The sequence below is a fragment of the Nuphar pumila genome, chromosome 13 (genome assembly GCF_984573655.1).
Source record: "Nuphar pumila chromosome 13, dmNupPumi1.hap1.1, whole genome shotgun sequence".
In the NCBI taxonomy this organism is placed as follows: domain Eukaryota; kingdom Viridiplantae; phylum Streptophyta; class Magnoliopsida; order Nymphaeales; family Nymphaeaceae; genus Nuphar; species Nuphar pumila.
The window spans coordinates 81,475,314-81,547,402 of NC_143261.1; the positions used below are offsets into that span (position 1 = coordinate 81,475,314).

At 37.3% G+C, this 72,089-nt stretch overlaps 1 protein-coding gene across 2 annotated transcripts; it reads left to right on the plus strand.

Annotated features, from left to right (window-relative positions):
* Positions 1–3,919: 3,919 nt before the first annotated feature.
* On the plus strand, positions 3,920–59,970 carry LOC149818879 (Thioredoxin superfamily protein). Of its 2 annotated transcripts, none has more exons than XM_089984090.1 (8): positions 3,920–4,058; positions 7,171–7,332; positions 7,415–7,537; positions 7,625–7,668; positions 7,761–7,886; positions 59,317–59,464; positions 59,572–59,628; positions 59,719–59,970. In XM_089984090.1, the coding sequence occupies exons 2-8, from the start codon at positions 7,189–7,191 to the stop codon at positions 59,809–59,811; spliced, it is 735 nt and encodes a 244-aa protein (XP_089840216.1). In that variant the 5' UTR covers positions 3,920–4,058; positions 7,171–7,188; the 3' UTR covers positions 59,812–59,970. The 2 variants fall into 2 exon arrangements, with proteins under 2 accessions (XP_089840216.1, XP_089840217.1); XM_089984091.1 differs by having other exon boundaries at positions 59,380–59,464.
* The last annotated feature ends 12,119 nt before the right edge of the window (positions 59,971–72,089 follow it).

Consider the following 72,089-nt stretch of genomic DNA (forward strand, 5'->3'; position numbering starts at 1 on the left):
CAACCCACAGTGTGACCCGGTTTGACACAGCCATTAGTGGGTCACGTAACTGGCCAAGTAATGGAGATAGTGGGTGGGAGTTACGTGAATGTGGAGAGACCACATTCACGTAACTGCCTAATCTCCCATTACAAATAAGGGGTTAGGGGCTACTGGGATGATGAGTGACTTGTAGTTGTTTCCCTGCCCAAATTCTGGGCCGCATTCGGACGCTGCGGAAAGGGTCCTGCTCACCATCGACATAAGGCCTGGGCTCATTGTGGGCGTCGACCGGCTGAGGAGAACACCGAACTGCCTACACTGACAATGGCGAATCCAGGTACGCTCCCTGTCTATTTGTTTTTTACACAGGGTGATCGCCAACAGGTCCCACTTTGCAGAGCTCACATTTTCATGTGTAATAAACATACACTCCCATTGTTCCGCATTAGAAAACGGTTTAAAGTTTTATTTTTTTTGAAAAAATGATGGGACTGTACGACAAATATGATGTGTTTCTCAAAATGTCTCAAAATTTTCACACTTCTCTTCATATCCAAAATCGTAAATACCCAACTTCGTTATAACCTTTTTAACCCCCCATGTGCGAAACTGGTAAAGTTCTCCGCTCCTCAGGTAACTCTCACTTAAAAGGAGTTTCACTTTTTGTGGACATCACAAAGATCACAAAAAATTATGTGTGAACTTTGTGTTAATCTCGAAGTTCGAAACATCGCACCTACCTGACGAAGTTGGCAAATATGTCACAAAGTTCATACATAATTTTATGTGAACCTTGTGTTACTTTCAAACTTTGAAACATTACACATACCTGGCAAAGTTCTCACATATGTCACAAAGTTCACATAAAATTATGTACGAACTTCATGAATATAAAAACAGAAACACCACACCCTAGAATTTTTCCACATAAATTTTTAGGGTTCTTTGTGGTCCCCAACTTGCTTCTCGACAGCTACTTTTTCGGCAGTATTTTTGGCGACTATTTCGTCAACTATTATGGTAGGATTTCATCCTCGAGTATTCTAGAATCATCGACGATGATTTTTTTTTCCAGTAAGCACATATTTAACGGTTGAATTATTTTTTTTTTTTTAAAAAACAAAATTGTTTCATTTGTTTCGATAATTAATATGCTTCTATTCCATCCTCCTCTTTAGTTGTTTATATGTTGTAGATCTTGTATAATAAACACGGTAGGGCACAATATTTGATTTTTTTCTTGTTGTTTTAATGATTTGATACTTTATATATTGTGTTTATTGATATCCTTTTATCACATGCTTGTTTCTAAAGATAATTTATATATATTGGGTGGTTGGTCTTAGAAAGGATTAAAATATACTATTGTATCATTGATCACCTTCGGAAATTTGTAACTTTACCAATTTTGCACGTATGAAGGTTAAAAATATCATAACTAAGTTAGGTATTTATGATTTTGGACATACTGAGAATAGTTAAAATTTTAAAGCTTCTTTTAAAAACATATCATATTTATATTACAGAATAGTTATTTTTTGCTTTTTTACATGAAAGCTTGGGTTAGGCAAACCCTACCAATTTTAGAACCCTATCATTGGAATTCTAACTTACAACGTCCCAACATAAGGTGACGTGCACTAACTGCTCCTGCCAGACAAGCAGAGCCCCCGTTGTTTCAACTTTCAAGTATGAAAACGAGTTGGATGTGCTAATCACATCCATGATGTTTTTAGATTTGGTTGGAAAACCTCCTACCATGATTTCCAAGTTCCAACTAAGGTTCCCACGTGACTGAGTCCGACAATTCAGATATGAGGGCACAATTTTTTTATTTTTAACTATGAAAACAAATTTTATATTTTATTAAGATATTACTAACAATATTAAAACAACATTTAGAATAAAAAAATAAAGTCCATACATGCCAGTGTCTTGTCAGCATCTCATAGCATGCATCACTCATGTCACCCATGAATGGCACGTCATTGTGATGCCTTCTAAATGGTGCTGACCCCTTCATCCCAGGTTCGACTCCCACTGGGTGTGCAGGTGCCTGGTGGCCTCCATAAGGGCTTGGGTGTTGGTGGCTCCACCGAAGCATAATCTGTTTCGGTTGGAAACTTTGTCATAAAAATGAAAGAAAGAAAATGAGTTGGATATGGATGGTTCTAGCTGAGTATCCAATTGGGCATGGGATGATCTGGATATTGCAAATATAATTAGGTAATCCATTGGGTTTGCCATATATATATTCATTGTAAAGTGGAGAAAGAGTTTTCCAATTTGTGACATATTCTTAGTCACTGATTTAATTCATATTTTTAATGCTTATTTGAGAGGTAGCAAATTTTTGTTACATATTCTGAGGTCCATTTGGGTTTGCTGTATATATTATTATAAAGAGGAGAAAGAGAGCCTGAAAATTGAATATGAGATTTTTTAGTGATTTTTTTTTTTTTATTTTGTGTGTTTCATAGTTTCCTAATTTTGTACCTGTGCTAACGCCCTCAAAATTCCGCCAACAACCTCCCAAACACAGACTTAGATAATAGCACCGTCAGCATTCACATGTTAAGGGGGATGGCATTTGCTACTCTCGTCTTGGGCAAGGAACCCCTCAGTTATAACCCACATTAGGAAGTTCTTGTTGACCAAATTTGACATCATGGATGTGTTCAGCATGATGATGAAAACGTAGGAATCAAGCGTTTAGATCATAATTTTTTGATAAAAAAAAAAAATTATGACGAGGAAAAGAAGCGGGGAAAACCCCAGGTGGGGCCCACGACCACCCTGCATTACGTGGCCCACCTCTAAAAGCTAATATATATATAATGTTTGAAAATTTGGAACACTGTAACTTGTAAGCCGTTGATTTTTCAACCCTGGTAAAATCTGATATTTGCCCGACCGAAGTCAGTTTCTACTAAATTTAATTAGTTAATCACATTGGATGGTCAGATGTTAAAAAAGAAGCTGAAAAAATAAAATATTATTATTTTTTAACTAAGGGGTTCCTTACCCACGCCGGTTGCAAACGTTAATCCCACCTTAAGCACATCATTTACAAGAATGATACTTGTATGAAAAGAGTATCCATGTCGATCCTAAACGGCAGTGTTGTGAGAGGCTTACCCCTCAGTACTTGAAGGGTACGCAGGCGAGGCGCACACTCAAGGTATTGAGGCGCACACTCAGTACCTAAAGTGCTGCCTCCTCAACGAATGTATAAGTTTTAATTAAAACTTATATGCGTCTGGCTTACATGTATAAGTTTTAATTAAAAAAAAAAAACTTTTGAAGGGCAGGGCGGGTCTGTCGGCGGCCTCATGGGTCTGTTGGCAGCCTTTTTTTATATATACATGGAAAAATTGCTCTCAAGATCAGATGTAGCCAGTGAGGGTTTGTCGGTGGCCTCATGGTACAGACTACAGATCGTCGTCTTCCAATGCATAATTTGGTACACTCTCCTCTTCCTCTTTGAGTACCGCGGCACGTGGTTTCTCATCGGCGAGCAGTTTTTGAAAAACGCTGCAAACATTGTCTCATTCAAGGTCGATTCTGACGTCACCTCCCTGTTCGGCCCCGATCAGTTAATGGCGGATGGTGATGAATCTTTATTTTCTTATGATTTTGTACTAAAATAACTAAAAGCAAATTAGTAGTTTTTATTTAAAATTTTCATTATTTTTATTAATATTATATATTTTATTATTTTAATCAACCCCTCGCTTCGTAACATGCTCCACGCCTCGCTTGGCCTCATCGCATTTAACAACCTTGCTAAACCGTATAACTGATGCATTTGGATGACAAGGATCAGTCCACATCTAGGTGAGAATGTGGACTTTGGGTAGCCATTGGTTGAACGGCTAAAGATTGCATATAGGGTAGATGGGATCCATTCTCCGTAGAAATTTATATTGGTGTACTCGCCAGGGTCAGGAAAGGCCCAACCCACGACAGAAACACCTTCACCTAACTTTTTGGAAATTTTCATTACATTTCATTTTTGGCTCTACAGCAAAAATTCTTCAAGCTGTAGCTCCCAACCTAAATATTCCAAGTTGAAGGTGAATACCCAACTTTTCCCTTCTTTTTTGTTGGTTATTTTTCTTTTTCTGAATGATGTATTTACTTCTCAAATTGTTGGGCGATGAGTGTTTGATTTGTGCACAGGTTTTTTTGGTGCCTGGGTTTGCTTAATAAATTGCAGAATCTTGGATACCCATGATTTATAGATCTAGTTTTTCCCTTTAATCTTTATTTTTTTTTGTATTTTTTATTTGCTTTATCTCACTCGATAAATTTATGGGCATTCATTATTTTGAACGGTGCTACTTGGAATTGCTTACGAAGATTCTGTGAACCATTCTATCTCAAAAACTGTCTTTTTTTCCTGCCTTACTCGAGTATTTTCCTCTGATTGACTCTTATTCTCCGTACGCTTGTTGCTTTAATGGTTGGATGCCAGGGCTATTGGATGCTAACTTCATTTGAAAATCACTGTTTTGAGTTTCATCTATTTATAATCAATGGAACGAGTTATATAATGGTTATCAGGGAGACAATTAGTTTGCTGAACCATAGATTCGATGAGATGAAAATTCTCCACGGAATTGTACTTTTGAATAGCAGTAGATGCAACCAACAAGTAGAGTTGCTGCCAACGTATCTTTAAACCAACAATTGCACAGGTTAATAAACTTGTATGTTAGTGTACAAAGTTCATAGCTGCAGAAGCCCTAACAGACGTACAACTCAAATGATGGTATCACGCTGTTCGTTATTGGGGTTGAACAATTAAAAAAGAATGGATTATTTCTCTGTGTAATTTCCTCGATAGTGTAAGGCTGTTATTATTAATATAGTGAATTTTTTTCTGGATTTATCTTTTCTTTTTTTTATAGGCATACACGGGGATCCTAACCTCGTGAGATTCAAACCCAGGACCCTTCAGTTATGATTTTGGGAACTTACCAGCCAGTTATCTTAACCCCTCTAGATTGATCTTTACTAATTAAAAAACTTGTGGAAGAATAATGATGGGGGTGTGGATAAAACTGTAGCATGTATAGACAATGGGGTTGAGGATGGAATAGTGGCTATCATGTACTGCAAGTTATCCTGAACTGGTCTGTTGGTTAAGACATGGATGCTAGATTTCAAACAGGGACTAGCACAACATGGACAGTAGATGTGATTTTTTTTTTTACGAGAAACCACAAAATGGTCTTCAGACATCCCGTTACAGTCCAAGGGGTGCCACATTCACTGTGGTCCTGTTTCAGTGTCCGCAATGTAAAATTCCATGAGTACTTTGGACCACCGGCGATAGCTTCCCATTGGCTTCGACCTCACAGCAAGGGATGCACACCATGGGTATCAAACTCGCAATGTCCTTTGACTTGAATGCGTTAAGAAGACCCACCTAGCCAGGTGTGCCACGCCCTTGTGGGCACAGTAGGTGTGATATTAATGGGACTCCTGTTTAAGGAACAGTGAGTGGGAGCAAGGGAGATGGGTATTTGTGAAGGTAGAGAATAAGGATATTATTGTGTTGGCCTGATATGTGTGTATTATAATTAATATGTTTTAAATGTTGGGAAGATTTGGACTTGTTGAGATTAATGTACATTAGATTCTATAAGAGGATGTTCTCGTTTTAGGATGTGTCAGTTGGTCTCAAGAGCATGGGGAATATGCATCGAGCATGTTTAGTTAGCTATTCCTTTTGTGACAAGTTAATTGAAGCTTTCATGCATGCTTCAGTCCTGGTGCATACAGCTATATTTTTATCTTAAGCTTTATGAAAATCAAGTTTATAGTTTCATCAAATGCTCCCATTTTCAGTATGTCTGAAAGCTGAAAAATTAGCTGAGGCATGTTTCTAACCTCCGACGTCCATAAGCTAGAGCTATTATTCCATAGAACTTTTTTCATATACAGCCCTTGCTCTGTTGTAATGCAGACAATGTTTTTCTGTCGACAATCCTTAATTGTTATTAACCTAGTCTTATAAATGCACTTCAAGCCATCATCATCTTGTTCTTGTTTGTGTAATTCATCATTTTGTTTTTACTTCGACTGGAAGCAAGTTGGTCATTTTATTTTTATTTCTTTGGAAGCAAGCTGGTCATTTACACGGTTGCACTTGTCGTGACTTCTTTAGAATAAAGAGTCCAATATGTTTCTTAGTTTTTCATCATAAACTGCAAGGATAATGACAAATTTCTTAGCGGCACCTGGAAAATGTGCATAAGCAGATGATAAGGCAAGATTTCTCAGAGATACAAGGCATGCCTAGCATCTCATTTCCTGAAGTATTTTGCAGCAAGTCAAATCTGATCAAATTGATTAATTGGAGTTTAATTAATTTTTGGCATCAACTTGGTTCATGATTCAGACAGTCAATCGACTCACTATATGTCAATCATTAACTACTATTCTACATCTTGTCAACAAACATGAGCTCTTTATGGTCTACTCATTGAATCTGTATGTTACTCCGTGGTAAGGATAATCTTCACAAGGTTACGCATTTTTTTCAACTATTTTGATATATTCTTTGTCATCCAATTTATTTTGTAGTTTTGTTGTATGTTGACAAATTTAAACTCATACATTATTTGGTGGTGTCTGGCCAATTTGCCCATTTTATATGATATCAACTAATCAAAAAAGTTCACCGACTTTTTCTGTTCTATTGTTTTTTATTATTCTCCTTCTGAAGTGTAAGGAAAGATACCAACGGACAAGGGTTCTTAACACCATCGTAGAACTTGCTCATCTCAATTGACTTGGTTGAGTGGCAGGTCTAGAGCCTCAGTGGATAGTGATTATCATCGCCTTATATGATTTTGTATGGTGACATGATCAATTTAGCCCCTTTTGCTTTCCCCACATTGGCAACTTATCATAGTCATCCATACCAATACTGGTTCAACCGAACAAGGCAACTAAAACTGTCACTTGATCAGAAGACCGTGTTTCTTAAGTTTCTTCATAGATTCTTTTGTTACATATTTTCTGATGCATGTGTTTTTTGCTAACCTTTTTGGATGGGCTTAATAATAACAGTAGTTATACTGGTAGTACTAATAGTGGAAAGAAAACTTCATTTGACTTTAAAGCATGGGCTAGTTTTAAACATGGTCAAATGCCTCAAATCTTTCTTGGCTGCAGATATATCGGCTCTATCGCATGGCTCAATTGGGTATCTCAAACTCATCAAAGAAGCTCATTAAGATAGACATAATTTCTGATACAGTTTGTCCATGGTGTTTTGTGGGCAAGAAAAATCTAGAGAAAGCCATGAACGCATCAAAGGATCTGTACGCTTTTGAGGTCTTTGCCTTTTGATTTTGTAAGCCATATGGTATCTCTGTGGTGGCTACTTCCTGACTAGAAAAAAATCTGTTATTTTCAGGTCCAGTGGCATCCATATCTTTTGAACCCTTCTGCACCTAAAGAAGGTGTAAAAAAAACTGAGTATTACAAACTGAAGTTTGGGGAAGATCAATTAAAACAAAGGCTGTCTCATGTGATCAAGGTTTGTTGCAATGTATTTTTTTACTACAATATATCTGTAATTTCCCTTGTATGGATACAAGATGGAGCTGATGAACATGCCATGCAGATATTTCGGGATCTTGGACTTGAATATGATACTTCTGGACTTACGTGAGTGCATTTTCTTCAAATTTTCTTATTTCTTGTGCAAAGTTTTGTATTCAGACTTTCTGTAAACATAACATGTTTAACTGACATTCCAGTGGGAGTACGCTTGACAGTCACAGGCTAATAGAGTTTTCTGGACATCAAGGCCTTGATAAGCAGAACGCTCTTGTGGAAGAGTTGTTTCTTAGCTATTTTTGTGAGGGAAAATATATAGGCGACAGGTAGCTGCAATTTCTGTTCTTTTTGTGCTTGTCAATGATAGCCATTACAAAGACTCATGCAGGTTAATTTTTATATTATATAATTGTTGCAAAGATGCTTTTGTTGGTTGGATTACATTAATTCTGTCAAATATTTGATGTGGATGCTTGCTATGATATGAAGCAGTAAAATCCACAAACAATTATTGCAATAAAAAATCAATTCTATCTATGCCTTCATCTCTCCTTAGCAACTGCCATGTTAGGAAGACTAGTTCTTAGAAATGATGGCATTTTCTTGGCATACGATGATTAATAGGCCATAGTAAAAAGTTACATGAGTCTTCATTAAATGACTCAGATTTTAGGATATTGATATATTTTTGTTGGTTTCACATTATGCAACCAGAATTTTGGCATGCATAGGCCTATTCCTTAGAACTGTTAAGAGTTATGTAATATAGTGATATTGATATATTTTTGTTGGTTTCACATTATACAACCAGAATTTTGGCATGCATAGGCCTATTCCTTAGAACTGTTAAGAGTTATGTAATATAGTGTATTACCTTTTCAATACTGCCCCTTTCTTAAGTAGCATTCATTGTACATATCATTTATATTAGGGGCATTTTTTATCTTTTTAAATTTTCTTTTGTTTGCCTTGGAATGTATAGAGGGGTCAACCCCCATGATAAATGGATGAACTCCTTTTGTTAACCATAATGAAGTTCTTTCTTATTCTTGCCCTCTATCATTATCTCTCTAACTTCTTGAATATGGTATCAGAGCCATATCTCATCTAGGAAAGAAGATTGAGAGCAAGTTTTAGAGAAGAGAGAGACTCTAATCTGCTGATTATCGTGACCTGCATAGAGTTGCATATCCAATGGAACTGATGTCATCGAGTGCAATAAGGATGATGCAGCCTGGGTCGATTGAGGTATGCACTCAGAAAGCTATTCAGGCAAAATTTAGGGTGATCAAAGCAGTATTGGATTTAGTGGGGTTTTCTTAGTTTTTTCTAAAGAGGTGGTAAATAGAGGCTAGTTTTGATTCATCTACCTATTCTGATTTTATCGGTGAATGTTAGCAACTGGAAATCTATGCTTATGGATCATTTTTTATTCTAAGAAGCAAGGGGTTTGGAGAAGGATTCTGGTGTATTTTGGGAGTTCTATTGTTGTTTTGGAAAACTATGCTTGTGGATCACATGTTTTGAACATACTTCTATCGTTGCACGAATGGATCGTCAATCCAGAATCCACATACCACCCTTTATCCGAATTAATCATAAATATCTCACTAACTACATCAACCAGGTTGTCATCGGGTTTACTAGCTTTATTGCCTTGAAATTTTCTCTTGTGTTGTCGTTCTCGAATTTGGATTTCTTGTTCTTGTTCTTAAGTCTGGGTTTGAACTTTGGTTTACGTTCAACCATGTTTACCTTAGCACAAGCTTCTTTTATTTCATCTTTCTTATCTCGAGATTGAGCTTCCTCTTCGATTCTTAGATGTTAAAGAAGTTGTTCTAAGGTAAACTCTTCATTCTTATGTTTCAATTCATTTCGATAATCTTTCCAAGATGGAGGCAATCTACCAATGATCACAACTACCTGGAATGATTCATCAAAGTTCATACCTTCAAACTTGATCTGATCAACCAAGATCTGCATCTCATGGACTTGAGGTAGCAGTGACTTATCATCAAAGAATTTGAAATTCATATATTTGTTATCTAAAAACTTACGATTTCCTGCATCCTTTGTTTTATACTTACTTTTGTTAGATTTAGGTTTTTGAGGTTCCTGCATAGAGAAAGAAGACAAGAGAAAGGTATGTGTTGAACTCTCTCGATTCTCAATATGGGAAAATCATGCCTCATTGTGACTATTTATATTCACTTTATACTAAAATACATCTTTACTAAAACACCCTTATTAATACAAAATACAAGAAGACTAATAAATGGTATTTTAGGAACACAGTATATAATAAAATAGGGCATTTTTGTTTTTTTACATATATTAATAGTTGTTTATTAGAAACAACTATTTTTGTTTCTTTTCTTGTTTTTCTTTTATTTTTACCTTTTTCTTTACATTGCGGCCCCCACTCCATAGAGTCGTTGGGGCCCCAACGGTCATAAATATGACCATTGGGAGCTCCCCAACGACTCTATGAAGGGGAACTCCCAATGGTCTTCCCCTCTATTTGTTGTATATAAATAGGGGAGAGATCCCCATACATTGCGTATTCCTTTTCCCATTTCTTCTCAATAATATTTACTTTTTATTAGCTTTTAGCATTGTCCCTTAGTGAACTTTTTTTTAGCACTTGTGTGCTTGTATATCTTCTTTGTAATTGTCCATTCTTGGACTTGTATGTGTTTTTGCACTTTGTTACTTGATATCAGAGCCCATTGGGTTCTCTTGATCTTTGAAATATTTCTTGTGGTGATTGAAAATTTTGACAAAGGTGCTACCACTTTCTTCATCTTTATTTTTCTTTTTTCATCATGGAGCACGAATTAAGAATGGAGCTCTCCTTCAAACTTAGTGGATCCAACTACTTTATGTGGGTGTCGACCATGGAAAAACATCTTAGAGGGAAAAAACTTTGGGGCTTTGTGATGAAAACTTCTCTTGAACTATCGTTAAAGCTCATTAAGGTTGAAGAAGGTGTTGAGAAAGCTCTTATTGGAGATGATCATGTTAAAGCCATCAATGAACATTAAATAAAGGTAGATGATTGGGAAAGTAACCATGCCAAAAATTTGGCATGGTTTATGAACAATGTTGATGTAAAAATATGTACCAACATTTCTAAGAAAAGCCACTGAAGCTTGGTTCTTTCTTAAGGGTATGTATACCCAAAATGATCTTGCTAGATAATATTTTTGTTAAGATAAAATTAGATCTGCTAAGCAAAGTGACATGTGTATTCAGGATTATTTTAGCATTTTGTCTCCTCTTTAGGACAAATTAGCACTTCTTGAGTCTAAATGAACGGCTCTCAAAGATGTTAAGATTAGAAGAGAGCAAATAGAAAATGAATACTTTTTTCAATTCCTTCATAGTCTAAGACTGGAATTGTAACGCACCAAAATTTCAAACTTGCGAACCTTTCAGAAAACAATCAAGAGAATAGAAAAAATCTCTTTCCTTTCAGAGTTTATGTAATCAGCGGAAGACGATTCTTTTGTTGAATTCAGAAAGGCAAGCTAACAACTTTGGGCACGTTAGCTAAAAGAACCAAAACTCACTTCACATGTTACTTGCAAAACACTTGGAAAAGCCACTTTCATTGAAAGGAGTTCCCAATAGTACATAATTTGGATATCCCAAGAAAAATCCGTGACAAAACCCAAAAACATCCAGGACGCGAGCTAAGAGCAGGAAAAAGAAATCTTAAAGTCATCTCGCAATCTCGCCATCACCTGTGATGTACCTAATCATCACCTGTACCCATAAAATGGATTAGTTTCGCAAAAAACTATTAGGTGCACAAGAGAGACTACAAGAAACTGAATTAAGTACATTTAATTCAGCATGCTAAGCAGTTTAAAGCAGATAAACATTTAAACAGATAAGCAATGCAACTGTCAAAACGCAACATGACGATTCATTTGATCGTAAGCTGTGAACTACCCAACAACTAACAAGTCTTATGACCCATCAATCAGTGTGAACAAACTTATGTTTCGATATTACTAGCCTGCGGGTACGCGCAAACGCGAATCGTAGAAACAACTGAGACTAGTTCAGGCGTCTGTTATTCTATGTATTTTCAATAACCCGAATAGCTAGTTGAGTCCGCTCCTAAGGGGATGACTTTCAGCCGAGAGAGGATTCCCCAAAGGCAGTTACTTGGCAACGAATGTATCCAACTTCTGCAGAAGTCTATGGGATCTACCACCTAGGATAATGTCTGATAGTCTTCTTTCCCCTGACTCCAATGACTGGGGAGGCCAGATCTTTGCCCGTGGAGTGGTTGTTAACAAACTGTCCATTGGAGTTTTTATACCGATCCATCCTCTCCCTTGATAGAAACAAAAGGCGAATGGGTGCGTTAGGCGTTGCTTAACTAACGACCCATTCTACATACTCTGGTCTTTCAACCGCTCGAGCATCTTGCCGATGAAGGCGATCAATCATTATTTTATATGATTACAACATTGTGCATTTAGCACTGTTCAAGGTCGCTCGACCTTCTCATCCGATCATCGCAGTACTAGCTTGCAGTGCATGTCTACACGTACTTTATGATGAAAGGGGTATAACTCCTTAATAGGAGCCTCAACAGAAGTGTTTCACAAAGATGTAATGTTTCTCAAACTTTACTTTTGACATTCTTTATCTTTCGAAACAGTCAACAACTTGTGCCAACATATATCATGTAATTTTCTATAATCTCATCCGCTATCTGTTAAATTATGTAATCAAACTTGTAATTTCGTATATATATTATATATATATAAGGTAATATATATACATATATATAATATATGTATATGTATTTACCAATTATATATATAAAATATATATATTCCTATTAGGGGTAGTTTAGGAATTTTACACATTCTTTTTCGAGAATATGTTTTTGTATTTTCCCTTTTTCTTTTTCTTTTTCTTTATTTCTTTTTCTTTTAATTTAATGCATTGTACTCCCTTGGGAGGGGCCCAACACACTAGTCGTTGGACCCCTCCAACGGTCACATTTGTGACCGTTGGAGGGGCTCCAACGACTATGTGGAGCCCCCCTCCAAGGTCTCCTAAAGCTCTATAAAGATGGGCACTCCCTCTTGTATTTCTCTCAAGGGTGTTGGGGTTTATTGCCCAACCTTTTTATTGTTTATGCAACTTATGAGTGCATTTGCACATTTGTGATTTCGTATTTTGTGCTTTTTGTGCACAAGTGTTTCAAGTGTTCTTGGTGTGTGTATGTTTACACATTTATATCGTTCCATCGACTATAGTATCTTGTTGAAGATACTTTTACATGGTATCAGAGCCTCGTTGAAGAAGAAGTAATTGCGTTTTTTCTCCGTTTGAGTATCTTGAAAAGTGTGCCTTCAAGCTTTTTGAGATTGAAGTGGATCATCTTCTTCGGACAATATTTTAGAAGCCTCTTTTATCAAGAAAGACGCGGAAAATACTTAAGGTACGTATTATTTCTTGTCTTCTTTCCTCTCTAATGGGCTAAAAAGACTCCCATTTATCTCTTGGGTTTAAGCTTAATGGCTCAAACTATCATATTTGGGCCGGTAATATGGAAGCCCATATTAAAGGAAAGGGGCCTTGGGGTTACATTCATGGTTCAATACCGGAACCGGAACCCAAAATCACCATCATTGAAGAAGGGGATATTAAGATCCTTGAAGGGGATGAGAGACTAAAGGCTCTTGAAGAATATTCAAAAAGGCATGATGATTGGGAAATTAAGAACTTCAAGATCTTATCTTGGATTTTTTCATCCGTTGAGACCAAGATTAACGCCAATATCATCAAATTTAAAAAAGCTTCCGAAGCTTGGTTGTATCTTGAGAAAATGTACACTTCAAGAGACTTATCTCACAAGTACTTTCTCCAAAAGAGGGCTTTAACCCTCCAACAAAATGATATGACCATTCAGGAGTACTTTGCCGAATTATCCTCTATTTGGGACGAGCTTGCCATCCTTGAACCAAAATGGAGTGGAGAAGCTATCGAGTTAAGGCACAAACAACTTGAGGAAGACCGATTCTTCAATTTTCTAAACGGCATTAGACCCGAATTTGAACAAGTTCGGTCCTCTCTTCTCTCCGCTTTTACATCTCCCTCCCTTGAAGATGTTATCACCAAGCTAAGTGGTGAAGAAACCCGTATGGGGATTAGCAAGAATAATCCTAGCATTCTTGTTACCTCTTCCGCTCAAGAAGATGGTGAATTGGTTAATGCCGTGTCAAGACCGGGGAATAATGTGAAGACCTATAGACCTCCTCATTTCAAGAACCAAGGAGGAAATGATCGATATGGCAAGAGGGACTATAGCAAGTTGACTTGCCACTTTTGTAAAGAACCGGGACATATCAAACCTATATGCCCTAAATGGAAGAAATTTATTGCAACGGCTATGGCATCCCAAGCGGAAGAACGACCTTCATCAAGTGAGCCTCTTTCTCTTCAACAAATCGTAGATGCTTTGCAACCTCTTCTCAAGGGAAGCATTTTCGGAGCCACTATGTCATCTTCTTCTCCCGGTAAGACATCTTGGCTTTTAGATTCCGGGGCATCCTTTCACATGACCTCAAGTACTTGCTCCCTTTCAAATTTTTCTAAAAATACTCTTTCATCCTTTGTCTCAACCTCGGATGGAACACCTCTTAAGATTAAAGGAATAGGCAATTTTGAAAGACAAGATTTTTTTGTTCCAAAAATTCGTCTTATCCCAAAACTTAATTTAAATCTTCTTTCCGTCTCCCAACTCTCGGACCATGGTTGCGATATAAAATTCTCTTCTAATAAATGTTGGATACAGGATCGCCAGTCCGGGAGATTGATTGGGGAAGGCTCTAGAAGAGGAGACCTCTACTACGTTGATTTTCTTCAAGTTCCCAAGAGTCAATTTTGTAATGTTGTTCAAAACAAAGATATTCATGTATGGCATAAGAGATTGGGTCATCCCAATATTGTTAAAATCTCCTATTTGCCTTTTATTAAACATCTTTGTAAAAGTGATTTTATATGTAATGAATGTATTCTTGGGAAAATGAAGTGTTTGCCTTTTTCTCATAGATCCATGTTTACGACAAAACCTTTTGAAATTGTTCATTCTGATGTATGGGGTCCGGCTCCTGTAATATCAAAAGGAGGATTTTCATACTATGTGATTTTTGTGGATGACTATACTAGGTTTTGTTGGATTTATTTCCTTAAACATAAACATGAAGTTTTCTCAACTTTTAAAAGCTTTCATATGATGATTCTAAATCAATCCCTAAAAATCCTTAGGTCCGACTCTGGAGGAGAATACCTCTCAAATGAATTAAAAGTTATCTTGAAAATTTTAGTATTCTTCATCAAAAATCTTGTCCGAAAACCCCCCAGCAAAATGGGTTAGCCGAACGAAAGCATAGGCACATCATTGAAACAACTAGGACTTACTCATTTCATAAAACATTCCAAAGAATCTCTGGGCTGAGGCAGACCTTACCTCTGTCTATCTGATAAACAGACTTCCATCGAAAAATTTAGACAAAATTTCTCCCTTTGTAAAATTGTTCGAGAAGGAACCTGATTATAGCAGGTTGAGGGTCTTTGGATGTAAATGTTTTGTTCTTATTGATAAAAATGACAAACTTTCTCCTAAGGCCATTCCTTGTGCCTTTCTTGGCTATTCTGAAACCTAAAAGGGTTTTCGTTGTTATGATGTCAAAAGTGATAAACTATATGTTTCCAGAAATGTGAGTTTTTTGGAAAATCTTAGTGGATTCGAACGTGGCGAATCTCATAATGAGAATATAGACTACTCTTTTCTATTTGATTTACTGAATAAAGATGATGACTCTAGTGATGATGAGTCAGATCAAGGTAACTTAAATTAATTTGAAACTGAGGAAAACGTCCCTTTGCTCCCTTCATCACATCAACATGCTGATGAAGGGTTACCTAGAGACCTTATCACCTATACTCATAGAGATCGAAACAACTTCAAAAGTGCTCTTGAAAGATATGATGATACTGGTCCAAGTGCTTCTCAGAACGAAATAATTCCTCGTAGAACCGAAAGAAGTAGAAAGACTCCTTCTAGGTTTATTTCCTATGACTCTTTTTCACCTAAATATAGAGCATGTCTTAGTGCCATTCATTCTTATATAGAACCTAGAAATTTTGAAGAAGCACTTAAGTATCCTGAATGGATTAGTGCAATGAACAATGAACTTGAAGCTCTGAGAAAAGCTAAAACTTGGGAGTTTCAAAATCTTCCTAAAGGTAAGAAAACAATAGGGTGCAGATGGGTCTTCAAGGTAAAGACTAAAAGTGACGGATCCCTTGAAAGATATAAAGCTCGTTTGGTTGCAAAAGGATATAGTCAAGAGTATGGTATTGACTATGAAGAAACTTTTGCTCCTGTAGCTCGTATGATCACTGTCCGATGTCTTATAACCATTGCTTCTATCAACAAATGGAACATCTATCAAATGGATGTTAAAAATGTTTTTTTAAATAGTGATTTAAACGAAGAAGTTTATATGGATGCTCCACCTGGGATGTAGACTCCCAAGGGAAAAATGCTTCGTCTTCAAAAAACACTTTATGGCCTAAAACAAGCCCCCAAGGCCTGGTTTGATAGGTTTAACTCTGTAATGATCGAAAATGGATTTGTTTCTTGCTTTACAAACACTGCTCTATTTGTTAGAAAATCCAATGTAGGGATTGTGATTTTATTATTATATGTTGATGACATGCTCATCACTGGGAGTGATTCTAACTGTGTTAAAAGCATAAAGTTTATCTTGAAAGATAAATTTGAAATGTCTGATTTGGGTTTTCTAACTTACTTTTTGGGGATTGAAGTAGCATACTCTCTTAGAGGTTACTTCTTATCTCAAACTAAGCTTGCTTCTGAGATCATTGACAGGTCAGGTATTATAGATGAGAAGCTTAGCGAAACTCCTGCAGTAGTAGGGGCAAAAATGAAAATTGATGATGGGGTTCCTCTTTCGGATCCTACACCCTACAGACAGCTTGTAGGATCTTTGATGTATCTGAGTATTACCAGACCAGATATATCCCATACAGTCCATACTGCAAGTCAGTTTCAGCATGCGCCTACATCAGTTCACATGAGTGTCATCTTGCGAGTCGTAAGATACATAAAGGGTACTCTAAATAAGGGAGTTTTTCTGTCCTCTTCATCCGATTTAAAATTGATTGCTTATACTGATTCTGATTGGGAAGGTGACCCAAATAGCCGTCACTACACTGGTTTTGTGTATTTTTAGGAGACTCACTAATTTCGTGGAGATGCAAGAAGCAACAAAATGTGTCGCTCTCCTCAACTGAAGTTGAATATCGTGCCATGACAACTACTACCATGGAGATTGTTTGGATTCACCAATTGCTAGAAGACATGGGGATCACAATTGAAGGACCCACCAAGCTGTGCTGCGACAACAAGAGTGCAATCTATATTGCAAAGAATCACACCTTTCATGAGCGGACTAAACACATCGAAATGGACTGTCACTATGTTCGTGAAGCATATCTCCGAGGAGTTATTGATCTCTCTTATGTCACGTCCGAATATCAGTTGGCAGATTTCTTTACTAAAACCTTGTGCGCTCCGCGGTTCAACTTCCTTCTTGGCAAACTATCGGTCATCTTGCCCTAAGTTTGAGGGGGGGTGTTAAATTATGTAATCAAACTTGTAATTTCGTATATATATTTTATATATATAAGGTAATACATATACATATATTTAATATATGTATATGTATTTACCAATTATATATATAAAATATATATATTCCTATTAGGGGTAGTTTAGGAATTTTACACATATTCTTTTTCGAGAATATGTTTTTGTATTTTCCCTTTTTCTTTTTCTTTTTCTTTTTCTTTATTTCTTTTTCTTTTAATTTAATGCATTGTACTCCCTTGGGAGGGGCCCAACACACTAGTCGTTGGACCCCTCCAACGGTCACAAATGTGACCGTTGGAGGGGCTCCAACGACTATGTGGAGCCCCCCTCCAAGGTCTCCTAAATCCCTATAAAGATGGGCACTCCCTCTTGTATTTCTCTCAAGGGTGTTGGGGTTTATTGCCCAACCTTTTTATTTTTTATGCAACTTATGAGTGCATTTGCACATTTGTGATTTCGTATTTTGTGCTTTTTGTGCACAAGTTGTAAAACCCGAAAATTTTTGTTGCAAAATATTTTAAAAATATGCAAATTGGGCCTAGATCCAAATTGCAGATCCAGGACCCATAAAGGGGTATTTATGCTTGAATAATAGAGTTATATTAAAATAATATTAATATTGGTAATAAAAGAGAAATATACGTATATATTAAGCGAATTCGTGGATCCACTTGGATCCAACTTGCGGATCCATATTTTTTTTTGGGGTTAAAATTTTATGTAAAATGTGAGATTCAAAATAAATAAAATTTTTAAGTTTTTAAAATTTATCCGAGGATCCACAGTGGATCCATTTGGATCCACTTGTGAATCCATATTTGTTTTGGGGCCGGGTTACGGGTCCCGAGTTCGGACCCGAGCCCCACCCCATATAACAACCCTTTTTAAAAGAAAAGGGCAACCCGATAAGGGTTGCCCGATCTTGTTGTAACAGAAAAAGGAAAGTTGGGGAAGGGGGGGTTACGCAGGGCGTAACCGACCTCCCCCCCATCACGGCATGGAGGGGGGCTGATAAAAGGGAGGATGGGGAGTTAGGGGTTTCCCATCCCTCGCCTCTCTCTCCACTCAGTCCCCCATCTCTCTTCACTCAGCCTCATCTCTCTCCCTCGTCTCGCTCTCTCTGTCTATGTGCGTGCGCCGGAGGAGAGGAGGTCGCCGGCGAGATTCGGCCACCAACAACCACGACAACAGCCGTGAGTGGAGCTTTGGCCACCAGCCACCACCGAAGGCCACGACAGCAGTGAGGTGCGTCAGCCACGATTCCAGCCTCCGATCGCCGGAAAACTCTTCAAAAGGTACGGTGCTCCTTGGAATCGGGGTGAGGAATCGAACATAGGTTCGATTCCATGAGGGGATTGAGGGGAGGATTTGGGGATTAGGTTGTTTACCCCATTTCGAAAACCCAAACGATTTGGAGATTTACTGTACCTAACCCTAAACTGAAGCTAAGTCCAGCCCAAATCGATTTGGGGATATTCTTGCCTAACCCTATTTTGCAAAAAAAATCCCTAGCCCAAACGATTTGGGGTTCGACTGTGGCATCGGATTAGCCCCAGTCGTGGGGGTTTCCGATTCCTTGAAATGGATAACCCCAAGATTGGGGGATTTCTGTTTTAGAAACCGATAACCTAAATACTGAAGTGACTGAGGTAAGCGGAATCTGTTTATTTTGGGTGTTAAACCATATGAAAGAATCTGTATCTTGGTTCAATTAAATTTTTGTTTCAGTAGGATGCCCAGTTTCAACGTTATTTGCTACAGAAATCTTGAGTTTTATTTAGGAAATAAATTGGTAATAGTTTCATGAGTTGTTGGTTTATGCTAGGCATCGATTGATTTAAGATGATTCACAGGCATTGTTGATTTCATGAGAATCGATGTTTTGGATAGGTGTTGAAAAATTGGATATACAAAACTGATCCTGTGCTCATTCATGTACCCATTTCATTGATTTGAATCTGATGAGTCTTAAAACCATGCTCTAGATCACCCACATGTTTGATGCCCGACGGTTGGCTCATGTAGAATAAATTGATAGGTATAATTGAATGAACTGATGTTCTTAAGGATGGATCCATAGTTAGATATATTTTGTGATGTCATCTCTTGCATATGAAGACCAATCACATGTGTTGTACTCTACATCATTGGTGTTTACAGTTTTTTTTATACAATGTAAGTTTAGGATTTAGTTTATGATCTCTGTTTTTCAACATATTGGATGAAAATCAAATCCTGTTACATATATTCCAGGTTACAGTGATGTCCTGTTAAGTATATTACAGAAATAAAATTCTGTTTTGAAATAGACTGGGTTTATTTATCAAAGGAAACTGTTTAGCTAAGTCTTGGTGAAGGTAGCTGCTTTTGATTCCTGTAATTTGAACTAAGTTCCTATATTACCTTTGTTTCAGATTTAATATGTGAGACTTGTTCCCGTATATGAATTAGCAAAATAATTGATTTCAGTGTTAAGTTCTGTGTTAGTTTTGATTAGTTGTAATGACAAAAACTTATTGGTGTCAAGTTCAAGCACAACATTTGTTGAGTTTAAGTTACTTATGATTTTAGTAAAATAAGTTCTTATTCGAGCTTGCGGTTCAGGTGAACCATGGTGGTGCCATGTAAATACGAGTTATATTCTTATTAGAGAAAATGTGTCGTAATGGAGCAATATATATATATCTATATATATAAGTACATTTCCTTTCCACTTGTACAAGATATGTACATATGCTGTTTTAAATTTTTTTTGTCACAGGTTATCTCAACATATATACGTAACACTTCCTTCTGGGTAGGCATGTATTGGCACTCATAATGGTTGATTCTTTGTTAATCATACTCATCATGATAGGTTGATGGAAATACTCATGCATGAAAATTATTGTATGATACTGAAATTTGGGTGGAACCCTGCCAAGCCCAGCCGAATGGTGCTGGACTATATTTTTATAAAAGAAAATATGGTAAATGCCATTTCCTTAACTGTCCATGCTTGTGGACAAATGACAGGTCGATTGAATCCTTGTTCATGTATAGTATGACTCATATGGAAGATTAGCTTAGCACTTTAATTTTTCAGAAATACTAGCTAATCGTGTTAGACCTGGCTCTTTGCATACAGGCGAATGAAAATGCTAATATGCTTAGACTTGATTTGTTGTGCTTGATTGGGATATCGTTGTCTAGTTGTTTGCATGGGCATGAGCAATCATGGAAGTAATGTTTTATTTCTTGAATCTACATACATGGGTGTTCACATGATATAATAAAATCAATCAAGGAATGACAACATGCATTTTAGTATAAATAAGTGAATCCTTGCACATGAATCTTTGAAACCATGCTTGTGAATGTTGTTGTTTCATGACCATGGTTATATTGGCACATATGGATGTGCATTTGGAAACACTTGTCGTGGAGGTTTATGCTTTCACTTGACTGTTATGATTATGGTATTCATGAGTGTGAGCATGATTCAATTATTACTAATTCTTCTTTAACATGTACACTTGATTTATATGTGAAATTGCACATGTACACTCATACACTTAAAGAAACCATGGATTGGTTAATACCCATATGTGATGTAGGTAACACACATATTGAAAATGCATATGAATGAACTATGACATGCATAGGTTTATGATCACATGAGTGCATTATGCTTTTGGCATTTTGGCTTAGTGTTATAAATAAAACACTACTTTTGTGTTGAGATGTGATGCCTCGATGGCCAAATTGGACCATCATCGGCCTGGAGAGCCGTGGGTTTGGTTTGTTTTCACATATGTTTTTAACTGCATCACTTGAACCGCATAAGATGGTTTGGCACATTACTACACTGTTCTAGTGGTTTATACGGGCTGGAGTCCCGAATGGGTCCCTGCAAGGGAGGATGCGGGTTTTCACTTTACTTTTGTATATTGTGTTGCAAACTTAAAGAATGGAATTAAATAAAAATATAATGAATAAGAACAATGTAATATACATTCTGAGATATCTCATCTGGAGTATGAGAATCTTGGATATCCGGTCTTGGGGAGACTGTGAGGATACAAAAACTCCGTGTGCGTTGTTGCCCCTGAACCCGATATTGAGGTTCTTCTCTTGGCCACGGTTTTAGGGAGAGTCCGGCACTTTACCCGGGAGTGGTGTGTTAGTCACAGCTGTGAGTTTATGGTACCAAGGAAGTGACACTTGTGGGCGTGGGGTGTCCCTTGTGTCCCCGACATTAGATGTTGAGGTCTAATGTTCCGATGGATGGTGCTATTTCCTGATATCGGTCGAGGGCTAAGTTGGAACCCAGTAATAAAATACAAATTGTGTGTTAAGCTACCCTGGGAACCTACTTGACCTCGGGGTTTGTACCCGTTTGGTGTATCCGCGGGCCACGATAATTAAAAAGAGGAACTTAAAGATGTATGCATTTAATAGGGCATGCATAAGGAAAGATGAAACATAAATGAAAGATAACAGAAGAAATCATGCATTGCACATAATCATGCATTTTTCGGTTATGCATTAAATCGTGCATGTTTGAATCATTCTTGATATCATGACATGATTTGGTAGTAGCATATGATTTACTTCTTGAAATCATGCTGCAAGGTTTAATTATTTAGTTCCTGATATATGTATTGTTTTACTATTCTTGACTGATGAGCACATGCAATTGTTGGTAGTTATAGATATTTAAATGTTGCCAATTTTATATCTGTACTCACTCAAATCACTACATGAAATCTTATCCATGTTCTTTCTCTCACTTGTTTTCTTTAGAAGTAGCTGTGCTCAGAATTTCGGTTCTGACACCCTACTTTGTTGGTTTTTCACAGGTAATGGTGAACAGTGAAGTTGGACATGCATCTGGGGATTGATGAGTTATACTTGGCTTGTCAACTTCAGTAGAGGATATAGTGGCTCTTTCTTTTGTCTTTTAGTTCTTTTAATTTCTGCAATTGTTACTTTACTTTCAGTTGAAGAAAACCTTGTCTTTGAAATTTTCTTACTCATTAATAAAAGAGTTTTAGTTGGTTTATAAGGATGATAATTGCAACTTCGTTTGTGGTGGATGGGCTATCCAATGGAAAGTGGAACTGTGAGGACCCCAGATCTCTGGGAAGGTTTCTGCGACTCTTAGAAAAAAAAAATATATTCCGCATTTTTAAAGGGTATGGATTGGGGTCGTTATACAAGTGTTCCAAGTGTTCTTGGTGTGTGTATGTTTACACATTTATATCGTTCCATCGACTATAGTATCTTGTTAAAGATACTTTTACACTATCGTAGTATTTGCATGCTTTGCATGACTCGATACTAGCCTCGATAAACGGGATACGGGTTTCTCAACAGACCCCCCGCCAAAAAGTTCATTCGAGCCCCAATTCGGGGTTACCCGAGATGTGTCAGATGCACGAACTGAAATAGACAAGCACATTCTTCCAAACACTTCGATTTGGGCAGTCTTTGATGCTTTTGCGCAGCTCCCTAAATTCTCAAGTCTACTTTACAGGACTGTTCACTCGAAAAGCCAGGATTCTTGTTAGGGATCCCTCTCCTTAGTCGAGGATGTATTGTTGAGCCCCCGACTCAACTCTTGTCGCAAGAGAAAAAGTGGTAAATGCCTTTGCATCCTCTACGAGGATGCCCTTTTATAGAATATGCAATGAACGAAAACTTGAGCGTCATCTGCAATGGCAAGACAATAACGAAACATTTGCAAAAGCAGGAGTTGGGCGCAAAGCACGACGACAAAGTAAAGACTGAAAGCAGGAGTGCAAACGCAAAGCCTGAGCGCAAAGCTCGACGACAAAGGAAAGACATGAGAGAAAGTAAAGGACAAGGATCGCGAAACCGTGTCCTTGAGTTAACTGCGTACTCATATAAATATATATGTATTTATTTAATTGAACTCAATTCAATTGTCCAAGTCCTCTGTGCAATATTTCCCTACCTTGAGGAGTTGCGAGCTTGCCGGCGTCTGCGGGTCTAAGCGATTGACGGCTCGGGTCGTGGGGCGTGAGCGGAATCCGTCGTACGAGCTGCAAAAGCGAGAAGTCAACATGCTATCTTAATCGAAAATAGAAAGGACAGGGGCACTGCTGCTATTTTGTCGTGAAAGAGGCAGGGGCAGGGGCTACGAGCCCCTGCTGTCAGCGAGAAACAGGGAGGCAAGGGGCTGCACCCCTGTTTGTCGATGGTTCAGAGAGAGGCAGGGGTTGCACCCCTGCTTGATGAAGGCAACGAGGGAGGCAGGGGCTTTGCTCTGCTTGCCGAAGGAGCAAAGAGGCAGGAACGAGGCCCTTGCCCGCTAGCCACAAAGGGGAGGAAGGAGGCTTCGCCCCTACCTGCTAAATACGCAAAGAGGCAGGGGCTTGGCCCCTGCTTGACAAACACGCAAACAGGCAGGGGGCGAAGCCCCTGCCTAACGCCAGACGCCAGAGAAGAGGGATCAGGGAGGGGGCTCGACCCCTCCCCTTAACAACGAGGGTGCAGGGAGGGTCACAACCCTCCCCTGAACAACGAGGGTGCAGGGAGGGGGGCTCGACCCCTCTCCTGACCAATAGAGGGAGGAACTCAGCCCCTTCCCAGCGAAACACAGAAGTAGGGAGGGGTCGACCCCTTCCCTGTGCAATAGACAAGCAGGGAGGGGCTCGACCCCTCCCCCTGTGTAAAAGACAAGCAGGGAGGGGCTCGACCCCTCCCCTAACATCAAAGGGCCAGAGGAGGGGGCTCAACCCCTCCTCCTACGTACTACGAAGGCAGGGAGGATCCCCTCCCCTACGTATCTCGAAGGCAGGGAGGGCTCGAGCCCTTCCCTGCGACAAACAGAGGTAGGGAGGGTCGAACCCTCCCCTATGCATCAAAATAGGAAAACAGGGAGGGGCTCGACCCTCCATGTGAAAAAAGGAGTCAGGGAGGGGGTTCGACCCTCCCTGGTGAAAGAAAAGGCAGGGGCCCCAAACCCTCTGCCAGGACCTTTCTCACAGGCGGTAGGGGTTTTACCCCTGCCGACCTGTCGGCAAAGTGGCAGGGGCTAAAGCCCCTGCCGGACGACCATTTTCTGTCGTAAAAGACCGGCAGGCAGGGTCTTTTGCCCCTGTCGGTCGACGGAAGGAAGAAGAAAAGAAAAGGGGAAGAGGAGGCGGCAGAGGGGTGTGCACCTGGGCTGCCGACCTTGGATTTCCGGAAGGGAGCTCGGGTCGGGGTCGCCTGTGCCGATCCCGTCAACAGAAGACAGGAGAGGTGAGGGGAGGTCACCTGAGGGCTGCCGGACGGGAGGTCGTCGGTGGTGGTGAGATTGCCAACGCGATGTGAGAGGGGAGAGGGAGTCAGGGTACCGAGAGAAACGAGAGAGCAACGGAGGGGGAGAGGGTTTCGTATCGAAAACCCCTCGTTTCATTTTATAAGCACGAGGGGGGGGGGTGGCCTCGGGTCGGGTCTGGATCAATTTTTTTTGACGGGTTTTACAAGAATTTGAACAAGTGAGGTCTTCTCTTCTTCATAGAACCAAAGCTATGCCTCTTGAAGCTGCTCTTGCCAAGGTGTGTCAAGAAAAAACTCGTCTTGGCATTACCAATAAGAATGATGATGTTTTGGTTGTTACTAGGTCGGGTTCCAATATAAAAACCTATAAACTACCCCATTTTGTAAAACAAGATGACTATAGTAATGAGTCAAACTATGATAGTCGATATAGGAAGGGTGTTATTTGTCGCCATTATAATGAACCAGGATACATTAGACTAGTATGTCCAAAGCTTCAAGGTAAAATTACTTCTGTTGGAGAAATCACACATAAGAAAGAAGAAGCAAGCAAAAATGGAGAAGATATTAAGGACACACTTAACCAAATATCGAAGAAACTTCAACTTCTCAAATCATCCTCTACTTCGGGTGCCACTATTGCATCTTCTTCATCTTCTTCAGGTATGTGGATTCTTGATTCAGGTGCTTCATTTCATATGACATCTCATAAAAATGTGATTTCCAAAGTTTATATTAATTTTACTTCATCTTATGTCTAAACGACCGATGAAACTTCTTTAAAAATAGAAAGTATTGGAACACTTGATTCAATGAATTCTCAAAAATTTCTTGTTCCAAAAATAAGGGTGGTTTCAAAATTAAATTTAACTTTTTTTTCGTCTCTCAAATTTTTTATCATGGTTACAATTTTTTTTTCTCATCTAAAGATTGCACTGTGCAGGATCTCCAGTCAAGAAAGCTGATTGGGCAAAGCCATAGGAAGAACGATCTTTACTTTATGGATTTTTTGTCCCTTCCACCAAAGTCATTTTGTAATTTTGTATATGATAAAAGTGTTGATATTTGGGATAAGAGACTTGGGCATTCTAGCTTTTCGAAAATGTATTTCTTTCTTTTTTTGGAAAATACATGTAATAAAAAAAGTTATCTTGTAAAGATTGTATTTTTGGAAAAATAAAAGCTATTTCCTTTCCTCAAAGAACTTTTATTTCTACACGACCTTTTGAATTAGTACATTCGGGTGTATGGGGTCCTTCACCTATCATATCAAAAGGTGGTTACTCTTATTATGTTATTTTTGTTGATGATTTTACTAGATACACATGGATTTATTTTTTAAATCATAAATTTGATGTGTTCTCTTTTTTTAAAGAATTTCATATAATAGTTAAAAACCAATTCTTAAGCAACCTATCTATTCTTAGATCGGATTCTGGAGGAGAGTACATGTCAAACAATTTTCAAAGCTACTTGAAACAAAATGAAATTTGTCATCAAAGGTCTTGTCCTAGAACTCCGCAACAAAATGGTTTAGCGGAAAGAAAACATAAACATATAATAGAAACCACTAAAACTCTTTTAATTTCAAGGGATATTCCAAAAACATTTTGGGCCGAAGCTGTTATAACCTCAACATACTTAATTAATAGAACCCCTTCGTCTTTATTAAAAAATGTTTCTAGAAAAACTTTTTAAAATGACTCCTGATTTTAAAAAATTAAGAATCTTTGGTTGTAAGTGTTATATTCTTACTCATAAAAATGATAAACTATCCCCAAAAGCCATTGAATGTGTTTTCTTAGGCTATGGAGAAAATAAAAAACGATACCGATATTTTGATTCAATAAATAATGAACTCTATGTTTTAAAAGATGTGACTTTTCTTGAAAATAGCAAAGAACCTAAAGAGGAAATTGATTACTCATTTTTATTTGATCTATTACCAAGACATGATAAGTCTAATTTTATTGAGGTGTCTGACTCTCTTGACAATGACTAGTATTGAGCATCCGATTGTTGATCAACATGAAAATTTGAATGAAAATATATTAAATGATACACGTGTGTATACTAGACGGGGTGAAGGTAATCACCCATGTACGCTTGACAAGTTCTCTCAAAATATACCTTAAGAATAATCCCATCTTAGGAAATCAAATCGTATTTCTAGTGCTCCAAGTAGATTTGTATCATATGATTCATTTTTCTCAAACTTTAGATCATGTCTAATAACTCTTCACTCTTATTATGAATCATTTCATTATAATGATGTCAAACAATACCCTCATTGGAATGAAGCAATGCAATTTGAACTTAATGCTTTTAAAAGAGCCAATACATGGTTGATCATCCATTAGGCAAGAAACCTATAGGATTTAGATGGGTATTTAAAGTCAAAACCAAAAGTGATGAATCATTAGAAAGATATAAAGCAAGGTTAGTTGGCAAAGGGTATGCTAAAGAATATGAAATAGAATACGAGAAAACCTTTGCTCCAGTAGCAAGAATGACTAGTGTTCGTGCTTTTATTGCCATTGTCTCTATTTAGAAATAGCCTATTTTTCAATTAGATGTTAAAAATACATTTTTAAATAGAGAACTTGACGAGGAAGTCTACATGGAACCTCCTCCAGGGGTTAATTTAAATGAAAAAATTTAAAAATTTAAAAAGGCTTTGTATGGTCTTAAACAAGCTCCTAAGGTTTGGTATGATAAATTTGGTAATGTTTTGATTGATTTAAGATTTATCTCTTGTTCTAGTGACACTGCTCTCTTTGTCAATAAAGCATGTATTAAAATTGTGATTTTTTTTCTATATGTTGGTGATATGATTATCACAGGAAATGACAAAGAAGCTGTTATTGAAATTAAATCAATTTTAAAGAAAACTTTTGATATGTTTGACTTGGGTTTCTTGAGATATTTCTTAGGAATTGAAGTTGTCTACTCTCAAGAGGATATATTCTCTCTCAAATAAAATTAGTTGCTGACATATGTGCTAGGTCAGGAGTTTCAGATGAAAAGAAGGTGGAGACCCTAGAAGTCATAAATGCTAAACTAAGACTCAAAGATGGCGTATTGCTTGAAGATCTTACTCCATATCATTAATTAATTTGATCTCTCACTTACCTCTCCATCACCCGACTTGATATCACTCATGTTGTTCATATAGCAAGTCAACTCCAACATGCCTCTACTATAGTGCATATGGCGGCAGTTATGAGGATTTTGCGATACATTAAAAGCATCATTTCAAAAAGATTTTTTTTATTCTCTTCATCATCTTTTGATTTAACTGCTTATACTAATGCTGACTGAGGTGGTAACCCAAATAATAGAATCTCAACTATTGGTTTTTGTATTTTTTTAGGAGACTCATTGATTTCTTAGAGGTGTAAAAAATAACAAAAAATATCATTATCTTCAACTGAAGCCGAATATCTTGCAATGGCTACAACGACAATGGACATTGTGTGGCTTAAAAGTCTTCTCAGTGATATAGGAATCATCATCTCAATGCCATCGAAGATGTGCTGTAACAATAAAAGTGCAATTTATATTGCAAGTAATCACACCTTCCATGAGCGCACCAAACATATTGAGATGAATTGCCACTATGTTCGTAATGAATATCTGAGAGGAACTATTACGTTGTCGTATATCACATCGGAGTACTAGTTGTCTGATTTCTTCACCAAAGCTCTTCCTGTTCAGATATACATATACGTGTATATATATGTATATATACATGTATATACATGTATATGTATATATGTGTTTATTGTTAACTGAAATACCCATTAGGGGTATTTCGGTCTTTTCTCTGTAATAGGTGTCAGCCCATTAGGGGTTGACATTTCTGCATTTTATTTCATGTATTTATTTTTGTCTTTCTCTTTTTTTACCTTTTTGTCTTTTTCAGATTTGATGGGATAACTCCATATAGCTGTTGGAGCTGCCCCCAATAGCTATATTTATGACTGTTGAGTGCAGCCCCAACAGCTATATTGAGCTGCACCCCATTGACTCCATTGTATTATAAATTGGCCTCTTGTGGCCTTGTATTCCTAACTCATTCTTGAGTGCTTCTATGCAATAACAAGTTTGTAGACCCTTGTGTGGGTGGTTTCGTGATTCAATCAAGTATTTTTACTTGATTGAAAGTGTGTTCTTGCATGTGTATCGGATTCAATCCACTTCATTACACTTCCTACTCCTCGTTTTTTCTTTATCCTTTAGCAAACTTTCGGTTCTTTCCTCGTAAAGTTTGAAGCGGAGTGTTAAATATATATATATATATATTGCTTGATAGGGGCATTTTTGTCTTTTACATGTATTAATAGTTGTTTATTAGAAACAACTATTTTTGTTTCTTTTTTCTTTTTTTTACCTTTTTCTTTACATTGGGGCCCCAACGGTCATATTTTGGGAGCTCCCACGAAGGGGAGCTCCCAATGGTGTCCCCCTCTATTTGTTGTATATAAATAGGGGAGAGAACCCCATACATTGCGTATTCCTTTTCCCATTTCTTCTCAATAACATTTACTTTTTATTAGCTTTTGGCCTTGTCCTTTAGTGGACTTTTTTGTATGTGCTTTTGCACTTTGTTACTTGTAATTCCGCATACTTCATTACAGGAACTAGGAGACATCATAAGTAACGTCGTGAACAGTGGCGTGAGTGATATGGATATGGATCAAGATCTAGATCCGACCACCTCAAACCTCACACTCTAATAGCCTCCCTCAAGTTGTACATGGTTAATAACCATGGACAACTTGCTTCTTAAATACCAAAACTTGTTCTTTGTGAGACCTTTAGTGAACACGTCAGCCACTTGGTCTTCAGTCCGGACATAGCTGGTCTCAATATCTTGATCCTCCACTTTCTGACGAATAAAATGTTGATCAATTTCGATATGTTTTGTCTTTCCATATTGAATGAGATTTGCTGAAATCTTGATAGCTTCTTGATTATCACACAATAAGAGTGACTTGGGGATGACTTCTCCCAAATCATACATGTGTAATCCATATCATCTCAACTGAAATTCCAACCATGGAATGATATTTAGCCTCTGTACTGGACCTCGCAACAACCTTTTGCTTTTTACTATTCCGTGAGACCAAATTTCTTTCAAGAAAAACACAGTATCCAGAAAGAGACCTCTCATCAGGATCTCCTACCCAGTCGGCATCTAAATAAGCCGTAATCATTAACATATTTTCATGTGGTGCCCTATTTTTGTAGAGCAAGCTATCTCCAACAATGCCCTTTAAATATTTCAAAATTCTTTTTACACCCTCCATATGTGATGTTCTAGGCTGATGCTTGAATTATGACACCCGATTAACAGCAAAAATAATATCTGGATGAGTGAAAGTGAGATATTGCAGCATTCGAACTATGCTTCTGATTTGTGTTGGGTCATGAAACAATTCTTCATCATTTGCACTCAATCTTTGATGAATGGGAACTGGGGTTGTAGTAGGTTCCGTTTTATTTAGGAGATCCATCGTGTATTTGCGTTGAGTTAAAATATGAGAATCAACTTACTAATCTACCTCTATCTCAAGAAAATACCGTAACAGACCAAGATCATCTTTCATCTTACAATTTTTGTACAAGAACATCCTCACTTCTTTAATATGTTCACTACAACTGCCAGTAACAATTATATCTTCAACATAAATTAGTAACACAGTGATAAAATTGTTACCTTTGTAAATGAAAAGTGAATGATCTAATGGGGACCGAGTAAAACCATAGCCTTGAATTACAACCGAAAATTCTTAAACCAAGACCTTGAAGCTTGCTTCAGTCCATAAATAGCTCTTTTTAACCTGCAAACATGAGTTTTTGGATTATTTTCACTATACCCTGGTAGTTGCTCCATATAAACTTCCTCCCTAAGATGCCCATGGAAGAACACATTCTTTACATCCAACTGACTTAGTTGCTACCTATGTTCAACTACTAGAAAAATGATGATCCGTATAGTTCCTGTTTTGAAAACAGGACTGAAGGTCTCATCATAATCATGTTCATACTCTTGAGTGAATCCTTTTGCTACTAAGCGAGCTTTATATCTCTCGATAGTTTCATAAGGTTTATATTTTATTTTATACACCCATTTCGAACCAACTACATTTTTATCAGGCAGTCTTTTCACTATCTCCCATATCTAGCATTCATGGCTTTGATTATGCCTTGTATAAATGCATCCCTCTTTGAATCTTCCTGATGTGCTTTCTACATTGCATGAATCGGTTTTTGTGTCAAAATTCAATTCAACTGGTGGATCTTCTAAGACATCTTGGCTTTGATCGCGAAAAAGATTCGGCTGTTGTACCCTATCATTCATGGCTGAAAATAGGCTATTATCCAGCCAAAGGCTGATATACTTTAATATTATTCTTGTCTTGCAAAACATAATGGCTGCATTGATCATTATAAAAGTTGCACTCATCAAACACAACATTTCTAGATATTTTAATTCCATCTTGCTTGGAATCATAGCATTGTAATCATCAACATATCCAACAAAATAACAAACATGGGCTTTATCTTGGAGAATTGTTCTGCAAAAGTTTCATGGGCAATCTGTTTATGACATATACAACTGTATGAAATGCCTCAATCCATAACTTTATGAGAACTTTACTCATGAATCATAAACATCATACTCTCTACAATATGGCGATGCTTTCTTTCAACAATGCCATTTTTTTAAGGTGTTCGTGGGCATGAAACTCTTCAACCAATTCTATTATTCTATAAAAATTCAATAAATTTCTTTGACGAGTATTCACCACCACTATCACACTAAAGATTTAGAATATTTGATGAAAATTGAGTACGAACATATGCCCAAAAGGTTTTAAATACACTAAAAACATCATACTTACGCTTTAAGAAAAATATCCAAGAGTAACGAGAATAGTCATCAATAAATAATACATAATATTTGCTACCCGAAGAGGAAGGAAGTGGAGATAGTCCCCAGACATCAGAATGAATAATATCAAAAGGTCTCGAAGTTCTTTTATTATATGGATTAAATGACAAAACATGACTCTTACAAACTTGACAACTAGGACATAAACTATCACAAGACTCTTCACCTAAGATAGATTTGGGTAACAATTTATTTAAAACTAGTCTTTCAAGAAAAACTCCACCACAATGACCTAACCTACTATGCCAAAACATTTAACTGATTGAACTTTAAAATACTGAAACACACGCAGATGACTCAGACTTCGAGTGACAGTTAAGGGATCTTCTTTGATGACGTACATGTTGCCACATCTTTTTCCCTCAGCGAATGTCTTCCTCGTTTGAATGTCCTTGACATATAGAAGATGGAGTAAATTCAACATACGAATTGGTATCATCAATAAGCTTAGAAACATAGACTATTCTTTTTTATATTAAGGGAACAAAATACATTAGACAACTGGACAAAATACGATTTAGACAAAGGAAGGACAATATCTCTGGAGTGTGTATTGGGGTGACATCTACCATCTCCAGTAACAATGTTATTTTTACCAGAATAAGGAATCGGTTTGGAAAATTTACCTGCATCACCTATGACATGGCTGGCAACTAGTGAATCAATGTACCAAACACCTTGATCGTTTTGCTTGAAACTGAGTCTGGAAAGGGCAGCCAACAAAAGCTCCTTGTTAGGGCCAGTTTGCCTCTTGTTTTGCCCTTGATCCTTAGGTAAATATTTGCCTTTAGCTTTAGGATTGTACCTCGTATCATCTTTGAACCAATACTTTGCTTTTACATATCCTTTATTCTTGCAAATGTACCATGTGAGAATGTTCTTATTGAATGTACCACTTCCTCCTGGAGGGATATTAGGAGTAGGAAGAATTCCTCGACCTCCCTGATTTGTAACCTCTACCTCTACCACGTCCATGGCCTGAAAAGGATCTCGTAAACAACATATCATGAGAATATGCTTCAGTATTTTCTGTATCTGACATCCCCTTTAACGACATCTCATAACTAAGGAGTTTAGCTTTCTGGTCATCAAAAGTACAAACGGTCCCAGTAAAATGTTAAATAGTGGACAACACATGAAATTCGGGTCCCAAGCCAACTAGAGCTTGTAGAATTTTGTCCTTCTCGGACATTCGACATCCAATTAACGCTAGTTGATCTTTAATGGACTTGATCTTGTTGAAATATTCTATAATAGACATGGATGCCTCCTTTTAACATCTGAAATCCTCTTTTCAAATAAATGATCTTGGCCTCTGAAATCTGTGATTAGGTCTACTGTAATGTATTCCATAATGTCATTACTAAGGCTTTATCATTCTTCATCCAGTTGACAAAATCTGGATTTCTAACGGTCCTTATTGCAGTTACAACCCTTTTGTCATCTTCTTTCTGCATAAGAAACTCAGATAGAGCAGCAACTGATCCATCAAGGTGACCAACGAGATCTTGACTCCTTATAAAAGGAATAATTTGTCTTTTATAGGTAAGGTAGTTAGAGTTATTCAGTTTTGTGAGAAAATGACCTTGAATGCAATAGGTTCAAAAATAAACCGATAAAGACGCACATAAAGTGCGAATACACAAACCCACTACGGGGTAACCAAATGCACATAAAGTGCAAACTCATAAACCCACAAAGGGGTGAAGCCAAAAGGGCTAAAAAGAATGAATCTTCATTAAGGGAGAGGGTAAAAACCCTTATTAATTTACAATGAGGTAAGACCCCTATTTATAAGCCACTAGGAGACCTTGGAAGGGGCTCCACTAGTCGTTGGAGCCTCTCCAACGGTTAGAATTCTAACCGTTGGAGGGGGTCCAACGACTAGATGTTGGACCCCATTCCAAGGTTGACTAAAGTCAATCAAAAGAAAAATAAAAGAAGAAAAAAAAGAAAAAATAATTACAGTCATATTCATAATTATGAATATGCGCAAAAATGAAAAATAGCCAAAATGCCCTTGAGGGCTTACAATTAAAGAAATATATATGTAAGTAGATACATATACATATATTATATTATTATATATATATATATATATTAAGAGATACAATTTAACACCCCCCTCAAACTTGGTGTGGGGGAACGAAAAGTTTGAAGAATACAAGAGGAAGAATCTCAAGTCTTTAGTAAAGATGCCATTGAAATTTGCAAATGTCTTCTTCCAATTGATCTTGACAGTGAGCTCCCTTAAGCATTTTTTCGGACAATCGTTATAAAATATCAGGATTATTATTTCATCTGATCTTGAAGAACCTAAAAAACAAAACAGAAAGCTCAAAGTATACAAGAAAATATATTTGCTTTAAAGCAAGTAAGATTTAAACATATGATTTAATGTGCAAAAGCAAAGTAATGATGCACATAAGCCTAAAAAATATGGAATGCAAGATTGAATCATACAATAATTTAGTGTTTAAAGAAGTCTTATACAGATCAACTTTCAAGAACATATACTTGAAAATAATCAAAAGTGAGAAAATTTCAATAAGTGCCTAAGAATAGTAGCCATTAAGCGGAAGGGTATAACAAGAATGCTTAATGCATTCACACGGTCCAATGAATGGACCAACACAAACCAACAATGGGGAATATAGAAATAGTCTACTAAGGGACAACACAAGAAGCCTTCAAAGAGGCAACACATAAAAAATATGAACTTTATTGAATGAGGGCTTGAAAAGCCATTATGGGCATATGCATACGATATCATGTAGCTAAAATAAGTCATTAATGGACATGCATCAATCACATTTCAATCAAGTATATTACTTGAGCTTACAAGAGGCAAGTGTTATTGAATAGAGCAATTCTCTTGAAGGAGATTTTACAAAGGAAATGCTTAAATGGCAAAAGAAAAGGTATGAACCTTACACCAGAACGAAGTGTAAAAACACATGCAAGTTCACTTATGGGACAAAGATATATCCTTAGATACACAAGAACACATGCACATATAAATTGTGCTATAAAACATGAACATGAGTTAGAAAATCTCATATGCAAATGAAAACCATTACACATTCCCATAAACATGGAATTTTGCAGATCTCAACAATAGTTCATCCATTATAAGCAATCACCTCATTAGACATCCAAAACCAATCAAGTGTATAAGCGACTAAAACAAGAACATAAATATAATGCCATTAACGGACCAAAGACACACACGAAGGTGTGTATAAATACCTCTTGTCTACATATAATGATATTTGAAGTGAGTGTATCGGCGACTAGAACAAGAGTACAACAACCAACTACGGGCTAAAAGACACACAAAAGTGTGAACAAACATATATTGTCTACATATAATGCCACTTAAAATCAAGTATGTTCAACGACTAGAATAAGAATACAAAGTCAACCATGGGCTAAAACACACACGAAGGTGTGACAAAACATATTTTGTCTACATAAAATGACACTTGAAATGCGTGTATCAGCGACTAGAACAAGAACACAAAAGCCAACCATGGGCCAACATCACACACAATGGTGTGAAACAACAAGCCTTGTCTATATATAATGACACTCAAAACAAGTGTATCAGCTACTAAATCAAGAGAACAAAGTCAACAATGGGCTAAAAACACGCACGAAGGTGTGAACCAGGGTTACCGGAAGCGCTTAGCTAAAAGGGGAAGCGCACTTCCGAAGCGCGAAGTTTCGCGCTTCCGAAGCGTGGGGGGAAGCGTCCCCCTTTTTTGGGAAGCGCACTTCCCTTTAATGGGGGACACGTTTCCCTTTAATGACGGACGCGCTTCCCTTTAATGGGAAGCACGCTTCCCATCACGCTTCCCCCTCGCTTCTCCCACGCTTCCCCCTCGCTTCCCCCGTTTTTTTCAATTTTTTGTATTTTTTATTTTTTATTTTTATTTTTTTCGCTTCCCCCTCGCTTCCGAGACGCTTCCTAGGTCGCTTCCGAGACACTTTCCGAATCGATCCTAAGTGGTCCCACGCTTCCCCGCTTCCTAAAATTTTGAAAGTGCCTCGCTTCCCGCTCCCGCTTCCCATATCGCTTCCCGCTCCCGCTTACTCAACTGGCAACCATGGTGTGAACAACATTTCTTGTCTACATAAGGTGACACTTAGATAGGAGGCATATAAGGAGAAAGTCAATTGAGGTAAGAAGACTTATAATGACAAACACTAATGCAAATAAAATTAACAATTTTAAACATATTTCGAAACACTATGGTTTCAAAAACAATATATATCCATCACATGTACTCATAATAAAGAGCATCCATAGTAAAATCAATGGTCAAAGAGAAATCGAGTGATACCACACACTCACAATCAGAGAACATAAAACAGTCAGTTTAAGTCAAACCACATGTGACAACCAAAACTGACTTAAACCGAGGTGCCCATAAATCACCTCAACAAACATCTCTGATATAACAATAATACGGCCAAAAGGGGATCAAATAACAACCTGTGATGGATAACATAAGTGCCATAAAGGGCAAAGAATACTCTTAAAAGGACATTCTTTCAAATACGCAATGCCATGTGAAAGAACCATTTTGGGATAATCCAAGAATCAAGTTTTAACAATGCAATTATATGCATACCAAATAATAATAGATGCAATTTTATGCAACATAAGATGTCGAATGACAACAATCTTGAATGAGCAAATAATAGATTTAGACTAATATAGTCATTCTTAATAAAGGTGAAGTTTGAAAGGCTTATGAAAAACCATGAAAGTAAGTGAAGTCCACAATTGAAATTTTAAATGATGCCCACAACCAATCTCCTTACAATAACGATGAAAAACTAACAAAGCGCATAGATGTCGAATGACAACAATCTTGAATGAGCAAATAATAGATTTAGACTAATATAGTCATTCTTAATAAAGGTGAAGTTTGAAAGGCTTATGAAAAACCATGAAAGTAAGTGAAGTCCACAATTGAAATTTTAAATGATGCCCACAACCAATCTCCTTACAATAACGATGAAAAACTAACAAAGCGCATAGATGTCGAATGACAACAATCTTGAATGAGCAAATAATAGATTTAGACTAATATAGTCATTCTTAATAAAGGTGAAGTTTGAAAGGCTTATGAAAAACCATGAAAGTAAGTGAAGTCCACAATTGAAATTTTAAATGATGCCCACAACCAATCTCCTTACAATAACGATGAAAAACTAACAAAGCGCATATACTCACAAGAACTAAAACACTTTAAAAAGAAAAGAAAAGAAAAGAAAAGAAAAGAAAAGAAAATATCTCATTAAAGTGAGAAAACCCACACTTAAAAAAAGGAATCCTCAAACAAACTTCAAATACTTCTTCACGAACAAGCTCTCTCAAGAACCATAAAGGTTCAAACACAAAGCAAACACTTAAAAACCACTAGGGTTCACACACAAAATACTCAAGAGCGATTCCAAATGAAAAAGTGAAGAATATATTTCATACAAGTGGGACAAAACCCACACTAAAAGTATTAATAAATTTATAGACTTGTTGTAACCGAACGACATAAAATTGCACTAAGGCAAACTTATAAGTTTCTTAATGCATAGTAAACCTCATTATATGACTTAAGAAGTTAGAACTAACTCATAATTCAACAATTGTGCAACAACCATTGAAAGGAAACATAAATTTTGCAATGGGACACACTTGAAGACAATCAAATTGGAGATTCTTTAGAAACGTCAAGATGCAAAAAGATAACAATACAAGACTATGCTTTTTAATAGAAACTACTCTTAATTCAAAATAAAAACTTTTTCAATTAAATATTGCTCATATGAAATGATGCATTAAGTGATCCTTGTTAGATAAAAATTTCATAGATGATATATGTCAAGATTTTTTTCCGAAAAACACACGATATTATAAGAAGCCACAAAACAATAATTATGAAGAGAGTCTAATAATTTTATACTACATATATTGTTAAAATGTAAAAATGTATTTATATATATATATAATAATATAATATTATTATATATACATATATGTACAGAAATGAAATGGGGATCTTCGAAACACGAGCTTTGATTAACAAGAGCAAGTGTCAAGAATGACACTAAAGCATAACCCTTAAAAAGGGTATAACTGGAAACAAAATAAAAATAAAAAATGTATTCTTTATTGATATGAAAAACCAATTGCTTAAGAAGCATTGGAGTAAAATACAAGAGGGGCTGCACCCCTTTATATACACAGCTGAAAGAGGACTCAATAGAGCTGTTGGGCACAGTCCAACAGCTCTATTTAGAGCTGTTGGAATGTGTCAGTCCAACAGCTCTATTGCTAGTCAAGTCTGGACAGGACTTGACTAGCAACAGTCATTCTAGTTCAAACTGAACTAGATGACATAAAAACAAAAAATAAAAATAAAGGAAAAAAAATACAGAAAAGAAAGAAATTAAAAATGTATTTATATATATATATAATAATATAATATTATTATATATACATATATGTACAGTTTTACATTTTAACACTCCCCCTCAAACTTACGGTACAATGAGCGAAAGTTTGTCTAAGAGAAAGTGAAATCGGGGAGCAGCGAGAGGCTTTGTAAAGAAGTCTGCTAACTGATATTCTGAAGTGACATATGGCAGATCAATTATCCCGTGTAGATATTCCTCTCTGACGTAGTGACAATCCATTTCGATGTGTTTGGTGCGTTCGTGGAATGTTCTGTTACTGGCAATGTAGATCGCACTTTTGTTGTCACAACACATTTGTGAAGCCTTTGTTGCTTCAACTCCCATGTCAGCAAGCAGTCGTCGGAGCCAAACTACTTCCATGGTCGTGGTTGCCATGGCTCTGTATTCAGCTTCGGTGGATGAGAGAGATACCTTCTGCTGCTTTTTACACCTCCACGAGATTAATGATTCCCCTAAAAAGACACAAAAGCCAGTGGTTGAGTGTCTGTTATTGGGATCACCTCCCCAATCAGCATCAGTATATGCAATTAAATCAAGAGAAGAGGAGGAAGATAAGAAAAGTCCTCGTGAAAGAGAGGACTTGATGTATCTGATAATACGCATGACTGCTCCCATATGAACAGAAGTAGGAGCATGTTGAAATTGACTTGCTGTATGAACAGCATGTGCTATATCTGGTCTGGTAATGGATAGATAGGAAAGTGCCCCGACAAGCTGTCTGTAAGGAGTAGGGTCTGCAAGAAGTTCTCCATCATCAATCTTCATTTTAACATTAACAACTTCTGGAGTGTCAACTTTCTTATCATCAGTAATACCAGACCTGAAAACAATATCAAAAGCAAATTTAGTCTGAGATAATAAATATCCTCTAGGAGAATAAGCAACTTCAATGCCTAAAAAATATCTCAACAAGCCCAAATCAGTCATTTCAAAATGAGATTTAAGAAGTGTTTTGATTGTTGCAACTCCCTGTTTATCGCTTCCGGTGATGATCATATCATCCACATAGAGAAGAAGCACAATGATCCCTGCATCAGAATTCTTAATAAACAAAGCAGTGTCAGTTAAACAGAATTGAAAACCAATATCAATCATAACACGACTAAACCTATCATACCAAGCTTTTGGTGCTTGTTTAAGTCCATAAAGAGCTTTTTCTAAGCGAAGGACTTTACCCTTAGGAATACTTAGACCAGGAGGGGGTTCCATATATACTTCTTCAACTAGCTTTCCATTTAAAAAAGCATTTTTGACATCCATTTGAAAAATAGACCATTTTTTGATAGAAGCTAAGGCAATTAAGGTTCGGACAGTAGTCATACGAGCCACCGGAGCAAAGGTTTCTTCATAATCAATCCCATATTCTTGGGCATAACCTTTGGCTACTAAACGGGCTTTATATCTTTCAAGAGTACCATCACTCTTGGTTTTAATTTTATAAACCCATCGACATCCTATAGTTTTCTTCCCTGGAGGAAGATCTTGAATATTCCATGTAGAAGCCTTTTCAAGTGCATCTAATTCAGCTTTCATGGCTTCTATCCATTTGATATCATTTTTTGCTTGAAAATATGTGGATGGTTCTTCATATGAGTGAATTAATGCAATAACTGCCCTATATGTGGGTGAGAAAGACTCGTATGATACAAACTTTTCTGGAGGCCTCGAGATTCGGGATGATTGTCTAGTTGGAATGTTAGAATATTTCTCAAGTGCACATGGAGTATTAGACTCTTGTCGCCTGGAATATTGAATACTAGTATCTCTATGAACTTCTTCATTTTCAACATTAAGATCAATAATTCTGTGATCATCATCAAAGTTACAATCAAGGTCATATTCATCAGATGTTGATGTTAGATCTAGCAAAAAGGAGTACTCAGTGACGTCTTTTAATTTTCTAAAATCAAAGAAGCTCTCCTTTTCAAGAAAGGAAACATTTCTAGACACATATAGTTTATTATTTTTGAAGTCAAAACATCTATAACCTTTCTGGTTTTCAGCATATCCTAAAAAGGCACAGGGAATCGCACGAGGGGAAAGTTTATCATTTTTGTCAGTAAATATGAAACATTTGCACCCAAATATTCTTAATCTAGAGTAGTCTGGAGAAATGTTCATAAGTTTTTCAATGGGAGTGATATTTTGTAACGAAGAAGATGGCATCCTATTAATGAGATAGGTGGCAGTTAAGGCAGCTTCTGCCCAAAAGTCTTTAGGGACTTGATTTGCTATTAATAAAGTTCTAGTGGTTTCTATAATATGGCGATGTTTTCGTTCTGCCAGTTCATTTTGTTGAGGTGTATAAGGACAAGATCTTTGATGTGTGATGCCATGCAATTTAAGATAATTTTGAAAATCTGTGGATAAAAACTCTCCCCCTGAATCTGTGCGAAAAATAGTAATATCATTTTGAAACTTGTTTTTAACCATATTATGAAAAGTTTGAAAGTATGAAAATACTTCAGACTTATGTTTGAGAAAGTACATCCACGTATGTCGGGAGAAATCATCGACAAAAATAACATAGTAAACAAATCCTCCTTTAGAAATTACTGGTGCAGGACCCCAAACATCCGAGTGTATTAATTCAAGTGGTCTTGAAGAGAAAAAGGTTCTGTTCTGAAATGGTAATTTTTTCATTTTGCCGAGAATACAATCTTTACAATCAAATGATTCAGAGTTACAAAATTTCCCTAGATTTGGAAAATGTTGGATTTTGGCTATATGTGGGTGACCAAGTCTCTTATGCCACAGTTCCAACTCTATTTTTTGAATATTATAACAAAAAGCTTTCTTCGGCATTTCCAAAAAATCCATGTAATAGAGCCCTCCTTCTCTATGGCCTTCCCCAATCAGCTTGCCTGACTGGCGATCCTGTACCCAACAACCATGAGAAGAAAAAGAAATATTACACCCATAATCAGAAATTTGAGATACAGATAAAAGATTTAAATTTAATTTGGGAACATGTCTAATTTCTGGAATAAAAAAATTTTTTGTTTTATAAATTTTTTCAAAATTTCCTATTCCTTCTATTTCAAGAGAAGTCCCATCAGCAGTAAAGACCTTTGACACACTTGTTTTATTTTTAACACATTTGGATAGACTTTGATTATTTGGGGTCATATGAAAAGATGCACCAGAGTCAAGAAGCCAAGAAATTTTACCTAAATCAGAAAAAGATGAGGCTGCTGCGTCGGTTGAAGCTTCAGATGAGGAAGAGGCACCTTTGATGAGAGGCTGAAGAATCTCCATTAGTTGGGCCAGGGAAACTGGTGCATCCTGATCTTTAGGCTCCGATCCAGCAATTGCAGCTCTTTTTTCTCTCAGTTCCTTAAGTTTGGGACATTGTGGCCTGTAGTGTCCCGGTTCATGACAGTGATGACAAATAACTTTCTTCTTATCATAGTCACCATTTTGTCGGTTAAAGTGAGGAGGCCTATATGATCGAACATGATTCCCTGGTCTAGACACGGCTAAAACGGAATCATCTTCAATTTTTAAAGAACCTTTCCGGAGACGATTTTCTTCCATTGTTAACTCTTCAATAGTTTCAACAATAGAAGGAATTTTTCCCCTGTGAAGTAGGGCCGATTTAGTGGTTTCAAATTCCGGCCTTAATCCAGTGATAAACTGGTAAAAATGTTCAGCATCGAGTTGTTTCTGACGAAGCTCGATGTCTTCGGCACAATGCCACTTTGGTTCTAAAAGGGAAAGTTCTTCCCAAAGTTTGGACAACCCATTGTAATATTCACGAATAGTTTTGTCTCCTTGTGTCATCATTCGAACTTTTTCTTGGAGGTTGCACACGTGTGCAATATCTTTAAGGGAATACATATTCTTAAGGTATTCCCATGCCTTATCGGCATGATCAAATTTGGCAAGACTTGAGCATTTTTTAATGTCAACGCTATTGATAAGCCATGACATTATCTTCGCATGAGATATTCTCCATTCTTTCCATTTCTTCTCGTATGAGGCAATAGCCTTGATTTTCTCTTCTTCCGATAGAGGGACCTCTTTATCTCCCTCCTTTTTAGTAAGAGATAGCTTAGGTTCCGAATCGGAACCATCCACAATCCCCCATAAGCCTTTTCCCCATATATGGTGCTTCATGATTGAAGCCCATGTTACATAGTTCGTATCGCTTAGTTTCATAGGCATGATGGTGACTTTATCATTGTCATCCATCGATTACAAGGAGAGAAAGAATAGGGATAGAAGAGAAACAAGAAGAAAAATGAGAAAGAAAGAAAAAAAAAAAACAATACAACAAGATGTGAAATCTTCTCCAATGAAGTGATAAAACACTTCTCTTCAAGTGGCGAACACTTTTGCAAACGGGCACGGAAACCGAGACAGCTTTTCCTCAAGATTTAGTACTTCCGCGGCTCTGATACCATGAAATGAAATGGGGATCTTCGAAACACGAGCTTTGATTAACAAGAGCAAGTGTCAAGAATGACACTAAAGCATAACCCTTAAAAAGGGTATAACTGGAAACAAAATAAAAATAAAAAATGTATTCTTTATTGATATGAAAAACCAATTGCTTAAGAAGCATTGGAGTAAAATACAAGAGGGGCTGCACCCCTTTATATACACAGCTGAAAGAGGACTCAATAGAGCTGTTGGGCACAGTCCAACAGCTCTATTTAGAGCTGTTGGAATGTGTCAGTCCAACAGCTCTATTGCTAGTCAAGTCTGGACAGGACTTGACTAGCAACAGTCATTCTAGTTCAAACTGAACTAGATGACATAAAAACAAAAAATAAAAATAAAGGAAAAAAAATACAGAAAAGAAAGAAATTAAAAATGTATTTATATATATATATAATAATATAATATTATTATATATACATATATGTACAGTTTTACATTTTAACATATATTATACAAAAAATTTAATCATAACTTCCTTTCAAAGACATACTATTCATATGAAATATATACTTACAAACAAAGTTAAGTATATAAATTCAAAGCACCAACGGTCATAAAAAAACCAATAATTCAAGAAAAAGGTTATATATTCATCAATCTTAAGTCGTATGCAAAACTTGTTATCAACAATATAATCACAAAAACTCTTAAAGTTACACGCACAAGTGAGATTAATATCAAATTATGCTTGAAAGCTAAACATTATTAATGACCCATTAAAACAAGATTTTGAGTTATCATATATCTAGAAAAACAAATTTACTGAAAAGATTTGAAATGTGATATGCGAAAAGTAAGGGTTCAATGAAGACCCAAATAACACAAGCACTTAATGTGCAAGAGCGAAAAGAGCAACATCTTAATGAATATCATAAGCACTAGATGTGCAAAAATACTTTTTTTATTTAAAAGGCATAATGATAAAGAAAAGCACATGCATATATATGATCAAGAAACTAGCTTCATAATGCATGATACTTCAAGAAAAAGAATACATACCGAATAACTTCAAGAAAGAGAGGAGAGACAACGAATACTTCATTATTTTTCTTGAAATTTCTTGAGTGACATGCTTCCCGATGCACCGACGAACAACTCGATCACCGCCTTGCTCTTATACCATGTGAGAAAATGACCTTGAATGCAATAGGTTCAAAAATGAACCAATAAACACGCACATAAAGTGCAAATACACAAACCCACTAAGGGGTAACCAAATGCACATAAAGTGCAAACTCATAAACCCACAAAGGGGTGAAGCCAAAAGGGCTAAAAAGAATGAATCTTCATTAAGGGAGAGGGTAAAAACCCTTATTAATTTACAATGGGGTAAAACCTCTATTTATAAGCCACTAGGAGACCTTGGAAGGGGCTCCACTAGTCGTTGGAGCCCCTCCAACGGTTAGAATTCTAACTGTTGGAGGGGGTCCAACGACTAAATGTTGGACCCCATTCCAAGGTTGACTAAAGTCAACCAAAAGAAAAATAAAAGAAGAAAAGAAAAAAAAGAGAAAAAATAATTAGTCATTCATAATTATGAATATGTGCAAAAATAGAAAATAACCAAAATGCCTCTGAGGGCTTACAATTAAAGAAATATATATTTATATATATGTAAGTAGATACATATACATATCTCTCTCTATATATATGTGTGTATCTCTCTTTATATATAAATAAAATATATATATATATATATATATTAAGAGATACTGAGGAGGAACTTGAATCCATGACAGGTGAATAAAGAATCAATGCAAAAATAACAAAACATGACAGTAAATAATTAAAGAAGAAAATGAGATAATCAATAACCAAGAGGCAGAAAATTAGTGATAGTAATTGGCAGCAATAACAGTCATGTTCTTTTTTTTTTAGAAAGGAACATGAATAGTAAATCAGATATGTCGCTGGAAATAGAATATCTTAATGAAATCAAGCATCAAGGTCAACTTGGAATCCTTTTTTTTGTTGGGTGATGCAAAACAGGAATCATTGGCCTTAGGTGACATCAATCTGTTTTTCATATCTGATATATTTTTCAAATATGATAAATCTGGTTCAGCTAGAAAGATACGACAAAAAACACAAACGAGCCAAAATTTATAAAAGAGATTTCAAATCCTAGATCTTAGCAAGAAAAGAAAGAGTCAAGGAATACACGGATCTGATTTGAAGGGGAAGAAATAACAAGAAAATGAAGATAAAGAGGGATTAGGGAATCAATAAATACGCATATATAATTTAAGAATCAAGAACCAAGAAAAGAGATGCTGATTTGAGAGAAAAGGAAAGAAAAGAGAGGAATAGAGAAAAGATTAGAAGACTCAACTGTTACCTGGAGGAAGAAAGATCGAATCTTGAAGGTCACTAAGATTTTCTACCCCCACTCCAAACCTGACTTTAATACTATGTTAGATTTAGGTTTTCTGAGGTTCCTGCAGAGAGAAAGAAGACAAGAAAAAGGTTTTGGTTGAACTCTCACGATTCTCAATATGAAAAAATTGTGTCTCATTGTAACTATTTATATTCACTTTACACTAAAATACATCTTTACTAAAACACTCTTATTAACACAAAATACAAGAAGACTAATAAAGGGTATTTTAGAAACACACTATATAATAGAATACAATAGGGAACTAAGAGACGCGAACAGTGACATGAACAGTAACGTCGTGAACACTGACGTGAGTGATATGGATCTGGATTAAGATCCAAATCTGAGCACCTCAAACCTCATACTTTAATAACTTTCAAGTGCTTCCCATAGCTTCTTTGCAGTGCTGACTTCTGAGTAGAAGTTAAATGGGGTTTCAGAGAGTGCATACAGTATGTGTCCACGACATACGAAGTCATCCTGCTTCCACTTTAGTCTCCTGTGATTTTAAGCAATGGTTTCGTCCTTTTGTTCTTCTGGATAGTCCTCCGTGAGCATGTACACCACTTTTGTAATCATTTTTGTCATCATTTGAAATTGGTGTCATCGAACTGGGACAACTTGGGCAGCTCTTGGTTTTCAACCTTCACAGTTGTTATTTTGAAGAATTGTCGCTTGAAAATTATTGAAAATATTGAAAATATTGAAAATATTGTTTAACTTAGTGGGTCAAAAAACTGAGCGTAAACCATGTATGCTCGGAGGCACGCGTATACACACACTATCTTTCAAGCGATAGTTGTCACACTTAGGATCAAGTCCTCGGTGCAATGGGTACTCGTGCAACTATGCTCACATAATACAACCGAGCTTTTGCCTTCTCGCGAATGATCAAATCACGCCCTGCACTAGGTGAGCCCAGCAACCTCGACACGGACCACCTTGAACAACCTCTTGACTACAGTTGAATCATGTATGGGTATGGATCTGGATTTTAACATCAACTGAGTTGGGATCCAAACAATAACTGGATTTGGGTTTGATCAACAACTGGATTTGGATCCTGGATAAAGATCCGAACTACAATCGAATCCAAATCTTGGATAGAGATCATAACTACAACCGGATCTGGATCCTGAATAAGGATCCGAACAATAATCAGATCTGGATTCTAAATAGAGATCTGAGTTATCTTGAGAACCCAAAAGAGGAGAGAGAGAGAGTAGAACTCATGGGGAGAAGATAGCACTCATGGGGGAGGAGAGGAGATGAGAGAAATGGGAAAGGGCTGGGGTTTATATAGGCCCTAGCCTCAGGCCACCCATTAAGGCCATAATGAGTCTTCAAGAGGCCTAAACAGCCAGAAGTAATAGGCTATGGCTGGCCAAAATGGCTAGCCATAAAGGCACAAACTTTTATACATAGAGGTGTTAAAATGTATACTCAAAAGCATTATTGTAAGTATAAATATATATACTTATATACATAGAGATACGTATACATATATTATATGTATACGTATCTCTATATATAAGTATATATATTTATACATTTTTCTCTTTTTACCCGATAAGGGTATTTTTGTCTTTTCTCATTTTGCGCATATCCCATTTGGAATAGGCTGTACTTTTTTTCCTTTTTCTTTTTATTTTTTGTAATTCTTTTTTTCTTTTATTTTTGCCTTTTTGCACATTCAAAAAGGGGCATTGGGGGTCTCCCCAATAGAGTCGTTGGGGAGCCCCCAACGGTCACAATTGTGACCGTTGGGAGCTCCCCAACGACTCCTTTGGGGAGCCCCCTCTTGCCCTCTTCTTTCTTGTATAAATAGGGGTGTTCCCCCTTGTTGTAGCATCAGCTTGAGAGTCTCAAGCATTTGCTTTTATATATTGAAATACATGCATTATTGCATGTTTATTATTTATACGCTTTTTGCGTATTTTGTTCAAGTGTTGTGAGAGTGCTTTCGTGCACTTCTTTTATAAGGTTTTTATGCTTGTTTATGTATTGTCTCTTCGTAGACAATTTCACATGGTATCAGAGCAAGGTTGGTGATTGGAGATCGTGAGATCCGCCTTTGTTCGAGTGCTTCGAAAACCGTGCCTTCGGATTTTTTGAGATTGAAGTGGTGGATCTTGCTTCTCAAATATTTTAGAAGGATCTTGTGCTAAGAAAAAGTTGAAACATCGTATTGGTACGTCTTTTTTCTTCTTCTCTCTACGTCTTAATGGGTGAGAAAGAGTCTCACTTTGCCCTTGGCTTCAAGTTGAATGGGTCCAACTATCATATTTGGGCCGGGAATATGGAGGCCCACATAAAAGGAAAAGGATTGTGGGGTTATGTGCAAGGAACTATTCCGGAATCGGAACCCAAGATAACCATAATGGACGGAAGTGAAATCAAGATTCTTGAGGGAGAGGAAAGGATCAAAGCTCTTGAAGAATACTCAAAGAAACACGACGAATGGGAAATGAAGAACTTCAAGATTCTTTCTTGGTTCTTCGCATCCGTCGAAACGAAGATTAATGCCAACATTATCAAATTCAAAAAGGCATCGGAAGCTTGGCATTATCTCGAGAAGATGTATACATCAAGAGATCTATCTCATAAGTATTACCTTCAAAAGAAGGCCCTCTCCCTTACTCAAGGTGAAATGTCTATTAGGGAATATTTTGCCGATCTTTCCTCTATTTGGGATGAGCTCTTTATGCTTGAACCAAAATGGAGTGGAGAGGCAATTGAACTCCACCACAAGCAACTTGAAGAAGATCGTTTCTTCAATTTTTTGAATGGGTTGAGACCGGAATTTGAGCAAATAAGGTCATCACTTCTATCCTCATTTACTCCTCCCTCTCTTGAAGATGTTCTTACCAAATTAAGTGGTGAGGAGACTCGTATGAATTTATGTAAACAAGGACCAAGTGTTCTTATGGTTCCTTGTAATTATGAAGAAAATAATGAGGTTAATGCCGTATCAAGACCCGGAAATAATGTAAAGACCTATCGTCCTGCTCACTTTAAATTCCAAAATCAAGGAGGAGATGGTGGACAAAGAGGGAAGCGGGACTATAGCAAGACTATATGTCACTTTTGTAAAGAACCGGGGCATATCAAGCCGGTATGTCCCAAATGGAAGAAGCTTCTTGCTATGGCCACCACCGGCGCACCACAAAAGGAAGAGGCATCATCAAGAGGGTCACTCTCGTTGAACCAAATAATGGAAGCCCTTCAACCTCTTCTCAAGGGAGCTACATCCGGTGCCGCCGTGTCTACTTCTTCCATTCCAGGTAAAGTCCCTTGGCTTTTGGACTCAGGTGCATCCTTTCATATGTCCCCAAACATGTTTTCACTTTCCGATTATTCAAAAAATGCTTCTCCATCCTTTGTTTCCACTGCGGATGGAACTTCTCTTGAAATTAAAGGAATAGGTAATTTTGAAACTCAAGATTTTTTTATTCCAAAAATTAGATTTATACCTAAACTTAATTTAAATCTTCTTTCTGTTTCTCAACTCTCGGATCATGGTTGTGATATTAAATTTTCATGTGATAAATGTTTAATACAGGATCGCCTGTCCGGGAAATTGATTGGGGAAGGCTTTAGAAAAGGCGATTTATACTACATGGAATCTCTTCGAGTTCCAAAATCTTTTTGTAATGTTGCCCAAAACAAAGATATAAACATGTGGCACAAAAGACTTGGTCATCCTAATATCACCAAGTTGTCTTACTTACATTTTGCAAAAGACCTATGTAAAAGTTCTTTTTCTTGTAATGACTGTATTCTCGGAAAAATGAAAAGTTTACCTTTTGAGCAAAGAACTATGTTCTCATCAAAACCCTTTGAAATTGTTCATTCCGATGTTTGGGGACCGGCACCTGTTGTCTCAAAAGGAGGTTTTTCTTATTATGTTATTTTTGTGGATGATTTCTCTAGATATTCATGGATCTTTTTTCTTAAATTCAAACATGAAGTCTTTTCATGCTTTAGAACTTTCCATTCGATGATCAAGAATCAATTTAATAGTAACATAAAGATTTTTAGAAGTGATTCTGGAGGAGAATATCTCTCCAACCAATTTAAAATATATCTTGAAGATCAAGGAATCATTCACCAAAGATCTTGTCCTAAAACCCCCCAACAGAATGGGTTGGCCGAAAGAAAACATAGACATATTATTGAGACCACTAGAACCCTTCTTATTTCCCAAAACATACCAAAAAATTTTTGGGCTGAAGCTGCTCTTGCTTCTGTTTATCTGATAAATCGTTTGCCTTCTAGATTATTAGGAAAAATATCCCCTTTTGAGATTTTATATAAACTTGAACCAGATTATAATAGGTTACGTGTCTTCGGGTGTAAGTGTTTCATACTTACGGATAAGAATGACAAACTCTCTCCCAAGGCTATCCCCTGCGCTTTTCTTGGCTATTCTGAAACTCAAAAGGGATTTCAGTGTTATGATCTTCGAGAAGATAAGTTATATGTCTCTAGAAATGTAACTTTTTTGGAAAATGAAAGTGGATTTGAAAAAAATGTTTCGCAACAAGAAAATTTTGATTATTCCTTCCTTTTTGACTTATTGTCTAGTAATGATGATATATCTAGTGATGATGATGTATCATCAAACCATGATGAGGACATTGAGGGTAATGTCGAAGAGCATAACCAACAAGAAGGCAGGATTTCAAGTGATCCAATAACATACTCACGTAGAAACCAAGACACCTTTAGAAGTGCTATTGATCAATATAGTAAACTTGTTCCTGTTCTCGATCACCGTAGATCTGAGAGGAATAGGAGACCTCCAACTCGTTTTGTCTCCTTTGATTCCTTTTCACCCCGATATAGGGCTTGTCTTAGTGCCATAAATTCTTATTTTGAACCTAGAAATTTTGAAGAAGCTAAAAAATGTATAGAATGGCAAGAAGCTATGCAAAATGAACTTAATGCTCTTAAAAGGGCTGAAACTTGGGATTTCGAAACTCTACCCATAGGAAAAAAAACTATAGGTTGTCGATGGGTTTTTAAAGTTAAAACTAAGAGTGACGGATCCCTTGAAAGGTATAAAGCTCGCTTAGTTGCAAAAGGATATGGGCAAGAGTATGGAATTGATTATGAAGAAACTTTTGCTCCTGTAGCCCGAATGGTTACAGTTAGATGTCTTATCACTATTGCATCTATTAAAAATTGAAATATTTTTCAAATGGATGTAAAAAATGCTTTTTTAAATGGTGATCTTAACGAAGAAGTGTATATGGATGCTCTACCAGGCATGGAGATCCCTAAAGATAAAGTTCTTCATCTTCGAAAGGCCCTTTATGGTTTGAAACAGGCCCCCAAAGCTTGGTATGACAGATTTACCAGTGTAATGCTGGAAAATGGTTTCTCCTCCTGTTATACTGACACTGCTCTATTTACTAGAAAATCTAAGGCAGGGATTGTAATATTGTTACTATATGTTGATGACATGTTAATTATAGGTGATGATGTTCAAGGAGTCAAGGGTATTAAGTCCGTCTTGACTTCAAAATTTGAGATGTCAGACTTGGGTTTTCTGACATATTTTCTTGGAATTGAGGTTGCTTATTCGCAACGTGGTTATTTTCTATCTCAGTCTAAGCTTGCTTGTGAGATTATTGACAGATCAGGGATTTCTGATGACAAAGTATGCGAAACTCCTGAAGTTGTGGGAGCAAAAATGAAGATTGACGACGGTGTTCCTCTAACGGATCCTACTCCTTACAGGCAGTTGGTAGGTTCTTTAATGTATCTTAGCATTACTCGACCCGATTTGTCACATGCTATACACATCGCCAGCCAATTTCAGCATGCTCCTACAACCGTTCATATGAGTGTTGTGCTTCGCATCATCAGATATTTAAAGGGAACAGTGAATAAGGGAGTATTCCTATCTTCTTCTTCTGAATTAAAATTGCTTGCTTATACTGACTCAGATTGGGGAGGTGACCCTAGTAACCGTCACTCCACCACTGGTTTTTGTATTTTCTTAGGAGAATTGTTGATCTCATGGCGATGTAAGAAGCAACAGAAGGTATCCTTATCATCCACTGAAGCCGAATACAGAGCCATGGCATCCACTACCATGGAAATTGTATGGATTCGACGCCTCTTGGAAGATATGGGAGTGCCTATCAGAGAACCAACTAAGTTGTGCTGCGACAATAAAAGTGCAATCTATATTGCCAAAAACCACACCTTTCACGAGCGAACAAAGCATATTGAGATGGACTGCCATTATGTCAGGGAAGAATACTTGAAGAAGGTCATTGATTTACCATACGTGACGTCTGAATATCAACTTGCGGACTTCTTCACAAAAGCTCTTTGTTCGCCTAGATTTCATTTCCTCCTTGACAAACTTGCGGTTATCACACCGTAAGTTTGAGGGGGGGTGTTAAAATGTATACTCAAAAGCATTATTGTAAGTATAAATATATATACTTATATACATAGAGATACGTATACATATATTATATGTATACGTATCTCTATATATAAGTATATATATTTATACATTTTTCTCTTTTTACCCGATAAGGGTATTTTTGTCTTTTCTCATTTTGCGCATATCCATTTGGAATATGCTGTACTTTTTTTCCTTTTTCTTTTTATTTTTTGTAATTCTTTTTTTCTTTTATTTTTGCCTTTTTGCACATTCAAAAAGGGGCATTGGGGGTCTCCCCAATAGAGTCGTTGGGGAGCCCCCAACGGTCACAATTGTGACCGTTGGGAGCTCCCCAACGACTCCTTTGGGGAGCCCCCTCTTGCCCTCTTCTTTCTTGTATAAATAGGGGTGTTCCCCCTTGTTGTAGCATCAGCTTGAGAGTCTCAAGCATTTGCTTTTATATATTGAAATACATGCATTATTGCATGTTTATTATTTATACGCTTTTTGCGTATTTTGTTCAAGTGTTGTGAGAGTGCTTTCGTGCACTTCTTTTATAAGGTTTTTATGCTTGTTTATGTATTGTCTCTTCGTAGACAATTTCACAAGAGGGGTGTCAAAAAGGGTCCAAAATGACCCTGAAAGGTCTAAGAACGACCTTGACCAAGTCAACAGGTTAATGGTCAAATCAGGTCGAGGATAAGAGGCGGCTATAGACCATTTTGAACCTTTAATGCTCATGCAAAACTGTTGGAGAAGGTTCAAACGAATCCGAATAAGATCCAAATAGGATTCAATGCTAAGTCAAGGTTCATAAATGTACTGGTCAAAGACAGTTTTAGACTTGAGCATTAAATTTGTCCCAGGTACTAAAAAGAAAGTCAAAGCCAAGACAAACCGAACCGGGCCGGGCCGAATCCAAGTCCAAAGTCAAAGGTGAAGGGTCAAGAGTCAAGATCTAAGGTCCAAGGTCTAATGCCTTTGAGGGTTTTGCCCTTTAATGCACCATCTCTCTATACAAGGACAAGAGACTTCCCAAAAACCTTCAATGTAGAACTAAACTTTTGTAGAAAACCCTTCCCTAAAAAGCATAGGAAAATAATAAAGATAGAGGAAAACTTAGGGATAGTTTTGAGCCAAAATCCAACATCTTTTACTATTCATACTTGGGTCCCAGCTTTGGTTGCTTGACCAGAATAAAACCAACACATCAGTTGCTAGGCAGTGATTCTTGGCTGGGTCAGGATGGTGGTTTGAGGCTGGCTAATCCTGAGCAGAGATATGTGAGGTGGACTTTTCATCATAAATAAGTTTGCAATATGTTTATAAGGGTCTTGGTGTTGGCCGTGACTTCCCTCTTCAGAGAGGGAAAGGTATGGAGATTGAAATGAACAATAGCATAAGCTATTTCTTAAGCATATACATTTCTAACAATGATCAACTTAAGTATTTTATGGTTGCAACTGCGACTATATCATGTCACTGTATATATAGTCACCTATATCATTCAAGGTAATTTCTCAGAGAGGGGTTTTTTCTAGGAGGGATTTTCAAAAACTTGTTTTTCTCAGGAAAATCTCTAGAGTTTTAAAAATTAAAAAATATAAAAAAATAAGAAAAAAATAACATAATAGGTTTTGTATCATTTTTTTCTGCAAAACTATAAGAAAATAAGTTTGGAAAGTATTTAAAATAGAAAAGGAACAAAAAACTACAAAAATTGGCTTAAAATATCTAAAATAAAAAAATATCATGATAATATTGGGATATTTTGCCAATATTATCGGCTTACCTGATTTTGCTGATATTATCATGATATTTTCAAAGTATCGCCGATATCAGTAACACATTATATATATATATATATATATATATGAGTTGCTATTTTTTCTCCCTCGAAAAGCAACTCGATACTTATGCACTATTTTTTGTAAGCTTCAGTATTCAATAATTCACCTTGGAGGTTGGCATTTATGTTTTTCTGTTAGATTATTACTATTTTCTTATGCAGTTAATCTCAAGAATTTAATGTTTGTCCCTCACCAAGTCTTCAGCTTATCATTTTTGAGCTTTTGAACCAGTGCAAAATGTTTGAACTTTGAATATGTGACACGTATTTTTATAGGATCATGAAGGCTATATTGTTTTTCTTTACCATATATTCTATTCTTTTTACAATAATTTTTAATTGCCAGTCAAGATGCCACAGAAAACTCTTAGCTATCAAGTTATGTGCTTAAATATTATCCTCTCATCTTAACCCTTATGATCTCTTTACATGTTCTGGAAAGAAAGGTACTATAGGAAGCAATCATTAAGGTGAATAAAACTGTAATACACAATATTCTCTCACCTATAGGCGTGTGCTATTTGTTGTAGCCCACATATTAGTCATATAATCTTTTAGGTTGATTGTCTTAGTTCTATTCTTTTTTATGGGTTCTCTCTCTTTCCTTGATACATTACTTTTAATACCTATAAAGACGTGAAAAGATCAGGTGCAATATGATTGCACAAATATTTGTGCATTAAGCACCTGATCGCCCTCCATCTTGGGACAGGGCCTGTAACGCCCCAAATTTCAAACTTGCGAACCTTTTCAGAAAAATAGACAAGAGACTACAAATATCTCTTTCCTTCATAGTTGTTTTATGAAATCAGCGGAAGATTTTGCTTTTGATAAATCATAAGGCAAGCTGACAACTTTGGACACGTTAGCTAAAAGAACCAAAACTCACAAGATTCGGATATCCCAAGAAAAATCCGATACAAACTCATAGTGTCCAGGACACGAGCTAAGAGCAGGAAGAAGAAGTCTTGAAGCCATCTTGCAATCGCGCCATCGCCTGTAGTGTACCTAATCATCACCTGTACCCATAGAATAGGTTAGTTTCGCGAAAAACTAGTAGGTGCACAAGAGAGACTACAAGAACTGAATTAAGTACATTTAATTCAGTAGGTTACGCAGTTTAAAGCAGATATGCAGTTAAATAGGTAAGCAATGCAAGCAGGTGAATAGTGCAAATACGTAAGCAGTACAAGCGAATAAGGCGTGCAAGCGAGTAAGTAGTGCAAGCGAGTAAGCAGTGCAAATGCGTAAGTAGTTCAAACAGTAAGCAGTTCAACGCAAGTAAGCAGTGCAACTGACCAACGCAGCATACGATCAATTTGATTGTAAGCTGTGAACTACTACGCAACAAGCTTGTCCTCGTTCCTAGAACGAGGTCTCTGCATCTAATCACCACCAGGACATAGTTTGTCACTCGCTACTTCTAACCAACGCTTTGTCCTGAACGACCTTAATCTATCCTCATCTCTCAAAGTCTTACGCGGCTAACCGTCACCGGTTATGACGCACTAAGGCATCATACCTTCTCAGAAAAGCTCACCCTTCCGTAGAAGGTCCAAAACATGATCACTAACTCAAATCGTTAACGATTTGATTCTCACACCTGAGTCAAGCATGTAATCATGCTAAAACAGAAAGCCGAAACTATGAATTCATAGTTGGCTATCACAAACAATCTCAGAAGATCGTCACAGCTCACCATAACTTTTTATGGTAAGCAAAAACACAAGATCCACGTCGGATCGTTCGGTCTGAGAGATATACGACCGGACAAGGAATTACCGCCCTAGAGGGTATACCTGATCTTGGACCCTATACTTCCTCACAGGAGTTCACCGTCTTTGCGGCTACCCGTTCGTGGACAGTGTACATCCTCACAGAGATCTCCCACTCTAGTTGGGTCACCTGATCTGGGAAATGTATAACCTCACAGCGAAACCTTTGGGAGATCAGTCCTTAACAAATGCCATATCCAATAAAAATCATTGCGATACACGCATCCACACAAATGACTGCTCTCAGGGTCGATAGCCACTAATACAAACAACAAGATCAACGCCTGGATCACCTGGTTTGGGACATGTATAACCTCACAAGGAATTCCGCCCTAGATGGTATACCTGGTCTTGGACCATACACTTCCTCACAGGAGTTCACCGTCTTTGCGGCTACCCGTTCGTGGACAGTGTACATTCTCACAAAGAATCTACCACTCTAGCCGGGTACCTGGTCTTGATCATACATGCCCTCGCAGATAATCCTTTGGAGATCAGGTGCTCGACAGACACCCCACTCAGTGATGCATGCATCAATAATCGACTGCTCTAAACCATTGACTGCCTCGGGGTCGGTAGCCACAATATGAGCACAAGCTTGCATATCAGCAATGTGCATCGTATCACTTCATATAGAAGCATAATATCCTACGCATCGTGTTATTGCCGCAAGGAATATTGCAATCCTCAAATAGGCCCTCAAAGCATGTGTAAACGACACATGAGAACGCGCAAATATGACAATTCAGTTGATTCTATGGGCGAAGGGTAACTAACTCTACCCGTCAGCCAAACAAAACAACTGAATAAGACAAGCACTCATAACAATGCTCGTAAAACATATAATTACCATAAAATGACTCAGTCCATCAACAAGTAATTAAATAAATCGTAAGACATAAACCATTGCATCACAAGCCATTCATAAGCAATCATACGGCAGGAGTTATATCACAATATGTAAGCAGCTTATAAGACAAGCGGTCACATCAATCCTAGTTGCCACCAGTTCGTAGATTACGAGCTGTATGCAATCACATCAATCATAAGAGATGCAATCCAACAAGTGTTACGCTACAATAAACATCAAACAGTTCGACCAAGGGATAAAGCAAGTCACATGCTAATATGTAGCAACTGGCATAATGCTATTATTATAAGTATTTAACCAGTATGAGAAGCTCCTTATTACTCCGCAAAGAACTGCGTAAGCAGTTTAACCAACTAGAGTAACGCCTTGACAGGCGTGCACAGCTCAACGAGTAGTATACTGAACTATCGAGCAAGCAAGCGAATTAGTAGTGCAAGCGAATCAGTAGTGCAAGCGAAGCAGTAGTGCAAGCGAATCTCACGACTCAACGACCAGTGTGAACAGACCTTATGTTTCGATAATTACGAACCTGCGAGTACGCGCAGGCAAAACGTAGAACCAACTGAAACTAGTTCGGGCGTCTGTTATTCTATGTATTTTCAATAACCCGAATAGCTAGTTGAGTTCGCTCTAAAGGGACGGTTTTAGCCGAGAGAGGATTCTCCAAAGGAGACTGTGCCACGGACGCATCCAACTTCTGCAGAAGTGTTGAGCTAACTAATGTAACCCCTTTCCCCTAACTCCAATGATTGGGGAGGCCGGATCGTTGCCCGTAGGGTGATTGTTAACAAACTGTCCATTGGAGTTTGTACCGCTCTGTCCTCTCCCTTGACAGACACAAAGAAGCGAATAAGTACGTTAGGGGTTGCTTAACTAACGACCCATTCTATGCTGTGGTATTTAAACCACTCGAGCATCTTGCCTGTGAAGGCGAATGTGAGGCCATTTATGTGATTACAACAATTTGCATTTAGCGTTGTTCGAGGTCGCACGACCGTCTCATCCGATCATCGCAGTACTTGACGTGTCGTGCACGACTACAAGCACTCTAGGATGAAAGGGGTATAGCTCCTCAATAGAAGCCTCAACAGGAGTGTTTCACAAAGATGTAAAGTTTATCAACTTTACTTTATCTTTTGAAACAACAGTACCTTGTGCCAACATTATGCATGTGATTTTCTCGAATCACAAATACTATCGGGGTATCTACATGCCTCGCATGACTCGACACCGGCCTCGATAGATGGGATACGGGTTTCTCAACAGGACACCCGCTAAGAAGTTCGCTCGAACCTCCAAATCGGGATCACCCGAGATATGCCAAAAAGGCGAGCAGAACCAGCTAGTCACATCTTTCCAAATGCTTCGATTTGGAGCACTCTTTGATGCTTTTGCGCAGCTCCCTGAAACCTCAAGTCGACTCTGCAGGACTGCACGCACGAAAAGCCAGGATCCTTGCGAGGTATCCCTCTCCTTAGACGAAGATGTGCCGCTCGCTCCCGACTGAACTCTTGTCGCAAGAGGGAGAGGGGTAAATGCCCCTTGCATCCTCCACGAGGATGCCTTTAAAGCATACGCAAATAGCAAGGACCTGCACCTCTGCAATAGCAAGGCAATACTAACACATATGCAAAAGCAAGAGCCTAGCGCAAAGCGTGATGACAAAGTAAAGAACAAGGATCGCGAAACCGCGTCCTTGAGTTAAATGTGTACTCGTATAAATATATATATATTTCTATATATATTTATTTATTTAATGGTCCTTTTTTAGTTAATTGAACTTAATTCAATTGTCCAAGCCTTCTGTGCAATCTTCCCCTACTTTTGAGAGTTGCAAGATTGCTGTCGTTCGCGGATGTACGTGATTGGTGGCTCGGGTCGCGGAGCGCGAGCAGGATCCATCGTACGAGCTGTAAAAGTAACGATCTGAGCAAGCTAATACCAAAATAGAAAGTCAGAGGCACTATCGCCGTCCTGACGTAAGGGAAACAGAGGCAAGGGCATCGTGCGCATACGCACCTGCTATAAGCGCAAGAAGCAGAAGCAGGGGCTGCGAGCCCCTGCTGACTTGCTGTCAGCGGACTCCGAGGAGGCAGGGGGTTGCACCCCTGTCCTCATAAAGCGAGGGCAAGCAGGGTTGCGCCCCTGCCTGACAAAGTAGAAGAGAGGCAAGGGAAGAGCCCCTGCCTGTCAGCAACGAAGGGGAGGCAGGGCGCTTCGCCCCTACCAGACGACATACAAAGAGGGAGGCAGGGAGCCTTGCCCCTTCCTGCCGAAGAATAACAGAGGCAGGGGCGATGCCCCTGCCTAAAGAGAGAAAAGGCACAGGGAGGGGGCTCGACCCCTCCCCTGAACGACGAGGGCATAGGGAGGGGGATTGACACCTCCCCTGACCAAAAGAGGAAGCAGGGAGGGTTCGACCCTCCCCTGCTGTCAAAGGGAGCAGGGAGGGGTCGACCCTCCCCTGCTGTCAAAAGGGAGCAGGGAGGGGTTGACCCTCCCCTGCTGTAAGGAGACGAAGGGAGGAGGGGCTTGGCCCCCTCCCCTGTCAACACAAGGAGCAGGGAGGGGGCTCAGCCCCTCCTCTGTCATAACACAAAGCAGGGAGGGGGCTCAGCCCCTCCCCTGCCTAAAGGAAATGCAGGGAGGGGCTCGACCCCACCCATGCAACCAGAGGGCATCGGGAGGGGAACCGCCCCCTTCCTTACCAAGCACGACACAGGGAGGGGCTCCGCCCCTCCCTCGCTAAAAAGAGCCGCAGGGAGGGGGCTTTGCCCCTCCCCTGCGATCTAGGGCAGCAGGGAGGCAGCTCGGCCACCCTCCCTGCGCAACGGAGAGGTGAGGGAGAATGAGAAGGGAGAAGAGGCGGAAAGAAAAGGAGAAAGAAGGCGAGGGTACATACCTGGAGGTCGCCGGAGGGAGTCGCGGGGGGTGGTGGCCGACGGTGGATGGGGGCCTCCAGCGGGATGACGAGGAGGCGAGGAGAGTGCAAAGAGAACGAGAGAGCATCGGGGGGGATAGGTGCAGAGAGAGACGGTGAGGGGGGTTTCGTATATGAAACCCCCTTGCCTCTCTATCTAATGAAGGCTCGAGGGAGGCGGTGAGGCTGTGCCCGACCGCCTCACCCTTTTGGATCCGGGTCGGGTCCAAATCTGGATCCGACCCGGGTCAAACAAATTTTTTTATACGGGTTATTACAGGGCCTGTCAGGTGTGGGGCCCAAGACCTGATGGAGGGCGATCGGGTGCTTAATGCACAATTTTTTGTGCAATCATATTGCACCCGATCCGGACTCTATAAAGACTGAGCCTGGACTAGGACGCAAGATTTTTGTCCGTACCTTCTAGAAGAAGTCCTTTGTACGGGCTGCCCAACAAGCTCAAATGACTGTCCCATTTGTTTATGGGTATTATAGTTGTCGATATGAATGCCAAATTGCCAATAAATAGTTTTATGATCCAGATCCTACATGCCTTTGTCTGAGGCATATTTGTGCCTTGAGATGGAGCCTGATCTTTTCACGTTTTCAGTCTACTAGACTTCCTGCTTTTGTTTGAGATACAAACATCCTATAATAGTGGACTCTGATTATTGTTAGATTGCATTTTGACGCTCATATTGCTGTTGAAACTCCCTACTTTCAACCATTATTTTTATATAGCCAAGTTCTTTTGGAGGCTGCTAATAAGGCTGGAGTCACAGGGGCACAAGAGTTGCTTGATGATCCAAACAACGCTCTTACAGAGGTATCTTTCTTATCCCTTTCAATGGACTCTGCTATGAGTTCTTTATTTGATTATTCATTTCTTCTTTTTGGTTTGATTGATTGTGAGTATTTGATGATGTGGGGCAGGTTGAAGAGGAAATCAGAAAGAATTCAACTTTCATTAGGGGAGTCCCATATTTTGTGGTGGGTAACCTTTTCTTTCTTTTTTAGTAGATATTCAGATGATTTTACATTTATACAGTCCTAAATTTCTTGCAACATTTCTTTTGGTAGATTAATGGAAAGCACAAGGTAAGTGGTGCTCAACCTCCTGAGGTGTTTCTTAGTGCTTTCCAAGCTATCGCAAATGACAGTACCGTATCCTAAATTGAACAACACCTAACTCTGAAGCTTATGTGTTTGTTAAAATAGTCGGCTGTAAATATGCCCAATCTTAAATTGTAGTTGTACAACTGTAACTCTGAAGCTTATATGTTTGCTAAAATAAGATGCTGCAAATGACAATACCCATTCTTAGATCTGTACAATTGTAAGTCTGAAGCTTATATGTTTGTTACAATACATGGAGGGTTTGATTTTATGTGGGCATCTACATTTTGGTCAAATTAAAAGTACCACAATGCAACTTATTTAGAAAAAAAAAACGACTATATCGAAGCAAGATTAGTAAATGGAAGCCTTGGTTATGGACTTTAATGTGCACCATCAAATTCACCATGGCCATGTTTGAACTTTGAGAGAAGGTTCTCGAATCCGAGGATCGGATATGAGATCCCTGGATTTGAGGAGCGATGATCTCTTACCTGCGCCACATGGTCAGGCCAAAGAACCATGAATTCGTGCATGAAAATGTATTTTAGTTCTTCAAAAGGTTAGGATTTGAGTCTGCAGTCTGCATCCATTATCAGACTCGCATGATGCAGCTCATCATAGAAGATTTGACAATGTTTCTTTTACTTCAATTTATTTTCCCTTCTGGCTTAGTATGTTGAAAAACTTGCACGGATATGAACCAGAGCCAAATCTGAACAGATGAAACTCCATCCCATGGACAAGAGCGTGTATTGTTATCTTATATATGCCAAAAAGTTAAAACCAGTTCATAAATAACATAATGTTATTACTTGTAATTTCTTTTTGTTATAAAGTATCTAATAAAGCTCAAAATAACAATCTTTCCTCAAATGGGTTTGGCCTGATCAAATTCGAAGTCGACCTTCATGGATGCAGCCACAAGCACGACTACTGGGTATGACCCAGTTTGTCCTATTTGAATGTCTTGTATTTTTTTTTATGACCTGAATAAACTGCACCCGGGATGAAGACCTGGTCGTGCTGGCTCAGCCTGCTGGAGGCATAAAACTCGAGGCTAGGACCACTTCCCCTGGGGCCTAATTTGAATGTCTTGTTTGTTTTTCAATAAATGAAAATATAGTTTGCTAGAAATCCAGATGCTACCTGACCAACAACATAAGCTTATTTGGATTCCCTAGTAGGGACGTAAACATGTTGGATTTGGTTCAGACCGAATTAATTGGATTCAGATTTGGATGAGACATCCGGATCAGTTTAGCAAATCAGATATTTATATGTAATAGGGTCAGATTATCCATCAGATTTGCATTTATATGAACAGCTATGCACAAAATCCGAATCCAAATATTATTCAGATCCCATTTGCTTCATTGAATCCAACTAACCAGATTCAGAATCGGTTGAATATTGCACCCAAACCCAACATATTGACATCCCTACTCACTAGACAGGTTATATTCCAATCTTGCTACCTAGGCTGTATACGTGCCCTATTTGCACCAGGTGCATATGGATTGCTTAATTGGGCACTGATCCCTGACTAATCTGGCCGCCAATCATGGTTTCTCTTTGTTAATTTATATCTCAAAATGGATGCAAAGAGGAAATGAGGAATACTCGAACCAAGTACACATTCAGGGTCCTACCTATTGGGCTTTTGTCTCAAAACTATTGAGTTAGAACCTAGGATTGTCTACCTATTTCCTTACATTTACCTAAGTCAGTGGTGTCCATTTATTCCTAAAAGTTTAGTCCCACATTGAAGAGCATGACAACTTTACTTGAGTTTAAATAGTGGGGAGTTGCATTGATGGGAAAGGCTTATTGGGGCATGTCAATCGAACTTTGAATTTTGGAATTTGGGTTTGGGTTAATTAGGTTTCACTTTGATTGTTTTGTTTGGCCATGGTCAATCTTGAACTTTGACCATTTGTTTTAGACCTTGGGATGATTTTATCTCCAAGACCAAGACTAACCCCTTTATGAGCCTTGGCCAATCATTTTTTAACCTAGACTTAGTCAACCTTAATATTGGAGCCACCCTTGACCAAGATCAACATTCATGCATGATCCATTGAATGCTTTAACTCTCTATAGACTTTGACCACTTCTTTTAGATCTTAAGATGATTTTATCCGCAAGGCCAAGATCAACCTATTTATGAGCCTTGACGAATCATTTTTTGACATACATCAAGTCAACCCTAATATTGTAGCTGCCCTTGACCTAGTCCAACATTCCTGCATGACCCATTGAATGCTCTAACGTCCCTTAACTACCAAGTCATGTTGACCATTTACTGTGCCCCATATTCTGGAAAATTTGGGCCTGAAAATGTCATTTTTGACTACCCTTCTCATCCTTTGACCATGCCAGGTAGTAACTCTCCATCTCCCAACTGTCGGGACCTTTATGGCTAGCCATTTGGTCCACCCATGCCCCTTTATTGCTAGTTGTTGGGTTGGGGCTTATATATATCCCAGCCCTTTCCCATTTTTATCATCACTCACAACTCTCTCTCTTTCTCATGTGTTCTTGTCTCTCTCTCTCATTGAGCTTAGGCCTTGACTTAGTCAAGGCTCTACTTAAGTTGAGCCTAAGGTTTTTGCATAAGTTAAGTTTAGGGTCTAGCCTAAGTTGAGCCTAGGGTCTACTTAACATAGTCAAGAGGTTATTCATGCTGATTCATGTCGAGTTGCTTGGTCACACCCAGTACAGGGCGTGGGCCAACCTTCGCAAGCAAGCGAAATCTTAGTTCTATCTTTGGAGCAAAGTTGCATGAATACCCATTGCACCAAGAACTTATCTAAAGTGGGGTAACTATCTCTTGAAAGATAGTGTGTCTAACATATGCCTTCAAGTGCACCTAGTTCAAAATCAATTTCCATACCCACTAAGTGAAATTTCTCAATAATTTCCAAGTGACAGTTCTGCAAAATGACAATTGTGAATGTTGAAAACCAGGAGTTGTCCTAATTCGATGGCATAAAATTCAAGATGTGGCAATACAAGGTTTGTATTTTTCTCACAATTGTGAAAGTAGTGTATGTGCTCACGAAGGTGTATCCTAAAAAATAAGAGAATGAGAACATTATTGAAAACTAAAAGAGAAGAAAGTGGAAGGAGGATAACTTCATGTGTCGCGCCCACGTCTTAAATGTACTCTCGGATGCCCTAATATGGCTAAGGAGTTGTGACATGCACTTGAAAGCAAATACAAGATGGATGATACGAAAAATCATAAGTTCTTATTTAATAAGTTTATGGATTTTAAAATTTTTGATGATAAGGCATTGCTACCTTGGGTATATGAAATGCAGATTATGACTAATCATATCAAGTTTAAGAGTAAGTACCTTGATGAATCATTTTAGGTGGCTGCAATTATTAGTAGATTGACTTCATCTTAAAAAAATTATAGGAAAATTTGAAACATTAAAGTGAGGAGTTTAAATTAGAACAACGTTTTCAACATCTTAGAATTGAGGAGAAAGCTCAATTTTGATATAAGAAAGATGAAGTGAATGAAGTCGATGTTGAGGTAAACATGGTTGAGCATAAACCACATGTTTGGGGTAAATTGGGTCACTACACGAGAAGGTGTTGACATAGAAAAAAATTCTAAGGTAACAAGGCTAGTAAACCTGATGATAACCCAATGGTTGTAGTAAGTGAAATATTTATAATTAATTTGGATAAAGGGTAGTACATGGATTCTGGATCAATGATTCATTCATGCAATAATAGAAGTATGTACAAAACATACAAAACTATGACAAAGACTATAAGATCTATTTGAGAGATTTTCATGAAGCTAAGGTTTATGTAAAAAAGGAGCACAAAGCTTTGTGTTAGCTTTGAAAAGTGCTTAACCCTCTAAAATGTATAACACATACCCACCATTACAAAGAATATTGTATATGTCTACCTGCTTAAAACTCATGGTTTTAAAGTTGTAATGGAATCTAGCAACATTATACTATTGAAGAATCACAAGTTTGTAGGCAAAAAATGCTCCACCAATGAGTTGTTTAAGTTTAATTTAATCAACAAAGGTGTTTCTGCTTCTATTTATATGTTTGGCTTGTATGATTTATGAGATGCTAAACTAAGACATGTTAATTATAAATATTTGAAAAACATGGGTAACTTAGAACTTATTCCTAAATATAAAATTAAGTATGTTAAAAAATGTGATGCTTGTATTCAAGCCAAGTTTGCAAAAAGACCTTTCTAGGTAAAGAAATTCAAAACTTCTTGATTTAATATACATGATGTTTATGATTTGAAAAATACTCCAATTCATAATGGTAACAACTAGTTTATAACCTTGATCGATGATTTTTAAAAGTATGCTTACGTTTTATCTTATGTGTACTAAAAATGAATCATTTAAAAAAATAAGGTTTTCAAAACAACGATTGAAATTTTTCATAATTGTAAAATAAAATCTATTGGATCTAAAAGAGGTGGTGAATATCTTTCAAATGAATTTATCGAATTTTGTGAAATTCATGGAATACATAGACAAAATATTAGTTCATATACTATTCAACATAATAATATAGTTGGACGTAAGAATATGACTCATTTGTGTTAGCTTTGAAAAGTGCTTAACCCTCTAAAATGTATAACACATACCCACCATTACAAAGAATATTGTATATGTCTACCTGCTTAAAACTCATGGTTTTAAAGTTGTAATGGAATCTAGCAACATTATACTATTGAAGAATCACAAGTTTGTAGGCAAAAAATGCTCCACCAATGAGTTGTTTAAGTTTAATTTAATCAACAAAGGTGTTTCTGCTTCTATTTATATGTTTGACTTGTATGATTTATGAGGTGGTGAATATCTTTCAAATGAATTTATCGAATTTTGTGAAATTCATGGAATACATAGACAAAATATTAGTTCATATACTATTCAACATAATAATATAGTTGGACGTAAGAATATGACTCTAGTAGATATGGTAAATGTGATGCTTATAAGTTCTATAATAGAATGTAATCTATTGGTTGATGCATTGCTTAGTTCTTGTCATATCTTAAACAGGGTTTTGTATTATGATTCAAACATTACTCTTTATAAATTTGAAAAAGTAGAAAACTGAATTTGAATTATTTAAATGTTTAAGGTTGCATTGCTTATGTAAAACTGACTGAACCAAAATTAACCAAACTTAGACTAAAAATTCAAACTTGTGTTTTCATTGTATATTCCCAAAATAGAAAAACTTATAGATTTATAGATATTAAAGCCAAATGATTTTATAATCTATCCAATCTGGATTTAGAAAAGATTTAACTTTAAAATACTTGAAATTCCAAAAGATGTTGAAAATGAACAAATTTCAAGGAAAATAATTTATGAGCCTAAAAGTCCTAAAATTTGAAAAAATAAAAGATTGAGAAAACAAAAATAAAAATTAATTGGTCATCATTTTCATCTCTCCATGATAGATAGATACCCAATTTCTTTTTCAAAAGTTTTGACCTCTCTAAATCTTTCTTGGAAAGAGATAATAGAAAGTTAAATACATTCTATCTTCGAAAATAAAACTTGGATTTAGTATATTTACCCTTTAGTTTTAAACTTTTAGGGTTCAAATAGATTTTTAACAGAAAACTTCGTCTTGATGGTTCAATTGAGTTTTTTAAACCAAAACTTGTTACTAAAGGTTATAAACAAAAACCTGGATTTGACTATTTTGACACCTATGTTTCTGAAAGTAGGATTGCGTCCATTAGAATCATGATTGCTTTGCCATCAATTTTCAAACTTGAGATTCACCAAATGGATATTAAAACTGCATTTTTAAATTGTGTCTTGGAGGAGAAGATTTATATGTAGTACTAGGCCAAGAAAAGAAAGTTTGTAAATTGATTAAGTCTTTATATAGTTTAAAACAATTACCTAAACAATAGCATGAAAATTTTGATAATGTAAAAGTATCATACGGATTCAAAATTTACGCTTTTGATAAATGCATATATATAAAAGTATAGAATAACAATGTTATAATTATTTGCTTGTATGTGGATGACATGCTAATTATGAGCAATAATGTAGAATACATAAACAATACCAAGCACTTTCTTTCATCTAAATTTGATATGAAAGACATGGCTTAATTTATGTTGTAACACCTTGTGATTTTTAACTAGAAAAAAAATATAAAATTTAAAACTTTTCTTTTTGAATCATCAATGAAAACTTTCTTAGCTTTTGGTTAAAACCTTGGGTGGGTTATAGAATGATCGATCACAATAATATTGAATCTAAAGAGGATAACATTTCTCAAAATGATTCCATTGTATAAGTTAGAGTAATTACAAAATTTATGATAACAAGAAATTTTGTACAAAATATCTGATACTATGTATCCCAAAATTCAGTACAGGATAAAGGGAAATGATTGGTTCTTTTACACCATCTTAGCTTTGTGCAACTACCCCAGCTCAACTACTCAATACCTAAAATGGTTTTCAGTAGGGGTCAGAACAACCCTAAAAAAGAATACAATGACAAAGAATACATGCATAGAAATAGGTAGACATAGAACAACATGCTTTTATCATAATAACAATTATCAATGCATAAGCATTTTAACAATCAATGTTACTTATGCATGAGCATTTAATCCATGCATGACTTACCAGTGCAGATGAAGTATTCATCGTAGGCATGAGATAACTTATAATTTTTTTCATTTATATTTTCTTTCATAGATAGTGCATGTCATACTTCACTATATACACAATACATATTCATTTCTCTTTTACAATACTCTGTGGTTACCACACAGACAATACTCGGATTAGAGGCTTGGCCAAGGGATATATTCAATAAATTTGTATTTGATTATCTTAACCTTGCATCTCTTCGCTTATCTCAGGATGAGGGATGATATAGTCAAGCGAGAAACCCCAACTTTCGCAACATGATATATCAGATTTTACTTTTAGCAAATGTCTTATTCACTACTACTATGCGGCAGTGGTAGTCATCCCCTATCTCTGTGGTTGGAGAAGAAACATTTTATGCTTAACAATACCACATGAAGCCTTATGTATCGCTTACTCTCTCATTGTAAGCCATAAGATAATTAATATACACATTCTTTATTATTTAATTAATTCTCTTAGCATACATGCTTTAAAATCATAATTAATCCTTTACAAATTAAATAGCCTCTACCAGGCCTAAACATGTATGATTTCAATCAACCTATTATAAGGTTATTGGTTATCTATTTGGAGCACTAACATATCATAGTTCAGTGGACCATACTTGAGGTCATGAGCCACCAGTTTGAACTTGATCATTCAACTGCATATTACACTTTCATCATGATCATTATGCAACACATACATGCATCATTCATCATATTATAAGCATAATCACCAATATTCATATGTATACTATGTATTAGCATATCATTCATTCATGACATATTTTTTACACATGTTTGCATATCCATGTATCTTGGCATGAAACAAGGTCCTCATTAGGCCATTGAGCACTTACCGCTGCATTTTCACTAAAATCATAGTAAGAACATGACTTACAGACTGTCCTGGGGTGGTTCACTGGAATCCAAGGCTTAGCAACCTTTTTTCGGACTTAAAACAATCATAAATCACATTCTGCTACCCAAGGGTCAACTCTAAGGGTACAAGAGTTCATTTTGTGTAGTAGGGGTCGAGTCTTGATATATAGGGGTCAACTCAATTACTGATGAGTTGACTCACAGCTTGGCAAGGGTCAACTCATTTATGGATGAGTCGACTCACAACTTTGCAAAGGTTGATTCATTTAAAGATGGGTCAACTCACAACTTTGCAAGGGTCGACTCATTTAAAGATGGAGCCGACTCATTTTGGATAAGGATTGGATCTTGTGTGATCCAATCCAGATCTAAACTAGAATCGGCTTGGTTAGGATCTTAGTTTCATCGATTAGATTTTAATTTAGTTAATGTGACTGGGTCCTAAAATAACCATTATAATTATAATATTTTCACATAAATCTCTACCATAAAGAAAATATCAAAATGCCATTAAGTCAAAAGTTAATAACCTACATGTCTCTGAGTCGATCAACACAGATTTGGATGACTGACCCTCAGGTCATAATTGTCTCCGTAACTTTCCAAAAATGCTTATTTTTCTCCTAAAACTTGTCAGGCACATTTCAAACCAGTTTCAACTCTGTTTTTTACGAAATAAAAATTGTTTTCTTTAAAATTTCAATATGAACACAATTGTATACTAAAAAGTCATGAAATATGCCTTAAAAAAATTTTATAATGTTTTATCTAAAATTTCTCAAATATTACGTATGTTATTCGAAGTATTAAGTTGATTAGACATGAGAACAAATATATATTAACTCAATCACACTATATTGAAAAGATTTTTAAAAAATATAATCATTATGATTGTAAGCTTGTTGCTACTCCATTTGACCCTAGTGTTAAGTTGTTGATTAACACTAGAAGAAGCATATCTCAGTTAGAGGTATATAAGTTATTGGTAGTCTCATGTATGCTATGAATGAACTAGACCAATTATAGCTTTCAGTATGAGTAAGTTGAGTCGATACAATAGTAACTTGGAACAAGAGCATTGGGATAAAATTTATCGAATCATGAAGTACTTGAGAGAAACTCTAGACCACATGATATTCTATGAGAGAGAACCTATTGTTCTTATAGGGTAGAATGATGCAAACTGAAATTCTAATTCCAATAAGTCATTATCTAAAAGTGGATGAATGTTTACCCTTAGATTTGGAGCATTGTTTGGAGATCCAAAAAAATAAACTAAAATAATTCTATTCTAAAATGGAAGCAAAGTTAATGGCACTAGCTTTAGCTAGTATGAAAGTTGAATGTCTAAAAAATCTCTTAATGTATATATCATTAGGAGATAAGTTGGTACCCTCGATATTGTGATAGTCAAGCAACTAGTTATAAAATAAGAAGTAATATTTATAGAGAAAAATCAAGACATATTAGTCTAAAACATAATTATGTCAATAGTTTACTCAAACAAAGAGTAATCCCTATTGAATATATAAAATCTTGTCATAACTTAATGGATCAATTGAAATGAGACTTTTTCAAGAAATTGTCTTTAAGACATCAAGGGGAATGGGGCTAAAGCCTAAAGAAACAAACATCATTGAAAAAAACCCAACTACATGATATAAGTCAAACCAAGTCTAGTGGTTTAATAGGAAGAACAAGTCACTGTGTGATTGGGTTGTGCACTTATAATTTTTTCATTCATGATGTCATAGCTCGAAACTTGTGTTGCACATCTTCTGAGGATCACATGCCGCACTATGGTGTCAAAGCTATGCTCGTAGGCACCATGACTATTGAGCATACGCAGACACGGTTCGGATCTGACGCACGCACGCATTTATGGTGTTGCGTACGCAGGCGTGTCTCGCTAAATACACACAGGTGTCTGGTTATGTAGCGCACACAGACACAATTTGTCTCTTATGCATGCATGTGTGACATTAAGGACGTGCTTGATGCGTCGTTGAACACAAAAGCACTAACTACCAAGCACGCACATGCGTTGTCTTGTATGTGCATGTCAGAACACTCTTGTCAAAACACACGCAGGCATCGCACAATGTATGTGCACTTAGGCGCATGGTATTGTTGCGCATCCTGGTAGATGCTCGCAGGCTAACGCTCGTAGGCACCATGGCAGAAGTGCACACAACTGTGGCAGAAGATCTCTACAATAAGTCGCATGCGCTTGACCTGTTGCACACACAAACACACGATAAAATGCATATGAATAATTAAAATTCAAATAGTTGTTATTGTACTTAACTGGACTAAGTAGTTCAACGTTGTGAGTGGATGGTTCAACAATCGTCAGAGACAAAATGTCTACAGACAGAAGATCAATGCCGGTGATCAGTCACGAGATGTCAAGCACAGGAAGGTGTGTGCGGCAGTGAAACTGTAGGATCAAGAGCAGAATTGCTCATCGATGTGTTTGTCATAATGCATAGGATATGCCCTGTGTTGCGTTCAATTGTAGAGGTTGCAGATTAATGCGACAAGATGAATTGAATGCGCTGAAGCTATGCGGTTGAGTTACGACGTGATGTGGCTGCCAAGATCATCATCACAATTCATCATCTCTTAATGAACTAAGGATTTCGAGAAGAAGAATAAGATTGTGAGAAGGATGAGGGATAAATGAGAAGAATCTCTCAATTAGATCACAGATAATCTAGTGAAAGACGATCCTAAAGTGAGACCTATCTTCAAATAGAGCCAAGAGAAAAACACATTTCATTCCACAATTCAAAGGACTACATAATGATCAAAATACAAAACACATGCTATTTATAACGCTGACCTCTTGAAGTGGTGCCAAGCTTGGGTGGCCCCAACATCAAATCTCACTATGGATGATCTTGTCCCATTTGTTGAAATCGCACTACCCCTAGACTAAGTTTGGTGTTGGCGCACATGCGCACAATCTGGATAGCCGAGTGCTCCCTCTTTGTGCCCACGCTGCCCGTGCGGCTACTATCCTGCCTTGTGCTGAGGCTACTCAAGCTGTGGGTTTGTAGCCGGTTGCGCTGGCTAGTGTTTCCTTCCTCTGCTGCTCGACTCGTAGATGGATCTGCAACATTCCCTCCCTCTTGAAAATTTCCTAGTCCTCTAGGAAGAAATCTGAAAAACTTTTGTAGATGTTAAAATCTCATTCCCAAGTAGTTGTGGCTTCTCCCTCATTGTCACATTCGATTAGATGTCTCTTCCCTCAGCTATTGTGTGTTCGCTCCTTTCGAGTTCTCAAAACCTTAGTGGGCTGCCTTGTAACTGCTACCGCGAGTTCTTCTGTAAGAGTCGATCCATGGTAAGCTTTTAATCGAAACACATGAAAAACCAGATGCATACATACTCCTTGAAGTAGCTATAATTTATAAGCAACTTCCCCAAGTCACTTGATTATTTGATAAGGACCAAAATATCTTTGAGTAAGCTTTGTGATAGGAGTCTTACTCAAAGAAAATTTTTCATGTGTAATACGCTTTAGTGAAACCCAATCTCCAACCTGAAACTCTCTATCCTTTCTTTGCTTATTATATATTTGTCTCATTCGAGTTTGGGCATGTTCAATGTTTTGCTTCAAAATTCTTAGAATCTCATCTCTTTGCCTCAATTGCTTTTCGACCGTAGGGGATTTTGCCAATCCATCTTCATAGAAGAGAGGTTGTGGAGGGGTACGACCATACAAAGTCTCATAGGGTGTCATTCCTGTAGAAGAATATAATGAAGTGTTATAACACCATTCAACCTAAGAAATAAACTCAACCCAAGCCCCTTGCTTTTCACTTGTGAAGCATCTCAAATAGGTCTCAAGTGCTCGATTTACTACCTCGGTTTGCTCATCGGTTTGTGGATGGCTAGCCATGCTATATCACATCTTAGTGTCCATCAAAGTAAAGTACTCATTTTAAAATTTGTTAAGGAAGACCGGGTCTCTATCATATATGATAGTCTTCGGCATACCATACAACTTTGACACATTTTGCAAGAATGACCGTGCCACTAAGTGAACAGAATAGATGCTAGGCAATGTGATGAAGTGGAAAAACTTCGTAAGTCTATTAACCACTACAAAAATGACTTTTTTCTATTAAGAAGAAGGAAACTTCTCAATAAAATCCATGCTTATATCGGTCCAAGCTTGTGATGAAATAGGCAATGGATAGAGCAATCCGGGAGGTCGAATACCTTTGTATTTGTTTGCTTGACAAACTTGACATTCTCACACATAATTTCTTATGTCTCTCCTCATTCGTGGCTAATATAACTCGAAATTCACTCTTTGCCATGTTTTATGCACACTTTCATGCCCTCCCTCTCTAGAGTTATGGAAGTGTTCCAAAACTTCTTTGAGAAGAGGTGAGTCATTAAGCAACACGAGCTTGCCTTCAAAATATAACTTGTCTCCCTTCATCGAATAAGAGGGATGACTAGTAGAGTCCTCTCACAACTCTTTGATGATATTTTGGATTTTCTCACTCTCAACTTGAGCTTGGCTCAATTGATCTCCAAACATGCAAGTGACCTTGAAAATGACTAAAAGAGAGTCATTTTTCATTTTTTGAGATAAGGCATCGACTACCACATTTTCAACACCCTTTTTATATTTGATTTCAAAATCATAGCCCATGAGCTTCATCAACCACTTTTGTTGAAGAGGAGTTGAAACCCTCTGTTGCAAAATATATTTGAGACTTTGATGATCCGTTTGAATAAGAAAATGTCTTCTAA

What these genes read in the sequence shown, in the direction of transcription:
- LOC149818879 (XM_089984090.1), top strand. Translation starts at nt 7,189, where the DNA reads ATGGCTCAATTGGGTATCTCAAACTCATCAAAGAAGCTCATTAAGATA. An exon ending in CAAACAACGCTCTTACAGAG is followed by an intron (nt 59,465 to 59,571) that starts GTATCTTTCTTA and finishes GATGTGGGGCAG; the next exon opens with GTTGAAGAGGAAATCAGAAA. An exon ending in GGGGAGTCCCATATTTTGTG is followed by an intron (nt 59,629 to 59,718) that starts GTGGGTAACCTT and finishes TTCTTTTGGTAG; the next exon opens with ATTAATGGAAAGCACAAGGT.